Source organism: Salarias fasciatus, chromosome 6, assembly GCF_902148845.1.
Source record: "Salarias fasciatus chromosome 6, fSalaFa1.1, whole genome shotgun sequence".
Classification (NCBI taxonomy): domain Eukaryota; kingdom Metazoa; phylum Chordata; class Actinopteri; order Blenniiformes; family Blenniidae; genus Salarias; species Salarias fasciatus.
This window is the reverse complement of record NC_043750.1, coordinates 3,520,718-3,590,565: the sequence shown is the minus strand read 5'-3', so window position 1 is coordinate 3,590,565 and position 69,848 is coordinate 3,520,718. Positions and strand designations below refer to the sequence as shown.

General features: G+C 55.1%; 2 protein-coding genes across 7 annotated transcripts; both read left to right on the top strand.

Moving 5' to 3' along the window:
* The first annotated feature begins 17,523 nt into the window (after positions 1-17,523).
* LOC115390421 (hexokinase-1-like) lies at positions 17,524-41,714 on the top strand. 5 transcript variants are annotated; one of them, XM_030094284.1, is made up of 19 exons: positions 17,526-17,811; positions 19,984-20,146; positions 26,327-26,475; positions 28,199-28,318; positions 28,435-28,530; positions 28,630-28,729; positions 28,817-29,000; positions 29,079-29,234; positions 29,989-30,222; positions 30,290-30,594; positions 32,221-32,369; positions 32,470-32,589; positions 32,666-32,761; positions 35,535-35,546; positions 36,094-36,193; positions 36,271-36,454; positions 36,673-36,828; positions 38,062-38,295; positions 40,570-40,720. In XM_030094284.1, exons 1-19 carry the CDS (start codon positions 17,749-17,751, stop codon positions 40,718-40,720), a joined length of 2,772 nt encoding a protein of 923 aa, XP_029950144.1. In that variant the 5' UTR covers positions 17,526-17,748. The 5 variants fall into 5 exon arrangements, with proteins under 5 accessions (XP_029950147.1, XP_029950144.1, XP_029950148.1 ...); XM_030094288.1 differs by lacking the exon at positions 35,535-35,546 and having other exon boundaries at positions 17,527-17,811; positions 40,570-41,714; XM_030094283.1 differs by lacking the exon at positions 17,526-17,811 and having other exon boundaries at positions 40,570-41,714.
* Positions 41,715-50,101: 8,387 nt separating this feature from the next.
* On the top strand, positions 50,102-63,897 carry zbtb45 (zinc finger and BTB domain containing 45). Of its 2 annotated transcripts, none has more exons than XM_030094291.1 (6): positions 50,102-50,330; positions 55,339-56,661; positions 56,978-57,109; positions 58,749-58,889; positions 60,788-61,061; positions 62,079-63,897. In XM_030094291.1, the coding sequence occupies exons 2-6, from the start codon at positions 55,609-55,611 to the stop codon at positions 62,495-62,497; spliced, it is 2,019 nt and encodes a 672-aa protein (XP_029950151.1). In that variant the 5' UTR covers positions 50,102-50,330; positions 55,339-55,608; the 3' UTR covers positions 62,498-63,897. The 2 variants fall into 2 exon arrangements, with proteins under 2 accessions (XP_029950151.1, XP_029950152.1); XM_030094292.1 differs by lacking the exon at positions 50,102-50,330 and adding an exon at positions 51,626-51,705.
* Positions 63,898-69,848: the final 5,951 nt, after the last annotated feature.

Here is a 69,848-nt window from a genome sequence, read left to right as displayed (position 1 = left end):
GAGCGTTCTGGCTCCCTGGTGGTTGATCTTGTACCTGCAGCCTGGCCCGTTCCCCGCTGGGCCGGCCTCCCTCCGCCGCAGCCGAGTGCTCTAAAGACTGTTCCTGATGCGTCTCCTCCTGCAGCAGCTCCTGAGCGTCCTGATAGCTCTCAATGTGCTTGGCTGACTGTGTGACCATGTCCATAGACTTCAGGTCTCCTCTGGACAGACCAGTTCCTCCACAGCAGATTCTGGAAAGTCCATCTCTGATTGCTGTTGCCACAGTTCATCCAGGTTCACCACAGACACATGGTTTACAGTTCCTGGTTGCTCACGGCGACCGGCCTCTCCACTGCTTCCTGTCAGCGGTCCGTTCCACCGTCCAGCCCAGCACCGTCCTCACGGCATAAGGTCCATTGTTTTCACTGTGGATGACTTCCAGCGGTTCCATGGCTCGTGGAACATTTTGTCCCAATCAGCAGGTCATTTCCAGACTCGATCTGTGGTGAGGAGAGGTGTTTCAGATTTGGCCATTCGTCAGATCTTCATTGGTGAGTATGTTCACTCTGCGCTGGCAGGACAACTGTGCGAACGCTTCAGGCAGGTCGATGAAGGCGTCATGTTCAAGTCCTGCCACCTCCAGTTCTGGCACGATGAAGTGTTTCACCACCTTCTCCTGCCCCATGGTCCTGAGCAGTGTTAATTTCGTCGACGAAAAAAAAGACGAAATATATTCGTCAACGCCCCTTTTTCCCTTATTGAGACGAAACGAGACGATTATTCACAGCACTGACAATAACTGAAACAAAATATTCAAATTTGCAGACGAAAATGGAGGGGACAAAAATGTATTTAATAAATAAAGACTAAAACTAAAAATGTTTTTTGGGGGGTTCACAAAATTGAGACGACTAAATATTGGGTAAATTATTATTATTATTAGTCATCTGAGCAGTTTCCTGTGCATCCCGCGCATGCGTGTGCACCGTTTCCGTGATAAAGATAATCCCACATCGCTGCTGCCACAAGACCTGCTGGGCTCCACAAGGAGCAACCCTGCTTCGAAAAGCACTTGGGAGGAAGAAACGGGAAGACATCTGGGCTCATTTTCAATATTCTGAGACCGAAAAGAAGACAGAATGTTTGGTGAGGAAAAAGGACGGAGAGCCATGTGGGCACAAGATCGCCGGCAAGAACACCACAACCTGAAGAGGCGCATCAGGTTGATTCACCAGGAACTTCAGGTGGGTTCATTGAAAAAAAAAAATTGATATGTGTTTCAACTAAACATTAAACTAATGTGAGTTGCCTGTTTAATTTGCCGTTAATAGAGATGAACCGAGCGGATTTATATTGGAAAAAAAAACATCCTATACCAGAACTTATGCTCTAAAATCAATTCTCAAATCGACATATTGATGCTTTTGATACTTCAGTCATTTAAGTTAATGTATATAATAACAGGAACACAGTGGAACGTAACTAAACTGTTGAGATATTATCTAATCATATGCGGATGTTGGGAACTACTTTTTCCTTCCGCCGTGCTAAGTGCGTAATAAGTACAAATGCGTGTTCTTTATTCATAGAAGCCTGTTCTTACGTGTGTTTTTCAGGTTAATTCATGACTGTTATTTTATTCAACTTCATGGGTTCTTGTTTTTGAATTTTTTTTTTTTTAATTTGGAACACGTTAAACCACCGTTTCCAACCACTGGTCCATGTGGCTTTTTTACCAGGTCGCAATGGAAGAATAAACAGTTTATATAATTGTGGTCTTTTATTTTCATATCACAAATTGAATTTTGCCTACATCATGATGCAAAAAAAAAAAAAATATGTGAAATTAAACCGGCCTCCACTGGGCGCAGGTTGCTTCCGCGGCCATTGGAGGCCCAGTGCGCCGCGACCCAGTAGGCTTGTTTAAGCTCAGGGCCGCGCGATTTACACCTCCCGCCCCGACCTCCCCCCTTCCCCTCGGGGTACGGTAGTTGCGCTCCTCTGCCCTCCCTCCCCGTTCGAGGAGACGGATATGGGGACCGGCCCCCGTACAGCGGCGGAGGGTCCGCGGCCACGTCGGCTCTGCCCACCTGTCTGGAAACACGGACCAAGGAGGTCTACAAAGCGGCTCGTCAGAGGGCAAAGACAGAGAGCTGGTCAGCTGTAACTCCAGCCTAGACTACAGAAATGTGTGGAACTATTGATGCATGGCTGGGTGTCAAACATATGGCCTGGGGGCCAGATCCGGCCCTCCAGAAGATCTTTAGTGTGTGTTAACCTTTGATACAAAATGTGGATTTTCTCATCTGCATCTGTCCTGACATTGTATTTCTGTTCCAAGATCGATGAGAGAGCTGGTCCTTCCACCTCAACCCAATCCTTCACCCAACAAACATCAGGTCAGGAGGGCAGTGCATCAAGCAGCGTTGTACTGGCCAACGCAACAGAGCACGAACCTCATTGGAGAGAAATGCTTTCCTCAAACTCAACAAGGAGAAACGAAGGCAGAACCCTCTTCCCTCATGTAAAAAAGTGTGTACCAACATCGTAGCTCTGATTGGGAGCTTGTTGCGAAACGGAAAGGTTTTTCCCAATTTATTTGTAATTAAAGTTTTCGTGGTAATTGGTTAATGATTGTAATACTGTCAGTATGCATTTTCTTTTGTACATAACCTTTTTTTTGTATATAATTTATGTTCACATTTTGGATGAAAATAAATATGCTACTTAGACGGTACTTTTGATATTTTATTTTTTAAAGCAAAAGTGTGAGTCTTGATATGCAATCTTCTAGGAGGTTAAATATGTTGATGTGCACTGACTGCTTTTTAGTCTACACTAGACTAAAATGTCAACCAAGTTTTGTTGGTCAAAATTAGTCTAGTTTTGGTGTCCACAGATTAAGAAAAAGTAAAATGTTTGAACTTGAGTGACACGTTGTGTCAAAGCTTTTTCCTGTCATGAAAACAAGGGAAAAATTGTTGTGATTGTGTGACTCAAAGTGAAAAGACAAACTCGGTCTTTTATAGAAAAAATTAAGAGACAAAAATATACATTTGTTTTCATTTGATGTGTGTGTGCTGAGGTAGCGAACGACTGGAGCTAAAGTTTATAAAATACACACTTCACTGAATAAAACTAGACTAAAATAGTTGTAATATAAAACTGACTAAGACTAAAATGCTCACAACGTTTAGTCGACTAAAAGACTCAAAATAGTTATCATTTATAATGACTACAAAAGGACTAAAAGGTTTGCACTTTTATTTGACTAAAAGTGGACTTAACAAAAACCAGATGGATGTGACTAAAACGAGACTAAAAATTAAAAAAAGAAGCTTGAAAAAGACTAAGACTGAAAAACAAAAATTGAAAATTGCTGACAAAATTAACACTAGTCCTGAGCAGGATGTTTACTCTCATTCCAGTCAAACTGAGCTTCTGCCTCAGACTTTCGGTGCAAAACACCGCCGTGCTTCCCTGGTCCAAGAAGGCATAGGTGGTGATAATCTTGCTGCCTTTCTTTAACTTGAACTGGAACAATAGGAAGCTTGCGGTCAGCCTCACCAGCCCTGTGAGCCCGCTGGACACCAGCATGCCGTCAGCTGACACCTGAACGCCGCTCAGCCTGTTCTGAGGAGGCTGCGCTGTCCCTATGGAGCACAGCGGGGGGTGTTCGGCCACACTTAGCACACATGATCTTCCTTGGCAGTTCTGCTGATGTGCCCTGTGCTTAGACAGCTAAAGCAAGCCCCTTCTCCTTCAGGAAGTCAATCTTCTCCTTGTGTTCCAGCTTCTCCAACAGTGCACACACAGTGTGTGTCCTCCGGTGCAGCAGAGACAGGACTTCTCGATGACGGTTTTGTGTCTTCGTCCACAGACGGGCTGGCCTCCCCACCTCATTCACAGCTGTAGCGAAGCTGGCTCCCTTGAAGCTGGATCCTGGACGAGTGTTGGATCTGGTCTGTCTAGCTGGTGAGTCGTGTCCTGGATGTTCCCAAACACAGGCTCGTCATATTTTCACTTGTTCTTCCACAAAGTGGTGTAATATCAACAAACCGAGCTCTTCTGTTACTCTTCTGCTGCAGGTCACATGACTCCTCCCGTGCTCTCTGATCTTGTACGGAAGTTTTTTGATAATGTCCAAGCATGTTTGTGGGCGTGTCCATATCTGTTAAGTACTTGCACATCCTCCATGGCATTGCAGCATCCACGCAGGAAGAGGCTGTCCTCCAGGAGGCCCTTCACGTCCTCTGTGTTAGAGGTGGGCCGAGACAAGCGCTCGCTCCATGGAGGCTGCAGCCTTCTGCTCATTTCCACAGTGTTCTTTCAACAGAGCCTTTGCCTTTTCATTTCCTCTGTTGGACTCCATGTGCTGACAGCTCCTCACCAGCTCTTTACTGCCCTCTGGTGTACTGCTCCAGGAAGTACAGTCTGTCACAGTTCTGAGTGTTTCCCTCAACTCCATTTTCAAAAGCTTTAATGAAGGATTGATACTCCAGTGGATTTCCATCAAAAATGGGAATTTGTCTTTTCGGAGGTGCTGAGAGACATTGTTGTTGCATGAGGATGCTGTGATTTCATTTGTTCTCTCATTATATCCAGCACACCATCATTTGGGATTCAGCATTTTTCTCCAAAGCAGGTTCACGTTGTGTCAGACCGGTCACAGGTTCCTTCAGGAGCCGCCAGGTAACGCTGGTAATGTAAGGGGGACCTGGAGGCGGTTTCATGTCAGGAAGGTGGGTGGTTTTGGACTTTACAGCTGCTGTACGTTTCAGCAAGATTATAATGTTGTTCAAAAGGCTGTGGTGGAATAAACTCTGTGGCAATCGATGTTTAGTTTTTGTTCTGATTGAGCCTTGTCACAGTACGAGTTCATCCCTGAAACCTTGATCTAGATTTACTGCCAGCTCTGCTTTGTGATCTTATTACACTTAGTTTTGCCATTTCTTCAGCAATCTCATTCTCCAGCAACAGTTTTTCTCTCCTTTACGCAGCTCCAACGCTTCTTCTTCCCATGCAAATTGTTCTTTCCTTTTCTTAAGTTTAATTCATCTTCCTCTAACGCATGCTTTTCCTTTAATGCCGCTTGCTTTGCTGTCAAAATTGCAATATTTGTTCAATCTTAAGCAGCAGATGAGCGTGAGGCTGAAGAAGACTGATGGGAGCGTGATTCTTGCCTGCATTTGAGATGCTGTCACGAGGCTGAAGTTCTTCTCGGGGTCACGTACAGCTGGTACAGGTGCTGCAGTGTCACCAGCAGGCGCATCATTGTCCTTTTCGACAGGAGCTTGTTCTTTGTGGTTGTTTTCATCTGGTAATTGTTCGGAAATTGTTCTCAGTTGTGTTTCATTTGAGTTTTGTTGAAGACTTTCAGATACCCATTTTCCGTTCGTTCCTTGAATGCATCACTGTAATCCATAATGCTGGAAATCCACTCCTCTGGTTTCTCGTTTTCTTCAGGAAGCAGTGACACCAGCTCTTTGTGCGCTTCAGAAGCCCTTTAACGCGCGTGTAACCAGCTGATCCAGAAGTGAGGGGATATGAAGTGCGTTTTCGTTTGAGTTCATGAGCGTCTTCATCTGTGGAATAAGCGCCTTTATTTTATTCACGGCACTTTTGCGCTCATGTTGAAGCCTCTCGATCTTATTTTCCAAAGCTCTGGCAGCCAGTTTTATTTTTCTTTTTTCAGTTTCCATGTTTGAACATTCAACAGCAGTTTTTACTCATTTCGGTTAGATTCTATCTTGTGCAGAGCAACACGACCAGATTTCATCAAGTGCGCATTCACAGTCCATTCATCGACATTGGGTTTGGAATTCATCCAAAATATTCATTCAAATTCATCCACAGATATAGCGTTTTAACTGATTGATAGAGAAGATTCGATCCAAACAGTTCAACAACTAGTAGCTCTTGAGACAACACCAGCCGCCACGTGTTCATGCCAAAGCCCCGCAGTCACAATCAAAGAATGGCGCATCAACTGCGCCACAGTCCGTGCGCTCCGGCAGCCAGCATCCATCCGCTCAACACGTCGTCCTCTTGAGACACAGCGCATTGCCATCGACGCTGATTCCTGAGTCCACAACATGAGCAGCTTGAGGCCGACCTGCTCCAGGTGAACGGACGGCGTGGTGTGTGACTGCACTCAGCTGGAGCTCCTGGGTCACTCGGTGAGCGGCGTGGTGATTTTCCTCCAGTGTTTTTTTTGATGACGGAATGTTGCGGCTTCCTCTTTCCAAGCCTCGCAGCCGCCGAGAGTGTGAGGTCGGGTCCTGGGGTCGTAGATTTGAGACGCGCAGATTGTTTGACTGGTGTAAAAAATCGGCTGTGATCCAGAGATGAGTTTGGTGCGTTCAGACAGAGCTTCCAGGTCGCAGCGACCGGATGGTGATGACATGAAACCAGACGCTGAACTGTAACACAGGACGCGGAAAAACGGTGCGGTCAACAGAAAATACGGCTCCTCCCGACCCTGACCTCCCTGCGGCTCCACAGGTGAGCGCACACCTTTACGCACAACCATCCGCACGTGCACACACCCACTCCAAGTGAAACCCGCCTCCGCAACACACACACACACACACACACACACACACACACACACCCACCGCTTAAACAAACAGTGCACCTACACCTCAGTCAGGGGGTGCAGGTCGTATTTAATCAATCAATAATCTGTACACACACATGCACACAATGAAGTCAGTTAGTCTTTCAAGGTACAAGACAGATAATCTGTTTTTCATTTATTACTGATGTGCATCTGAACCTGAATTGTGGCACAAAGAAGCCGGAATGAGCTCAGTTCCCCTCAGACAGTCTGGGATGCGGCGGAGCGGCCAGGAAATAAAATGTATGAAGTCATGTTAATTTAAAAGTGAGCTTCGCTGCAGCGCCTTTAAACACGAGGAGAGGAGAGGAGAGGTGTCATTTGATTGGTCAAATTACGCTCAGCGGGGTTAAACCCACTTTCTCTCCTCCCTCTTGCGACTCCTGCGCCGGTGGGCGGGACGGAGGCGGACTTGCGCCGCTCTGCGCCCTTCATGAAAATGTTCTGGACAACGCCCCGTTGACTTGCTGCGCTGACAGGCCGTCCAGACCGCGCATCGACCGGGCGCAGTCCACGAAATTAGAGCCCAGAGGACGATGGAGGAGTCTTCCCTCCAGGTGGCGCTCCAAATAATCCCCGGCCACAAATCCAGAAGGATAGAGCCACTTCCTGTTCCCCTGCAGCGCTGAGCAGTGGGCTGAGCAGTGGACTGAGCAGTGGACTGTCCAGTGGACTGAGCAGTGGACTGAGCAGTGGACTGAGCAGTGGGACTGAGCAGTGGACTGTCCAGTGGACTGAGCAGTGGACTGAGCAGTGGACTGAGCAGTGGACTGAGCAGTGGACTGTCCAGTGGACTGTCCAGTGGACTGAGCAGTGGACTGAGCAGTGGACTGAGCAGTGGACTGAGCAGTGGACTGAGCAGTGGACTGTCCAGTGGACTGTCCAGTGGACTGAGCAGTGGACTGAGCAGTGGACTGAGCAGTGGACTGTCCAGTGGACTGTCCAGTGGACTGAGCAGTGGACTGAGCAGTGGACTGTCCAGTGGACTGTCCAGTGGACTGAGCAGTGGACTGAGCAGTGGACTGAGCAGTGGACTGTCCAGTGGACAGAGCAGTGGACTGAGCAGTGGACTGTCCAGTGGACTGAGCAGTGGACTGAGCAGTGGACTGTCCAGTGGACTGAGCAATCCGGGGCAACTTGTGCTAAAAGCCACTTTTTTTTTCCCACGCTGTATTTCTGAAGCGGTGTATTTCAGATCCACGGTGATCGCCACGGCAACTCGCAGCATCCTAAACTTTATCAACCTGTTTGATGTGGAGGCCTTCCTGAGTGAACGGCTCCTTCGGTGGAGCCCTCCCTCCCTCCCGCCCTCCCTCCCTCCCTCCCTCCCTCCTCCCTCCTCCCTCCTCCCTCCCTCCCTCCCTCCCTCCCTCCCTCCCTCTCTCCCTCCCTCCTCCCTCCCTTCTGGAAACAGTCACAACATCCGACCAACGAGTCCAGTGTCAGCAGGAAGACCGACGGTGAATCCAGAGATTCTGCTTCAGGCCTCCTTCACCAAGACAGACCCAACGCTGCTCCACCCCTCCTGTCAGCCTCCTCCACCCTCCTATCAGCCTCCTCCACCCGAGAACCAGACCCAGTCAGGGTCTCTCCACCGACCTGGAGAGGACAGACCGTCTTCTTCTGGTCCAGGACCAGGACCTGGGATCTGGAGGATCTGATCCTCCTCCTGTCGCTTCACACTCAGCTGCAAACCACCCCAGTGCATGATGGTCCAGGTTCCATGAAGCCAGCAGGACAAGATCATCACCTTCTTCCTCCTCCTCCTCCTCTTTCCTCCTCTTCCTCCTCCTCCCCTTCCTCCTCCTCCTCTTCCTCCTCCTCTTCCTCCCCCTTCTCTTCTTCCTCTTCCTCCTCCTCCTCCTCCTCCTCCTCCTCTTCCTCGTCTCTCCTCCTCTTCCTCCTCTTTCTCCTCCTCCTCTTCCTCCTCCTCCTCTTCCTCCCCTTCCTCTTCTTCCTCTTCCTCCTCTTCCTCCTCCTTCCCTTCCTCCCCCTCCTCTTCCTCCTCCTCCTCTTCCTCCCCCTCCTCTTCTTCCTCTTCCTCCTCCTCTTCCTCCTCCTCCTCCCCTTCCTCCTCCTCTTCCTCCCCCTTCTCTTCTTCCTCTTCCTCCTCCTCTTCCTCCTCCTCTTCCTCCCCCTCCTCTTCTTCCTCTTCCTCCTCCTCTTCCTCCTCCTCCTCCCCTTCCTCCCCCTCCTCCCCTTCCTCCTCCTCTTCCTCCCCCTCCTCTTCTTCCTCTTCCTCCTCCTCTTCCTCCTCCTCCTCCTCCCTCAGGCTGTTGTCAGAGGGAATAAAGAGGATTATTCTTCCAGGTTATTGGAGCGTGATGATGGTGATGATGGTGATGGTGATGATGGTGATGGTGATGATGATGAAGTTTTTCAAACTTTCCCAGAGAGAGAGCGGGGCCCGGCAGACTGCCGCTGCAGTTGGTCCGGTGGTGAAGGTTCAGTCGTCAGGAGAACAGTTTGGATCAGAAAGAGGAAAAGTCAGAGCGAGAGCGAGGACGGAACCGGTCTGAGCCGGTTCTGCCGGTTTAATCCCAGATTACTGATTAACTCTTCATCGATCGCCTGTTCAAACAGCAGCTCTGTGGAACTCTGGAGCCGCTGGCGGATGTTTCTAGATTCCTCTGAGAGCGGTCCAGCAGCGTGAAGCGGACAAAACGCTTCCAGCAGAACTAAAACCCGCCAGGAAGTTCGGAACAGCTGATCCTTCAGTCCTGCAGGCAGCAGGAAACCAGCCTGTTCAGGAGAAACTCAGCAGTTTGACCACACGTGGCGCCGCAGCGCCCCCCCGAGGCCGTTTGTTAGAACAACACAGCGGTCTCCCTCTGTTCCTCTCTTCACAGGACTCCGGTCTTCCGGATGAGTTCAGGTGAAACCCGGAGCGTGACGTTCAAAGGAGAAGAAAACACACTGAAACGCTGACGTGACTGAAATCAGCACAAGAGCAGGAAGAACCGACCGCTGTAAACGTTACAGTTCCTAAAGGAGCCGACACGGCCAGAAGCAAACAAACAGGAGAGACCAGGAGGGTGCAGGAGAAACCATGGAAAGGCTGGAAGGAACCGTGGAAACACCGAGCAGTAATCTGATTACCAGCAGGATTACTGGACCAGAGGGGACTCAAGGTCACCCTGCGTCGGCCATGACACCAGCACGCCGCTCGGGGGTCCGGGGGCCAGGAGGGGTCGGGGGGGTCAAGAGGGGTCAGAGGTCAACAAACTGCTACAGCAACAAGAACCAGCTGCATGAGACCAGAGACCACGGACCAGAGACCAGAGACCACGGACCACAGACCAGAGACCAGAGACCACGGACCAGAGACCACGGACCAGAGACCACGGACCAGAGACCACGGACCAGAGACCACGGACCACAGACCACGGACCACAGACCACGGACCACAGACCAGAGACCAGAGACCACGGACCAGAGACCAGAGACCAGAGACCACAGACCACAGACCAGAGACCAGGGACCAGAGACCAGAGACCACGGACCAGAGACCACGGACCAGAGACCACGGACCAGAGACCAGAGACCACGGACCAGAGACCACAGACCACGGACCAGAGACCACGGACCAGAGACCACAGGCCAGAGACCACGGACCAGAGACCACAGGCCAGAGACCACGGACCAGAGACCACAGACCAGAGACCAGAGACCACGAACCAGAGACCACAGGCCAGAGACCACGGACCAGAGACCACAGGCCAGAGACCAGAGACCACGGACCAGAGACTATGGACCAGAGGCCACAGACCAGAGACCACGGACCAGAGACCACAGGCCAGAGCTCTGGTTGGACGGACAACGACAGAATCATCACCTGCTGAGGGACTGATGGGGATCCGCATCAACAAACTGACACAGCATCACAGGGACCAGGAGGAGAGACCAGGACCAGGAGGACGGACCGGGAGGAAGGAGCATGATGAAGGACTAGAAGAAGGGACCAGGAGGAAGGACTATGAGGAGAGACTAGGACCAGGGACTGGAGGGGAGTTCAGGTCTCTGCTGGTGAGGTCAGGAATTGGTCCGTGTCTCATTAGAGGCTGCTGAGGGTTCATCCTTCAGTTCATCCTTCAGTTCATCCTTCAGTTTGTCCACAAAGCTCCGAGGTAAAGTTTCCCTGAACACCTGGTGGAGGTCTGGTCCAGTCTGGTCCAGTCTGGTCCAGTCTGCCGCCTGAGAGAAGTGGGGTTCTGCCATCAGTCTCTCCAGGTTCTAGAGCTCACCACAGACCAGAGACCAGGTTCTAGAGCTCATTATGAATCAGAGACCAGGTTCTAGAGCTCACCAGAGACCAGGTTCTAGAGCTCATTATGAATCAGAGACCAGGTTCTAGAGCTCATTATGAATCAGAGACCAGGTTCTAGAGCTCATTATGGACCAGAGACCAGGTTCTAGAGCTCATTATGGACCAGAGACCAGGTTCTAGAGCTCATTATGGACCAGAGACCAGGTTCTAGACCTCATTATGGACCAGAGACCAGGTTTTAGAACTCATTATGGACCAGAGACCAGGTTCTAGACCTCATTATGGACCAGAGACAGCTCCGGTAAAAGTTTATCAGCTTTTCACTGGCAACTAGACCAGAATCTAAAATCCCCCTCTGAACCCAGAATCTCTGAACCACCAGGAACCTTCAGATCCTCCAGAGCTGTGAGTCCCAGACTGGTTCTCAGAGTCCTGGTCTGCTGGAGGTTCTGGTTCTCTGCTTTCAGCTACCAGGCTGCCGTCATGTGGAACCAGATCCCGGTCCCAGTCCCTGCTTCAGACCTCGACTCCACCCCACGGCGCCCGACTCGACTCGGCTCGACTCGACTCGGCACGGCTGGGTTGTGTCTCCACCGGCCTGGTTGGTCTCCATGGATACCGTTTTCAGTGGGCGGGGAAACGAGAAGGCGGGCAAAATGGCGGTGCGTCGGGTATCAGGTTTCAATTGAGCCACAGCTGGTCGCTGATTGGTCAGTGATTTTGACCAATCAGCGACCAGCATGTGTTTGACGTCACATTTCCAGCCTGACTCGGCCCGACTCGGCCCTGCTGTAGAACAAGGCCGAAAACCTCCGCGGGCTGCGGTAAAGCGGGCTGATGGAAACGCCCACAAGCGGGATAGAGCCGAGCCGAGCCGAGTACGGCCGGTGGAAACACGCCATTAGAGTCAGCAGATCCTCAGTCTGAGCTGCTGCAGGACGAACCGGAACGTTCTCTGAGTGGCGCTGGAGAACCGACACTGAGCTGAGGTGAGCACACATCTCAGACAAACCAAGACCACCTGCCCAAGAGTCTGAAGAGTCCGCCTCAGGACCCGCCGTCCTGCAGGATCCAGCTGACGGACTGAATCCTCGACGGAACGTGAAAAGCAAAGAGTCACCGGTCGAGTCGCCGGTCGAGTCTCCGGTCATTCGAGTCGCCAGTCGAGTCGCCGGTCAGTCGAGTCGCCGGTCAGTCGAGTCGCCGGTCAGTCAAGTCGCCGGTCGAGTCGCCAGTCAAGTCGCCGGTCGAGTCGCAGGTCGAGTCGCCGGTCAGTCAAGTCGCCGGTCGAGTCGCCAGTCATGTCGCCGGTCGAGTCGCAGGTCGAGTCGCCGGTCAGTCAAGTCGCCGGTCATCGAGTCGCCAGTCATCAAGTCGCCGTACTGTCAAGTCGCCGGTCGAGTCGCAGGTCGAGTCGCCGGTCAGTCGAGTCGCAGGTCGAGTCGCCGGTCATTCGAGTCGCCGTCATCAAGTCGCTGGTCAGTCGAGTCGCAGGTCGAGTCGCCGTCAGAGTCCGAGTCGCAGTCGAGTCGCCGGTCAGATCGAGTCGCCGGTCAGGTCCAGTCTCCGGTCAGTCAAGTCGCCGTCAGGTCGAGTCGCCGGTCAGTCGAGTCGCAGTCGAGTCGCTGGTCCAGTCGAGTCGCAGGTCGAGTCGCTGGTCATCGAGTCGCAGGTCGAGTCGCTGGTCAGTTGAGTCGCAGGCGAGTCGCTGGTCAGTCGAGTCGCCGTCAGTCGAGTCACCGGTCAAGTCGAGTCGCCGGTCCAGTCAAGTCGCCGGTCAGTCGAGTCGCAGGTCGAGTCGCCGGTCGAGTCGCCGGTCGAATCGCCGGTCAGTCGAGTCGCAGGTCGAGTCGCCGGTCAAGTCGCCGGTCGATTCGCCGGTCGAGTCGCCGGTCGAGTCGCGGACTCTGTTCTCAGACTCGTCGTTGCAGCAGACAGAGATTCAGCCATAGAGCCTGATTAGCTTTTCATCCTTGGCTCGCTGTAACCCTGTGTTGCTGCTACAAAACAGGTTCCCCTTGAAAATGAGAGCCTGGGTCTTGACGGCGACCACCTGTATGAATACAGGTCCAGTAAATATAAAATAGAACACATAAATGGAAGCATGGGCATCTACTGACATACATCTATTGTGGGTCAATTTTTGGTGTACAAATGTAGAAAAGCTTTCTCCAGTACAGCAGTGTGGCTGCTGTCTTGTCTCTTATTATCACACAGCAACATTTGAATCATTTAGATTACTGTCCTGTTTCCTGTTTGTAATTTATTGTGTGAAGTTTCCGTTTATTTCATGAATCTTATTCAGTTTGATAATAAATACAAGAACATTAAGTCTTGGCTTAAAAGTAATCAAGAGTGTCCTCATCTGTAAATAGCACTGTGAGTGAATGAGAACATGAGTGTGAGTGCTTTAATGTTTTTCTATGTTGTATCTAGTAGGCTTGTGTGTGGAGGGGGTGTGTGTGTTTGTGTGTAATCGTGAGTTTTTAAGCATCTTTTAGATCTGCCTGTCTGACGGTGGATTGATTATATGATTAGTGTTATTTTGTGTAGAAAAGCCCAACGAGGGACGGGAGCTGTGAATTAGCTCTGGCTGTAAACTCTGATGCACCACATCAGCTGCAAACATTGTTTTGCAACTATGTCTGCAATTGTCCCTATCAAATAAATAAATAAATACATAAATACATAAATACATAAATAAACATGCATCTTAAAGCTGGTGTCTGGAGTTTCCGTTCGTTTCCAATGTATGAATCATTTTTTAGCAGAGCTTCAATGTGTCAGTCTGGTTGGATGCTATAATATAATATTAGCATAAAGCAATATAGAAATGTATTGATGAGCCCCGCCCTCGTCTCATAGCCCCCCGTGTTTTCCGAGAAAGCGCCGGTCAGCTTCAGCCAATAGATTTCCAGCTTCCGCCTTGTCGTGCTGTCAGTCAGTGTGGAGCAGCCAGAGAGCACGGCGCTCGCCCAGCAGAGGAGAGTTAGAACCTCCACCGGAAACAGCTGGACATGGAGGATGCTGCCGGACTGGAGGAACTCATTTTCACCCGACAGATAAAGCGCGTGCGCAATTAAAGGGGCGTGGCTTGGTCGCTCAGAAAGCAGAGGGAGGGCGGAACCTCGAGATGTTGGATTAAAAAAAAATGGTCGTTCTTTCAAAACTCCGGAGCTTTAATGTTCCACTGACGGCGTATTTCCACTGGACGGGACGCAAATTTTTCGTGCGATGAGATTACACACAAAGTCAATGTAACGACGGGATTGTCCGCTCAATCTTGAGCGGCAGGCAGCGAGTGTTTCCAGCGAAAATCTGCGCACCCGTCAACTTGCACTGCCAGTCGGCCCGCCCACCGCTCGCTGCCCGAAGCCCGCCGCCCGAAGCCCGCCGCTTCATCGCTCTTCGCTCGAGTTGAAGTAATTGAACTTTTCAAGTGAACTGGCGCCAGGACAGCCTATCAGCGTGGAGGTCTTCACGGACGTGCTGACGGAGGGCAGCAGGACTCCGACCACGCAGAACAGTGCGCGTGATGCCGCGGCGTGCGGCGAGCGGCGTGCTCATTTGTTCATCGCTTCTGGAGGAAACCGGGCGTCAGCCTGAAGCAGCGCTGGAACCGGCCGTCCGGGCAGCTCCTGCAGACGGTGGAACTCACCGAGCTCAGACCGCCTCCAGGGCAGCAGGCAGCCTGAAGCGGCCGCAGCCGGAGCTGACTTCCGCATGCCGAATACAGAGCAGCATGGCGGTGGGCGGAGCCTCTCAGTCTCAGTCTTTATTTGTAAAAGCTCTTCTCATAGTTATAAAAACAACGCAAAGTGCTGAACAGTAAAAACAGTCATGAAAACAAAAAAAACAAAAAAACAAAAACCGCACCATCGATCAGTATGCGCGCGCACGCACGCACACACACACACACACACACACACACACACACACACACACGCCCAGTCTTGTATTTCTATCCTTGTGGGGACCGTCCATTGACTCCCATTCATGTCTAGCCCCTAACCCTGACCCTTACCCTAACCCTAACCCACACCACAACAAAGCCTAACCCTAAAGAAATGTTTTTGACCTTTTACTTTTTTCAGTAACAACAACATGGTCAAGAAAACACTGTTTCTCCTACTTAGGACCGGAAAAAGGTCCCCACAAGGCACGTCGTTCCACGTTTTGCTATCCTTGTGGGGACATTTGGCCCCGACAAGGATAGAAATACGAGAACGCACACGCACACGCACACACACAGACGGTGCACACAGGACTGTGGGACAAACAGCAGAAGAATCCTGGCCTGAGACGGTGATGAGGAGCTGTGATGTTCTGCAGGATGTGCCGGATCTGCAGCGTGACGCGTCACGCGAATGAATTCACACAGCAGCGAGGAAACCCGGGTACCCGGGTAACCGGGTACCCGGGTACCCGGTTACCCGGGCGTCATTTGTTGCCCGAATGCAGTAGCGTTAAACGCGTCCGGTGGAAACACACCGAGACCAGATCTAAATTCACTGACATTTAAACCTGTTTATAAAGTATTGCAATAGTTAATTTTCCTGGGTACCCTAGTAATTAGTTACTTTTAAAATATTGTTAGTTACTTTTTTGAAGAAGTAACTATAACTAGTTACTTTTTTACAAGTAACTAATCCAACTCTGCACATAAGCAAGGCCTCAGTTTCTGAGGACCGGAGGGACCAGGCAGGACAGTGACGGCCCGGGTGCACCAGCGACACCAGGTCCAGGAGCCGGTCCAGGAGCCGGTCCAGGAGCCGGTCCAGGAGCCGGTCCTGGAGCCGGTCCAGGAGCCAGTCCTGGAGCCGGTCCAGGAGCCGGTCCTGGAGCTGGTCCTGGTGCAGGCGAGGACAGACTGAGGACAGGAGACACAGGGAGGACAGAGGACAGGTCCGGAGACGTGAGGCTCCTGGACCCTGCTTCAGGTCACATTCAGGCGGAGACGTAAACAGCGGTGATATTTTGGGTCAGCGGCTCGCCGCGTGTTGACAAAACCCGAGAAAAACACCGCAAGACCGGGACGTGACAGCTGGCAGGTTCAAACCCGAGGCCCAAAACTGGCCTGCGAGAGCCTCCGATCCGGCCGCCCAGACACCAAGGAAAGTGTAAAAATTTAAAAAAAAAACCATTGATTTTTAAAAACTATTTTTATAACGTGTTGGACACAACTCAGAGTGGAGCTGAGCGACTAGCATTAGCCTCAGGGCCGTGACAGCTAGCTAACTAGCATTAGCCACAGAGCCATGAAACTAGCATTAGCCTCAGAGCTATGAAGGACAGCTAACTAGCATTAGCCTCAGAGCCATGGACAGCTAACTAGCATTAGCCTCAGAGCCATGGAAGCTAACTAGCTAGCGTGTCTTTGGACGTTCAGCAGCAGGTCCTCTGAAGGGCTTCCTGTTGAAAATGGAGTCATTTCCTGTTGTAAACAGTTTGGTCTTTTCCACAACATTCTAACTCTAGACGTCAGTCCTGCAGGTCCCCGTCTCACCACTGTCTCTGCTCGTCCCGCCTGTCTGTCCCTCGTCCCCGGCTGGAATATGAACAGGAAGACCGTCCTGTCCTGGCTGAGTGGACCGAGGACGAGGGACCACCAGAGGACATTCACCTGTCTTCACCTGAGTGGGTCAGTGATTCCGGAACATCAAACTGCGACTCCAGAACCAGACCCAGACCCAGACCCAGACCCAGAACCAGAACCAGACCCAGACCCAGACCCAGAACCAGAACCAGAACCAGACCCAGACCCAGACCCAGAACCAGAACCAGACCCAGAACCAGACCCTGACCCAGACCCAGAACCAGACCCAGACCCAGAACCAGAACCAGACCCAGAACCAGCTGCAGAACCAGGACCGGCAGGGAAGAGACGAAGAGGACCATGTGATGAAGAGCTGCAGAGACCCCATGAGGACACCATGAGGACGGCATGGGGACGGCATGAGGACACCATGGGGACACCATGAGGACACCATGAGGACACCATGGGGACGGCATGAGGACGGCATGAGGACACCATGGGGACACCATGAGGACACCATGAGGACACCATGGGGACGGCATGAGGACACCATGAGGACACCATGGGGACACCATGAGGACACCATGAGGACACCATGGGGACGGCATGAGGACACCATGGGGACGGCATGAGGACACTATGAGGACACTATGAGGACACCATGAGGACACCATGGGGACGGGATGAGGACACCATGGGGACGGCATGAGGACATGTCTGCAGTCTGCAGCCTTCAGCTCGTGATGATGAAGGTGAGGATGATGAAGAGCCTGTTGCAGTCAGGAGACACTATGACGTCACTGTGGCCGTCCTGCCTCTCTGCACGTCCACCTCCGGGCGCCATGGCAACGCGCGTGTGAGTGTGAGATTGTGAGAGAGAGAGAGCGTGTGTGTGTGTGTGTGTGTGTGTGTGTGTGTGTGTGTGTGTGTGTGTGTGTGTGTGTGTGTGTGTGTGTGTGGGGCGTGTTATCATGCAGATGCAGCCCCCCCCCCGCCCCCCTCCGGCTGGCTCCGCCCCTCCTTCCTCTGCTCCGGACCAATCAGAGCGCGGTGTGGGGGCAGGGCCGGGCCGAGCTGTTCCATCTGAGGCCAGCGCGGGGGGGGGGACCGGCAGCCCAGACCCAGACCCGGACCCAGCGCCGCGGAGTGTGTGAGTGAGTGAGTGTGTGTGTGTGAGCCGTGACTGTCGCGCTCTCGCCTCCTGCCGCAGCTCGTCCGGACTCGAGCCCGTGTCTTCGTGTCCCGGTGGTCTCGTGGGGCTCCGGGAGAGCTCGTGCTGCCCCCCTGCCCCGCTGACCCCCCCGCTGTCGACGCCTCGCGGCCGCTCCGCTCCGGACCACCGGCAGGATGATCGCCGCTCAGCTGCTGGCCTACTACTTCACCGAGCTGAAGGATGACCAGCTCAAGAAGGTGAGCGGGGGGGGGGGGCGCCGGGATCGGGATCGGGGGGGGGACCGGGACCGCGGGGGGTGGGGGGGTAAAGGCTGCTGCAGTGTGATTGATTAGGGCCGGTCAGCTGTGATGGATGTCCTTGAGAAAGGCCTGGTCAGGGATGGGGGGGGGGGGGGGGGGACTGCTTCCGGAGCAGGGGTTTCCATGGCGACCGAAGCAGACAGGTGTCTGGAGGGGGGGGGGCTGCTTCATCCCTCATCCTGAAACCTGCAGCCCACCTGACCTTGGTCTGGAGAGTTTACCCTCTGGAGGGGGGGATGTGTGTGTGTGTGTGTGTGTGTGTGTGTGAGGGGGGGCTACTGAAGTTTAATGGAGCTCTGATCAGCAGTTAGCAGGAGCTAGCGTTAGCTGCTAGCTAGGGGTTAGTTCCCTGGATGGTCCATCAATCATTCATCAGTCCTGGATCGGGTTCTGGGTTCTTGGAGCTGCTGGATCAACACGATCAGTGTTCAGGAACCCGGCTCTGGGGTTCTGCCTCACTGGAGGGACTGTAGACCCGGACCAGACCCGGACCAGACCCGGACCAGACCCGGACCAGACCTGCACTGGAGCTCCGGTCCAGTTTTCTCTTGAACCGTTGTTCTTGTTTCCCCCTCATGTCCGTGCGGGTCTTTGACCTTTAACCCCTGCCCATCCTCTGGTCCTGTTCCCCGGTCCCCCCCGGCCCGCGGCACTGGGTGTCCTCAGGAGGACGGTCCGGTGTCCAGCCTGGAAAACCTGGAACCGGATCCTAAAGTCAACATGGCCTGAAACGCTCCTGCCCTGTGGCTGAGTGACCTTTGACCCGATCAGCTGGAGAGAGTTCAGATGAGGCTTTTCCCTGAAAGTCGGCGCCGCTGAGGTCGTATGGGGCGACAGGAGCCGCCCGGGGTCAACAGGAGCCGCAGAACCGGGTCAGACCAGCAGCTGGACTCCTCGGGACTCAAAGGACAAACAAACAGACGTGGACTCTGCCTTTTGGCAGCGGCGGGATTCGAACCTCTGCTGCCCCCCCCCCCCCCACACACACACACACACACACACACACACACGCACACATCAGCTCACTGGCTCCAGTCCCGGTCCTGGTCCCACTCCCGGTGCTGAGCTGGAGGTTCTGCAGCTCTGACGGAGCAGCAGGTGGGTCTCACCACCATCCAAAGGAAAGGCAGGTTCTGCCTGGTCCAGTCCGGTCCGGTCCAGTCCGGTCCAGTCTGGTCCGGTCCGGTGTGATCCGGTCCGGTCCGCTAGCTGCCGCCTGGTGTGGCCTCAGATGTTCCCGGTGTAGCTTCAAATAAAGAACTCTGTAAACGGACCAACACAACGTCAGTCCTGGGCTCTCTGGCCCCGCCCCCTGTCGCTCTCTGGCCCCGCCCCTGTCGCTCTCTGGCCCCGCCCCTGTCGCTCTCTGGCCCCGCCCCTGTCACTCTCTGGCCCCGCCCCTGTCACTCTCTGGCCCCGCCCCTTGCTGCTTTCTGGCCGCGCCCCTGTCACTCTCTGGCCTCGCCCCTCGCTGCTTTCTGGCCGCGCCCCTGTCGCTCTCTGGCCCCGCCCCTGTCGCTCTCTGGCCCCGCCCCTGTATCTCTCTGGCCCCGTCCCCGTCGCTCTCTGGCCCCGCCCCCTGTCGCTCTCTGTCCCCACCCCCTGTCACTCTCTGGCCCCGCCCCTTGCTGCTTTCTGGCCACGCCCCTGTCACTCTCTGGCCCCGCCCCCGTCGCTCTCTGGCCCCGCCCCTTGCTGCTCTCTGGCCCTGCCCCTTGCTGCTCTCTGGCCCCGCCCCTTGCTGCTCTCTGGCCCTGCCCCTTGCTGCTCTCTGGCCCCGCCCCTTGCTGCTCTCTGGCCCCGCCCCTTGCTGCTCTCTGGCCCCGCCCCTTGCTGCTCTCTGGCCCCGCCCCCGTCGCTCTCTGGCCCCGCCCCTGTCGCTCTCTGGCCCGCCCCTTGTCGCTGTGTTTTTTCATCTCTGGCTCCAGAATTCCATCATGATGGAGTCCTGGTGTGCATGTGCGGTGTGTGTGTATGTGTGCGGTGTGTGTGTGTATGTGTGCGGTGTGTGTGTGTATGTGTGCGGTGTGTGTGTGTGCAGTGCGTGTGCGGTGCGGTGTGCGTGCGTGCGTGTGTGTGTGTGTACTGACTGACTCTCCGCCGTTCCAGATCGACAAGTACCTGTTCTCCATGCGGTTCTCGGACGACACCCTGAAGGACCTGATGAGCCGCTTCAAGCGGGAGATGGAGGCGGGGCTAGGCCGCGACACCAACGCCACCGCCACCGTCAAGATGCTGCCCACCTTCGTCCGCTCCATCCCGCAGGGGTCGGGTAGGGCTGCACGCACACACACACACACACACACACACACACACACACACCACACACACACACACACGATGTGACGGAGTCACTCTGACGGGGGCCGCTGTTCTTCACCGCAGCAGTCGCGGGTTCACACTCGACCGCTGCCGGTCCTCCTGCCATCATCTTTTCACCCTGCAAACTTTTCACCAGTATTCACGTCCCATTCGCATCCTCCCACTGGCAAACCGAGCGCCGTGCTCACTTCCTGTTTATCGCCCGTCAGATGGGGAAACCCGGAAGTGATGTCATGATGACGTCACCGAAAGGTTCCCATTTTGGCAGGAAAATAATTTCTTTTCATGACTGACGTACTGGGAGATGCAGCGGTAGGACTGTTTGTTTCTGCATATTTTTGAACAAATGACCATGAATTCATTACGGGGATTTATTATGTTTTGTGGGAGAAAACTTTGATTTTCATTGTTAATGACCTGAGGGGAGGGGCCTGCGGGGTCAAACCTCCACAGGCCCACCTCCAGCTGTGGGAGAGTCAGACTTCCCTCTGACTGAGAGAGTGGCAGCCTGCGAGCGTTGACTTTTGACTTGTTACACTGGAGGTAACAAAAGCCCAATGTCTCTGTGAGAATGTTCTGTTTCCTTCCTGTTCTTTTTCTAAATACTGTAAATAGTTTTGAGCTCGTCATTTTGTTTCCTCACTTTGGGATTTGTTCTGGGAAAATAAAAGAACCCTCAACATCATCTACCTTCGGCTGTGCCATCATTTTAACAACAAACAAGGACCCACATCACACACACACACACACACACACACACACACACACACACACACTCTGAGGCGGTCTGCTGGGGGGCGTGGCCTGGCGCGGCGTTCCCGGCTCCGGCCTGCGGAGGGAAAATGTGCTGAGTCGTGGAAACGCCGGAGCGGCTGTTGGGCTGTTCTCCGTCCCGACAGCACAGCAGCTCCAAACAACAGGCGCAAAACTACAGTCAGACCTGAAGATCACCGCAGAGAGCAAGGGTGGAGGTGGAGGTGGAGGGTGTAGGTGGAGGGTGCAGGGTGGAGGTGGAGGGTGCAGGGTGGAGGTGGAGGTGTCCTGGCAGCGTCCTGAATAAGCGTCTCTCTGGACGTCAGACTTTGTCCTCCAGGCTCCACGAGGAAGACTCTGCTCCTCTTCCTCTCTTCTGTTGTTCGTCCTCACTGGAGGACTTCAGAGGACCGGCGGCTGTCCAGTGAGACGGGGCGGCGGCGGGGGGGGGGGGGGCGGGGGGGGGGGCGGGGGGGGGGGGGGGGGGGGCAGCGGGGGGGGGGGGGCTATTAATAGCTCCTCCAGGTCACGCTGACATGTTAAAGGGCAGAGCTGGAGGGACGGACGGAGCGAGGGGACAAGTGAGTCAGAGTAACGACAGACGGGGGGGTCTGTGTCTGGGTCTGGGTCTGGGTCTGGGTCTGGGGGGGGGGCTGAGCCCGGCCCTGGACCCGGCCCCCAGCCCCGGCTACATCCAGACGGCTAAAAACCCGTGGCGGAGATCAGACTCCGAGGTGAAAGCCCCCCCCCCCCCACCGACTAGAACCTCTGAGGTCCTGACGGTCTGAGCTTCTTCCTCTAGAATGATTCTACGGTTAAGGCCTCGGTATGCTTCCCCGTCGCAGCAACGCCGTTCCTACGCCATCACCCCTACGCCACCACCCCTACACCACCACCCCTACGCCATCACCCCTACGCCATCACCCCTACGCCATCACCCCTACGCCATCACCCCTACACCTTCACAGACATAGACATAGATCTATAGACATAGATATCTGGACTCGCTGCACTGACCGAACATATATCTGCATATATGACATATCGGACCCGGGCTGTGGAGGAGGAGAGGCTGAGCGGACCAGGAGGAAATGTTGGTGAAACTAATGAGCTTTTGGATGATTAAAGCCGTTTGAGGAGCGGCTCTACACACAGCCCCGTCTGCTAGCAGTGCTAACACTGCTAGCAGTATAGCCATGTGCGCCGCTCCATTCTGGATCTAAATTTCTCCTGAAGCTCTGTTGGGATCAGAAAAGCCTTCGGGGTGAGGATATTGTTCTACTTCATTCTATAAACAACACGAAAGCGGACCAATCACAGCCCTCGGCGTTCACGTCACCACGCATCGCCTCCAGGCGTGGTTAGGATTTTCGGGAGGTGTGCGTCAAGCCCCGCCGTAGGGGGCTGCGTAGGGCGCTGCGTAGGGAGCTGCGTAGGGCGCTGCGTAGGGAGCTGCGTAGGGAGCTGCGTAGGGCGCTGCGTAGGGAGCTGCGTAGGGCGCTGCGTAGGGAGCTGCGTAGGGCGCTGCGTAGGGAGCTGCGTAGGGAGCTGCGTAGGGCGCTGCGTAGGGAGCTGCGTAGGGAGCTGCGTAGGGAGCTGCGTAGGGAGCTGCGTAGGGAGCTGCGTAGGGAGCTGCGTAGGGAGCTGCGTACATGGCTTAGGGACGGCGTTGCTGTGACGGGGAAGCTTACTGAGGCCTTGAGAGAGCAGATCAAGAGCCGCAGGGCTGGACCACCAGGGATCCAGGGATCAGTGGATCCGGGGCTTCCTGGACCTGGTTCTGCAGTTCTGGTCCTCCTGGCCTCCGGCTGTCCCTCTAACCCTCTTCAGGCTCCTCAAGACTTTGGAAGCAGTTCCAAAGGGGGAACGTTTGGAACCCGTCCAGACTCCGTCTCCGTGGAAACAGGCTCAGGCTGCTCAGTGGGGGGTCTGGTTCTGGCTGCCGGACCAGGTTCTCCCCCAGAGTTTTACCCCGCCTCCCCTGGTAGCCCGGGCAGCCGGACTGGAGTCTCTGGAGGCCTGGTTTTGGCCCACGGGGCTCATGTTTGACACCCGTGATTTACCCCAGAGGGAGTCCTGGTTTGCCCCCTGGGGGGGCAGGAGGGGGGGCTTCATCTGCCCTGTCCTCCGGTCAGAGTCCGCCTTCAGTAGCCACATCAGAAAGACCCGGTTCTCCAGGAACCAGTTCCACTCTGGAGACCAGAACCCAGCCTGGAGACCAGAACCTGGCCCGTAGACCAGAACCCGGCCCGTAGACCAGAACCCGGTCTGGTCCGGTCCGTCTTCTTCACCCGTGGACAGCTAAACGCCGTCTCTCGTCTCTCGTCTCTCGGTGCCCAGGTTGATCCGTGACGTCAAAATAAATGTTGACGGTTCGACGCCGCTGGATGAAACCTTGATCTGCTGATAAGCTATTGATCAGCTCCGGTCGGGGGGGGTCAGGGGGGTCCAGAGGGTCAGGGGGGTCAGGGGGGTCCAAAAGGGTCAGGGGGGGTCAGGAGTGACACTGCCGGGGACAATAACTGCGTACTGAGACAGTCTGCCGGTCCAAAATGTTTTCCTTTCAGAAAGTCTTTCTCTCAGGGAGGAGTTAAAATAAAGGAACTGCTGTGATCTGCCGGGTCGGGCTGACGGGTTCTGGCCGGGTTCTGGCCGGGTTCTGGATGGGTTCTGGCCGGGTTCTGGACGGGTTCAGGTCCAGGATCTGTCTGAAGAGAGTCCACTGAGCAGCGATCTGATCAGTCAGGGCTTCATGTGCTGAACGTCCCGCTTCCTCCAGATATCCAGATATCCACCTAGCATGTAGCACGTAGCATGTAGCACGTAGCATGTAGCACGTAGCATGTAGTAGCGGTGTCTTCTGTTTTCTGCTGGTGTAACCAGGACTTCACACACGTGGCGTCACAGAATTATCTTTTTCTATTGCAGTTGCGCTCTCTGACCACTAGAGGGCTCTGTCTCATTGGACTACAGTCCCTCATGGTCCCATTAAGGCCCAATCCCATCTCTCTTTCTAGCCCCCCCTCAGCGTTAAGCAGATGTTCGGCTGGTTCTCAGGCTGAAGGGCCGGTCCAGCTGGTCACATGTTCACTCACTGTCACATTTCTTTGATTTGTTGTAAATAAAAACCCTCATGCTAGCTTGTGAACCGCTAGCAGTAGCTTTCTAGCAAGCTTGCTAGCGTTAGCATCGATGCTAGCAGCAGCGTCTCTCCCTTCAGTTTGTTAGAGTGTTTCCATGGCAACTGGTCTCTTACCGACTCCGCCTCCACCCAGCAGTAGCTCCGCCCTGCGCTCCGCTCGTTGTTAGCTACCATGGCGTCTCCGAGTCGACCTGAACGCTACAGCGGCCGTGGGTTTTTGCTAATCGTCATTGGCATCGCTCCGCCTGTGTCTGTATGAGGAGAACTGAACCAGGGGAGCATTTAGCATTTAGCATTTAGCTCGTGTTTCATCTGAAGCTTTCCGGAAACATGGCCGGACGAGGAGGACGAGGACGAGGACAGAGACGTGAAGACGACTGATTTTAGAAAACAGTTCTGATTTATTATTCGTGTTCACGTGTGACGTTGACACCCCTAGCATGTAGCATGTAGCATGTAGCATGTAGCGTCCACCAAGCAGGTCAACTAGTGGGCACCATGGTCTCCGTCTGCTGGTCCAGGTCCTGGGGTTGGACCGACCGTGTCCTCGTCCGTCTCAGGTTCGTCGTCCAAACCGCCGTCCTCTCCCGTCCACCGGCTGAGCGTCTCCTCAGGTCTGCGTCGGAGACCTGAGGATTCGGCCTCACCGCTGTCGGTCCAGCACTCAGGGCTCAAGGTCTTGCTCAAGGACACTTCAGCATGTGGACGGATGGGGAACGGAACCTGCGGTCCAGCTGGGAGACGGCGGTTGTCTCAGCTGAGACGGCGTCCGGCGGTTTGCTGCAGCAGCTGTGTGGTTGTTCTACACTGTGGATGGTTGTTGTCCTCATGTGGAAGACGCTCCAAGCTGGTACCTTTCACCAGGGAGTCCTGCTGCGGGTGGAGCCGTCCAGAGGGGACGGACGGTCCGCGGCGTGTCTGCGGTGTGTCTCCGGCTCATTCCGTCCCGGTCGCGGCGGATAAAATAGCTCGAGGCGTAAACAGCGGTCCCGTTGTTGAGGCCGGCGTCTCGCTCCATTGGCTGAACGGTTCCCGGGACGCCGTCCTCTGGAGGACTCTTAATCCCCGGCCCCCCCTCGTCCCCCGCCGGTCGGTGTCGGGTGAAATGTCCGCCGGCGTCCAGCCAGCTGTCCTCAGCGGCGAGTGTGAAACACAGAGCCTATTGTTGAATCTGGCGGCTCTCTTAAGAACCTTCAGAACTCGGTTCCGCTGGTATGTTGGCATCCGCTGCTGTCATAGGTCACAGGTCATAGGTCACAGGTCACAGGTCATAGGTCATGGTCGTACCAACGACCGATCAGTACTGGGCACACAAGAACCCTGACAGAACCTGGCAAGCGGTGCCGGTACCGACGAGTCGCTAATGGACACTGGCCTGCTAACAGACACTAGCCTGCTAACACACTAGCGTACTAGCAGACACTGGTGCGTTAGCAGACACTGGCGTACTAGCAGACACTAGCGTGCTAGCAGACACTAGCGCACTAGCAGACACTAGCGCGCTAGCAGACACTAGTGCGCTAGCAGACACTAGCGTGCTAACAGACACTAGAACGCTAGCAGACACCGGCATGCTAGCAGACACTAGCGCGCTAGCAGACACTAGCGCGCTAGCAGTCACTGGCGCGTTAGCAGACACTAGCGCGCTAGCAGACACTAGCGCGCTAGCAGACACTAGTGCGCTAGCAGACACTAGTGTGCTAACAGACACTAGCACGCTAGCAGACACCGGCATGCTAGCAGACACTAGCGTGCTAGCGGTGCCGTTGTAGCCGTGGATCTGAAGCAGAGCAGCACGACCAAGATGAGGCTTCTAGCCCCGCCCACTCCGCTGACGTGCGAGCTCCTGACGCTGTTACGCTCCCGTGTGTGAATGCTGCGTTCAGGGCCGGCATGGAAAATCCAGACTCTTCCACTGCCTCAGCCTCCGGGACGCGTTCAGGTTCCAGAACACGGAACCCTCGGTCGGTACCAATAAAATGACCGGATTCAGAACCATCTGGATCGGGATGCTAACGGCAGCTTCACTCGATGAGCTAGCGCCACCAAAGCTCCAGCAGGGCTCGGGTTGAATCAGGTTTCAGCTCCAGAACCCCCAGAACCCCCAGAACCCCCAGAACTTCGAGAACCTCCAGAACCTCCAGAACCCCCAGAACCTCCAGAACCTCCACTCCTGACATGTCGACACAACCGGAACGGTGAGTCTGAATATGGCTCCGCCCCCTCTGCCCACAGAGAAGGGAGACTTCATCGCCCTGGATCTGGGCGGGTCCAACTTCCGGATCCTGCGGGTCAAAGTGACGCAGGACAAGAAGCAGCCAGTCCAGATGGAGAGCCAGGTGTACGAGACGCCCGACGACATCATCCACGGCAGCGGCTCCCAGGTAGGACCCCCCCCCCCCCCCCGAGCAGCGCCGCGACCTCCGCTGACCTCTGGAGAACAGCCGGGAACAGCCGGCGGTCGGGCCGTAACCCGAGAACCCAAACACGGCCGAAGCGCGTGATTGGCCGGCGCAGACAGAGCGAGACAGATGGCGGAGCAGGGGTAACCCGATCCGGCTCTGCAGTAGGAGCTCCGCCACGTCCTGAGGTCAAAGGTCACCGACGAGCAGCGCTCTGACTTCAGCACCAGACGTCAGACCAGGAGGGACCGGTTCAGGAACCCAGTCTGGAGTCTCCGTCAGATCTCACTTCAAGCAAATTGAAACCTTTCACGTGAATCTGGTCCAGCGCTGCTCAGCCCGTCCCTGCAGAGCCCCTACCCAGCATGCTTCACTTCTGTCCCGGCTTCAGCAGTCCTGGAGCAGGGACAGGCTCATCCTGACACAATAACTGCATCCAGGTGTGTTGAAGCAGGAGCTGAAACGTGCTGGACAGGAGTTCTGCAGGACCAGGACTGATCTAGTCCGTCAGAAAAAGCTCCTGGTCCTGGTCCTGGTCCAGATTCTCCCGGGCCTGGTCCCGGTCCTGGTCATGTGTGTTAATATTCATCATGCTGCTGCTGTCCTGTCGCTCAGCAGTCAGTACAGCCAATCAGTGATCAGTACAGCCAATCAGCAGTCAGTACAGCCAATCAGTGATCAGTACAGCCAATCAGTGATCAGTACAGCCAATCAGTGATCAGTACAGCCAATCAGTGATCAGTACAGCCAGTCAGCAGTCAGTACAGCCAATCAGTGATCAGTACAGCCAATCAGCAGTCAGTACAGCCAATCAGCAGTCAGTACACCCAATCAGTGATCAGTACAGCCAATCAGCAGTCAGTACAGCCAATCAGTGATCAGTACAGCCAATCAGTGATCAGTACAGCCAATCAGCAGTCAGTACAGCCAATCAGTGATCAGTACAGCCAATCAGCAGTCAGTACAGCCAATCAACGATCAGTACAGCCAATCAACGATCAGTACAGCCAATCAGCGATCAGTACAGCCAATCAGCAGTCAATACAGCCAATCAGTGATCAGTACAGCCAATCAGCGATCAGTACAGCCAATCAGCAGTCAATACAGCCAATCAGTGATCAGTACAGCCAGTTCACACTGACACACACGCGTTGATGGCTTTTCCCATAACATATATGCTATAATATATATATAAATATATGCTGTAGTATTTTTACAGTGTAGAGAGTGCTGCTGTGGTATTTTTACAGTGTAGAGAGTACTGCTGTAGTATTTTTACAGTGTAGAGAGTACTGTTGTGGTATTTTTACAGTGTAGAGAGTACTGCTGTAGTATTTTTAGTGTTCAGGCTGATCTTCCAGTGAAGCCAGTGGACTGGCTGGTTTTTGAACCCTGCTGCAGAGTCAGAGGACCTGTGACGGAGCACACTGCCGCCCTCTGGTGGTCAGACGGGGAGGACTGGGTGTTGTTAAAGCTGAACTGAGAGATCATTGGTCCTCCAGGACTTCCTGTCCAGCTCAGTAGACGTGTCCTCGGTGTGAATGCAGCCTGCTGCTGCTGCGGCAGCCCTGGTCTCGGTCCGGACCGGCTGTGGCCCGGTCCCGGCCCTGGTCCCGGCCCTGGTCCCGGCCCTGGTCCCGGCCCTGGTCCCGGCCCTGGTCCCGGCCCTGGTCCCGGTCTTGGTGACGTGTCGGTCTGGTTGCAGCTGTTCGACCACGTGGCCGACTGCCTGGGAGACTTCATGGAGAAGCAGAACATCAAGGACAAGAAGCTTCCTGTGGGCTTCACCTTCTCCTTCCCCTGCGCCCAGACCAAGCTGGATGAGGTGAGCGCTGCCGCCGCCGCCGCCACCGCCGCCACCGCCGCCACCGCCCCCGCCGCCGCGCCGTGCCAGGCTGGACAGCAGGGCTCATGCAGTGTGTGTGTGCGTGCGCTCCACAGGCGGTGCTGGTGACCTGGACGAAGAAGTTCAAGGCGAGCGGCGTGGAGGGGGCGGACGTGGTCAAGCTGCTGAACAAGGCCATCCAGAAGCGCGGGGTGAGACGCTGCCGTCCTCCACCGTGTCCGTCTCCGTGTCCGTCCTCGGTTGTGTGTCTGGTGTAACTCTGTCCCCGTCCGTCCCTCGGGGACTCTCAGGACTACGAGGCGGACATCATGGCGGTGGTGAACGACACGGTCGGCACCATGATGACCTGCGGCTTCGACGACCAGCGCTGCGAAGTGGGGATCATCATCGGTGAAACTCGTCTCTCTAAACTCTGTCCTCCGAACGGCGGCGCCGCCGGGCCCACTGGGCCCGCCGTGACCGCCCGCCTGCTTCCAGGGACGGGGACCAACGCCTGCTACATGGAGGAGCTGCGGCACATCGACCTGGTGGAGGGCGACGAGGGCCGCATGTGCATCAACACGGAGTGGGGCGCCTTCGGGGACGACGGCTCGCTGGAGGACATCCGCACCGAGTTCGACCGCGAGATCGACCGCGGCTCGCTCAACCCGGGGAAGCAGCTGTGAGGCTCAGCCGGCGGCGGCGGCGGCGATGGCGCCGCGCCGGCGGGAAAGACGAGCCGCTGTGCTTGTGTCCGCAGGTTCGAGAAGATGGCGAGCGGCATGTACCTGGGCGAGCTGGTCCGCCTCATCCTGGTCAAGATGGCCAAAGAGGGGCTGCTGTTCGAGGGCCGCATCACCCCGGAGCTGCTGACCCGCGGAACCTTCCAGACCAAGCACGTCTCCGCCATCGAGAAGTGAGCGCCGCGCCCGTCCGTCCCCGCTTCCTGTCCCCTGTCCCCGCTTCCTGGCCTCTGTCCCCGCTTCCTGGCCCCACTTCCTGTCCTTCCTGTCCCCGCTTCCTGTCCCCACTTCCTGTCCTTCCTGTTCCCAGTTCACTAGGACTTCCGGTCCCCAGTTCAGGACAACTTTCTTCCTGTCCTCAGTCCAGGAGGACTTCCTGTCCCCGGTCCAGGACTTCCTGTCCCTGGTTTGGGAAGACTTCCTGTCCCCGGTCCAGGACTTCCTGTCCCTGGTTTGGGAGGACTTCCTGTCCCCGGTCCAGGACTTCCTGTCCCTGGTTTGGGAGGACTTCCTGTCCCCGGTCCAGGACTTCCTGTCCCTGGTTTGGGAGGACTTCCTGTCCCCGGTCCAGGAGGACTTCTGTCCCCGGTCCAGGAGGACTTCTGTCCCAGGTCCAGGAGGACTTCTGTCCCAGGTCCAGGAGGACTTCTGTCCCCGGTCCAGGAGGACTTCTGTCCCAGGTCCAGGAGGACTTCCTGTCCCCGTTCCAGGAGGACTTCCTTCCTGTCCCCGGTCCAGGAGGACTTCCTGTCCCCGGGTCAGGAGGACTTCCTGTCCCCGGGTCACGAGGACTTCCTGTCCCAGGTCCAGGAGGACTTCCTGTCCCCTGTCCAGGAGGACTTCCTGTCCCCTGTCCAGGAGGACTTCCTGTCCCCTGTCCAGGAGGACTTCCTGTCCCCGGACCTCAGAGTCGGTCTTGTCCCGCAGGACGAAGGAGGGTCTGAAGAAGTGCATGGAGATCCTGACGCGGCTCGGCGTGGAGCCGTCCTCGGAGGACTGCCTGGCCGTCCAGCACGTCTGCACCATCGTGTCCTTCCGCTCCGCCAACCTGATCTCCGCCACGCTGGGCGCCATCCTGCTGCGCCTGAAGGAGAACCGGGGCGCCGCCCGGCTGCGCACCACCGTGGGCATCGACGGCTCGCTCTACAAGATGCACCCGCAGTGAGTGTCCGGCCGCCGCGCCGCGCCGCCGCGAGCGCAGCAGTTAAACCCCGCCCCCTCTCCACAGGTACGCTCGCCGTCTGCACAAGACGGTGCGGCGCCTGATCCCGGACACGGACGTCCGCTTCCTGCTGTCGGAGAGCGGCAGCGCCAAGGGCGCCGCCATGGTGACGGCGGTGGCGTACCGGCTGACGGAGCAGGCGCGGCAGATCCAGCAGACGCTGGACGAGTTCCGGCTGAGCCAGGAGCAGCTGCTGCAGGTCAAGCAGCGCATGAGGCAGGAGATCCAGCGCGGCCTCGGCAAGGACTCGCACGCCGATGCCACCGTCAAGATGCTGCCCACCTTCGTCAGGAGCACGCCCGACGGATCAGGTGCCGCCGCACACCGCTAACAGACACACGCCGCTAACAGACACACGCCGCTAACACACGCCGTTAACAGACACCACTAACGCACGCCGCTCACATACACCGCTAACACACCGCTAACAACCGCTAACACACCACTAACACACACCGCTAACACACAATGCTCAGATACACAGCTCACACACACCGCTCACAGACACAGCTAACACACACCTCTCACACACACCGCTAACACACACCGCTAACATACACACAGCGCTAACACACACACACACACCACTAACGCACACCGCTAACACACCGCTAACACACACCGCTAACACACCACTAACACACACCGCTGACAACCGCTAACACACCACGAACACACACCGCTAACACACGACGCTAACACACACCGCTAACACACACCACTAACACACAATGCTCAGACACACAGCTCACACACACAGCTCACACACACCACTCACACACACCGCTCACATACACAGCTAACACACACCTCTCACACACACCGCTAACATACACACAGCGCTAACACACACACACACACCGCTAACGCACACCGCTAACGCACACCGCTAACACACACCGCTAACACACACCGCTAACATACCACTAAAATACACTGCTAACACACCGCTAACACACCACTAACGCACACCGCTAACACACCGCTAACACACACCGCTAACACACCACTAACACACACCGCTGACAACCGCTAACACACCACGAACACACACCGCTAACACACCACGAACACACACCGCTAACACACGACGCTAATACACACCGCTAACACACACCACTAACACACAATGCTCAGACACACAGCTCACACACACAGCTCACACACACAGCTCACACACACCACTCACACACACCGCTCACATACACAGCTAACACACACCTCTTACACACACCGCTAACATACACACAGCGCTAACACACACACACACACCGCTAACGCACACCGCTAACACACACCGCTAACATACCACTAAAATACACTGCTAACACACCGCTAACACACCACTCACACACACCGCTCACACACCGCTAACGCACACCGCTAACATACACCGCTAACACACCGCTAACACACAATGCTCACACACACCGCTCACACACACCGCTCACATACACAGCTCACACACACTGCTAACACACACCACTCACACACACCGCTCACACACACTGCTCACATACACCGCTAAACACACACCGCTAACATACACACACCGCTAACACACATACACCACTAACGCACACCGCTAACACACCGCTAACACACACACACCGCTAGCACACACTGCTAACACATCGCTAACACACAACGCTAACACACATCGCTAACACACCGCTCACATACACCGCTAACACACCGCTAACACACAATGCTCAGACACACAGCTCACACACACTGCTCACACACACCGCTAACAGACACAGCTAACACACACCGCTCACATACACCGCTAACACACCGCTAACATACACCGCTAACACACACACACTGCTCACACACACCGCTAATACACTTTCAGCCGCCGGTCTCTAACAAGGCCTGTCCTCCCGTCCTCCCGTGCTCCTGTCCTCCCGTCCTCCTGTCCTCCCGTCCCCCAGAGAACGGAGACTTCCTGGCTCTGGACCTCGGAGGGACGAACTTCCGGGTGCTGCTGGTGAAGATCCGCAGCGGGAAGCGGCGCTCGGTGGAGATGCACAACAAGATCTACGCCATTCCTATCGAGGTCATGCAGGGGACGGGAGAGGAGGTGAGGGTTCTGCCGGGTCCAGCAGGAGGTTCTGCCGGGACACGGCCGGTCCTGACCGCCTCTCTCCGGTCTGTGTCCCGGCGTCTCGGTGTCCCTGCAGCTGTTTGACCACATCGTCTTCTGCATCTCGGACTTCCTGGACTACATGGGGATGAAGAGCGCCCGGCTGCCTCTGGGCTTCACCTTCTCCTTCCCGTGCCACCAGACCAGCCTGGACGCCGTACGGCCGCCGCCGCCGCCGCACACTGGGCGGAGTCTGCCGGGAGGAGCTGACGGAGGTGCTGTGCTCTCTGCAGGGGATCCTCGTCACCTGGACCAAAGGATTCAAGGCCACGGACTGCGAGGGCGAAGACGTGGTGGAGCTGCTGCGAGAAGCCATCAAGAGGAAGGAGGTAACGGCAGACCGCCGGCACGCCGCAACGGCCAGCAGGGGGAGCCGCTCAACCCCCGAGTGAGCCAAAGCCACGCAGAGCCCGCTCTGAGCCGTTAGCCCCCCGTTAACTGCGGTTAGCCCGCTCTGAGCCGTTAGCCTGCCGTTAGCCCGCTCTGAGCTGTTAGCCCCCCCCGTTAGCCTGCGGTTAGCCTGCTCTGAGCCGTTAGCCCCCAGGTAGCCTGCAGTTAGCCCGCTCTGAGCCGTTAGCCCCCCGTTAGCCTGCGGTTAGCCCGCTCTGAGCCATTAGCCTGCCGTTAGCCCGCTCTGAGCCGTTAGCGCCCCGTTAGCCTGCGGTTAGCCCGCTCTGAGCCATTAGCCTGCCGTTAGCCCGCTCTGAGCCGTTAGCCCCCCGTTAGCCTGCCTTTAGCCCGCTCTGAGCCATTAGCCTGCCGTTAGCCCACTCTGAGCCGTTAGCACCCCGTTAGCCTGCGGTTAGCCCGCTCTGAGCCGTTAGCGCCCCGTTAGCCTGCGGTTAGCCCGCTCTGAGCCGTTAGCCCCCCGTTAGCCTGCGGTTAGCCCGCTCTGAGCTGTTAGCCCCCCGTTAGCCTGCAGTTAGCCTGCTCTGAGCCCTTAGCCTGCGGTTAGCCCGCTCTGAGCCGTTAGCCCCCCGTTAGCCTGCAGTTAGCCCGCTCTGAGCCGTTAGCCCCCCGTTAGCCTGCGGTTAGCCCGCTCTGAGCTGTTAGCCCCCCGTTAGCCTGCAGTTAGCCCGCTCTGAGCCGTTAGCCCCCCGTTAGCCCGCTCTGAGCCGTTAGCCTGCCGTTAGCCCGCTCTGAGCCGTTAGTGCCCCGTTAGCCTGCGGTTAGCCCGCTCTGAGCCGTTAGCGCCCCGTTAGCCTGCGGTTAGCCCGCTCTGAGCCGTTAGTCTGCCGTTAGCCTGCCGTTAGCCCGCTCTGAGCCGTTAGCCCATTCTGAGTCATTAGCTTGCTGTTAGCCCACTCTGAGCCGTTAGCATGCCGTTAGCCTGCCGTTAGCTTGCTGTTAGCCCACTCTGAGCCGTTAGCCTGCCGTTAGCTTGCTGTTAGCCCACTCTGAGCCGTTAGCCCATTCTGAGTCATTAGCTTGCTGTTAGCCCACTCTGAGCCGTTAGCTCGCCGTTAGTTCGCCGTTAGCTTGCTATTAGCCCACTCTGAGCCGTTAGCCCGCCGTTAGCTTGCTGTTAGCCCACTCTGAGCCGTTAGCCCGCCGTTAGCCCGCCTGTACAGACCGTGTTGTGGCGGCGGTGCGTTGAGGTGACCAGACTGTTTGCAGGCGGATCGTCGGGCTGGAGGAAGACGCCAGAAACATGTAGTGGCACAACTAAGACCCAGAATGGGTCCATGATCCCCATGGTGAACACCGACTACTGTTCTACAGTCTAGAACCGTCCTACAGTCTAGAACTGTCCTACAGTCCAGAACCGTCCTACAGTTCAGAACCGTCCTCCCGTCCAGAACCGTCCTACAGTCTAGAACCGTCCTACCGTCCAGAACTGTCCTACCGTCCAGAACCGTCCTACAGTCTAGAACCATCCTACCGTCCAGAACCGTTCTCCCCATCAGGAAGTGTTCGGTCGTCACTTCTTCAGAACAGAACAGTGATCCGGACTCAGGTGGTTTAAATGTTTATCAAAAGAAACTGAAGAGTGACTGAACATCAACAATACCCACAATGCCTTGTGTCTGCCTGTCAGCTCAAAATACCTCAACAGCTCAAATGTATTGAGGAAAAAAATAAAGATGGATGAAGGTGAAGACCGAGGCCAGCAGAGGGCGGGGGTGGAAAGTGACGGAGGAATGTTCCGCAGAACCAGAAGGTTCCGCAGAACCAGAAGGTTCTCAGGCTGTGACTCAGACCTGGTCTGTTCTCCGGTTAACTTCATCGTTCCTGGTTAAACCGATCCAAACACGACGACGTCCGACGCTCCTGTTCCTGGAATGACTCCAGACTCCAGCTCCAGTTCAATACCAGGCCGCACTCAGACGCAACCGTGGTGGTGTTTAACCGCCGCGCCGCCTCCGTGGACGCCTCCGTGGACGCCTCCGTGGACGCCGCGCCGCCTCCGTGGACGCCTCCGTGGACGCCTCCGTGGACGCCGCGCCGCCTCCACACTGCCTCTGTCAAATGTGTCCATCGCCAGGTCCTCCTTTACAGGATGTTTCCCTTTGAACTGTTTTGGTGACGGTAGCTGAAGTGGCGCCCCCTCATGGACGCTGGTCTTCGTTGTGGACGATCTGATGGTTTTTCATCAACGTTTAAATCTCAGTTTCCGCGTTTTGTCCCGACATCCTGCAGTGGATCCCAGAGGACTTCAGGGGAGCTGAAGGTCTGACCAGCTGAGCCCCATCCGGTCGGGCGGAGTCACCTGATCTCGCCCCATCGGGCGTGGTCACCTGACCTCGGCCGGGCGTGGTCACCTGACCTCGGCCGGGCGTGGTCACCTGACCTCGGCCGGGCGTGGTCACCTGACCTCGGCCGGGCGTGGTCACCTGACCTCGGCCTGGTGCTGCTGCGCTCGCCGAGGCTCCTCCGGTAGAAATCGACTCACGAAGCGGCGTTTCGTCCGTCCTCGTCCAACTCGCCGTGTGAGCGCCGGTCCCAGCGTGCGGACGCCTCGAGAGCGTCCTGTCCTGTCCTGTCCTGTTCTGTCCTGTCCTGTCCTGTCCTCGCCGTGGCGTCCAGCGGCTCGCCGTCCCCTGTTGTCTGTGCCGGTCTGGTCTCCAGCTGTTGAGTGACGAACTGATCTGATTCTTCCAGGTGGAGGATCCAGTAAGTATTAGGGCGTAGCGCCGTGCCGCACCGTGCAGGTAAAGCGCAGACAGCCGGCGCTGTGCGCGCGGCGTGCGGCATGCGGCGCCCGCCGGCGGCGTCTGGGCATGCGAGTGGCCTGCATGGTGCTCCGAGTGCTGCTGCAGGCTCCAGGGTGTGTTGAACATTAACCGCTGCTGCTGCTGTGGCCGGGCGGCGGCGAGCCGCTGACTGAACCGTAACACCGGCCGGAGCCGGCGTGTGGTGTGTGGGCGGCCTGCGGCCCAGTGGCGGACGGCCCGCGGCCCCGGGACGGCGCGCGGCATCCGGACGGCGCTCGGACGGCGCCCCTGGGCGGCCCGCGGCCTCCGGACGGCACGTGGCCCCGGGCGGCGCGTGGCCCCCGGGCGGCACGTGGCCCCGGGCGGCGCGTGGCCCCCGGGCGGCGCGTGGCCCCCGGGCGGCGCGTGGCCCCCGGGCGGCACGTGGCCCCCGGACGGTGCGCGGCCCCCGGACGGCGCGTGGCCCCGGGCGGCGCGGCGGCTGACGGCGGCGCCTCTGCTTGCAGGAGTTCGAGCTGGACGTGGTCGCCATCGTGAACGACACGGTGGGGACGATGATGACCTGCGCCTACGAGGAGCCCACCTGCGAGGTGGGGCTGATCGCAGGTGAGCGTCCCGACGCGCGGCGCCGCCGCCGGCCGTCTCGGCGCGACTCCTGACCCCGTGACCCCCCGACCCCGCAGGAACCGGCAGCAACGCCTGCTACATGGAGGAGATGAGGAACATCGAGACGGTGGACGGCAACGAGGGCCGCATGTGCGTCAACATGGAGTGGGGCGCCTTCGGGGACAACGGCTGCCTGGACGACATCCGGACGCCGTACGACCAGGCGGTGGACGAGAACTCACTCAACGAGGGCAAGCAGAGGTCAGCATGGAGCCGCGCCAGCCGGTCGGCGGTTCGATTCCGGCCCAGCGTCACTCTGTTACAGCCACACTCGTCCTCATTCCTGCTCGTGTGTGTGTGTGTGTGTGTGTGTGTGTGTGTGTGTGTGTGTGTGTGTGTGTGTGTGTGTGTGTGTGTGTGTGTGTGTGTGTGTGTGTGTGTGTGTGTGTGTGTGTGTGTGTGTGTGTGTGTGTGTGCAGCTTTGAGAAGATGATCAGTGGGATGTACCTGGGGGAGATCGTCCGGCAGATCCTCATCGACCTGACCAAGAGAGGCTTCCTGTTCCGGGGACAGATCTCCGAGACGCTGAAGACCCGGGGCATCTTCGAGACCAAGTTCCTGTCCCAGATAGAGAGGTGAGTCGGACCGGACCGGACCGGATCGGACCTTCTCTGGTTCTGCTTCACTGCTTCCGATCAAACCAATCAGATTAATGGACTCTGAAGCCTGCTGACTCCACACTGAAGCTCCTCCTCCTCCTCCTCTTCCTCCTCCTCCTCCTCCTCTTCCTCTCTCCCCCTCCCTCCTCCTCCTTCCTCTTCCTCCCTCCTCCTCCCTCCTCCTCTTCCTCCCTCCTCCCTCCCCCTCCCTCCCCCTCCTCCTCCCTCCTCCTCTTCCTCCTCCTCTTCCTCCTCCTCCCTCCTCCTCCTCCTGGTGTGAGGTGTGTGTCGGTGTGTGTTCAGCGTTACTGACGGTCAGTCAGCTGATTCCTCAGCAGCTGGAGATCAGACTCGTCTTATTTCCCCTGAATGAATTGAAGCTGAAGCCGTCCAGCGTCCTGAGAGCTGACAGGAGACACTTCTGGGGACATTTGGGGACATTTGGGGACATTTGGGGACGAAGCTCATCCAGCTTTATCTCCATGTGGTGGAGTCAGAGAACAGCTGTGTGTGTGTGTGTGTGTGTGTTCTTGTATTTCTATCCTTGTCGGGGCCAAATGTCCCCACAAGGATAGCAAAACGTGGAACGACGTGCCTTGTGGGACCTTTTTCCGGTCCTAAGTAGGAGAAACAGTGTTTTCTTGACCATGTTGTTGTTACTGAAAAAAGTAAAAGTGCAAAAACATTTCTTTAGGGTTAGGCTTTGTTGTGGTGTGGGTTAGGGTTAGGGTAAGGGTCAGGGTTAGGGGCTAGACATGAATGGGAGTCAATGGACGGTCCCCACAAGGATAGAAATACAAGACTGAGCGTGTGTGTGTGTGTGTGTGTGTGTGTGTGTGTGTGTGTGTGTGTGTGTTCTCGTATTTCTATCGTTGTTGGGGCCAAATATCCCCACAAGGATAGCAAAACGTGGAACGACGTGCCTTGTGGGGACCTTTTTCCGGTCCTAAGTAGGAGAAACAGTGTTTTCTTGACCATGTTGTTGTTACTGAAAAAAGTAAAAGTGCAAAACATTTCTTTAGGGTTAGGCTTTGTTGTGGTGTGGGTTAGGGTTAGGGTAAGGGTCAGGGTTAGGGGCTAGACATGAATGGGAGTCAATGGAAGGTCCCACAAGGATAGAAATACGAGACTGTGTGTGTGTTTTTGTGTGTGTGTGTGTGTGTGTGGTGACATGTGACCGGCTCTGACCGGCTGTGGCTCCGCCCCCAGCGACCGCCTGGCGCTGCTGCAGGTGCGGGCCATCCTGCAGCAGCTGGGCCTGGACAGCACCTGCGACGACAGCATCATCGTGAAGGAGGTGTGCGGCACCGTGTCGCGCCGCGCCGCGCAGATCTGCGGCGCCGGCATGGCCGCCGTGGTGGACAAGATCCGGGAGAACCGCGGGCTGGACCACCTGGAGGTGACGGTGGGCGTGGACGGCACGCTGTACAAGCTCCACCCACAGTAAGACCCACACACACGCACACACACACACGCACACACACACACACACACACACACACACACACACACACACACACACACACACACACACAGTAAGACCACACACGTTTTCATGGGAAAACGAGGGATGAACTCCTCTCTGACACCGGGGTCTGTGCAGCATTCTGATTGGATACTGCCGGGGTCTGTGCAGCATACCCCAAAAATCGACGCCCCCTGGTGGCCGCCATATTAAATTCAAATATGGCCACCTTGCTAAGTCTACTTTATGTACCGTATTGTTTCCAAATATAAGACGACTCTGATTATAAGACGATCCGTTTTTCAAATATCACTTTGTGAAAATAAAAATATGTTGAAGACAATAAGGTTACTCAGAAAACAACTTTTTATTGTACAATTATTCTAAACCCAAAAACTCACAACAGAGAAAACACTTCATGTGATTTAAGATCAAGAAATTTTACTGCAGTATTAAATAAAAACTATATTCTCTTTCTCAGAATCTGAGGCGGTGACTCAGTGAAGAAGCAACAATTCAGAACCTCAAAGGTTCAATAACTGCATTAATGATGTGAATAACTTTGTAACCATCAAACTCCAGTTCTGTTCAGCTTCATGAACATGAATAATTCAGCCTCCTGGATGTTGGGTTCAGTCTGGCCTGTAGAGAACAGTTCTTCAGAGAGAAAGCAGCAGGTTTCAGCTGCTCTGAGCTTTTATTACTTTCTCCTGAAGGCTGTAAAACTGAAACAAACCAGACAAATATAGAAGTGAACAAACACACAAGATGGATCACAGCATACATCACTGTCTGAAAACTAATCCAGTCAGTATTTAAAATCAGAGCTGCTAGCTCAATGCTAACTATTAATGGAAACGACATTGGCATGCTAACGAATTAGCATCTGCGTTGAAACTTCATAACAAACTGACAAACTCACAAATATCAGTTCCACCTCCATCCTGAACATCAGCTAAGTATACTCGAGTACTGACAGGCAGGTATTCTGGATGCTGTTTGAAATGAAGCTTAGAAAAACCAGCAGCAGCCACACTGCTCAGTCTTCTTCTCTCACTGCTGCAGGCTGACACTCTGTCCAGCTCACTAGCTCCCCCTAACGGGGGGCGGAGCCACTGCATGGAGCAGAGGCAGTCCAGCTCCCCGGGACTCTGGCTCCATCCAGTCCTCCATCAGAGCACCTCCCCGTTTTAGAGAAAACCCTTCCTGGAAAAACATACCGTCTTATATCCGGGCCCAGACGGTAATATCTCCCTGAATACAGCAGACACAGAGCTGCCTTCCAGATCTACCCCCATGTTTTCAGGGTCTGTGGATTCAAGGAAGCCATTTATAACGGTGTTTGCGTCCGCCATCTTGGATTTCAAGATGGCCACCAAGCAGTTACCCTAGCTTTATATCTCTGGAACAATAAACCGTGAGAAGAAACTTTCAAGGTCTACCTCTCGGTTTTAAGGGGCTGCGGATTCAATGAAGCCATTTTGAAATTGATTTGAAACTGCCATCGTAGATTTCAAGATGGCTTCCACCCAGTTGATAGGCTGCAGATTAAAAGAAGTGTTTTGGAATCTCCCTTCCTCTGCCAACCCCATGATGCAGGTGATGGCCGATTCTTATAAAACTGCCGTGAAATAAACTGTCTCCGTGCGAGTCGAACCGCGGGCCGCCATCTTGGAATTCTGCGTCAGAGCAGAACTGGCAGAATGAAGTGGCCTCATCAGCAGATAATTCTGATCCAGAGGAGAACAAGCCCGCCGGGCTCGTCGGATTCAAACCTAATCCTGAGTTTTCAGGCGTTTCCATGGAGATCTTAGAGCAGAATGAAGCTTTGTTCAGATTTACAGAGGAATAAAAAGTCCAGGTAAACAGGGATTGAGAATCGTCCGATCAGAATCAGCTGTTTGAGGTTGATGTAAAATGCAGCTGGACTGACGGGACAAACCTGGCTGTTGGATCGGCGTTGGGTGGTTCGGTGTCGGGTGGACCGTGTCGGGAGGGTCGTGTAGGGAGGATGTTGTCGGGTGGTTTCGTGTTTGGTGTCGGGTGGATCATGTTTGGTTGATCGTGTTGGGAGGATCACGTTGGGTGGCTCGGTGTTTGATGTTGGGCGGTTCGGTGTCTGGTGGACCGTGTCGGGTCTCTGCGCCGTTTAGCGTGACGTCAGGACGGCTCTGGTCTGGTTCAGCTGACGGTGTCCAACCCGTGGTGCTCGGAGCCGCTCGCTAACGCCGGCCCCTGCTTTCCCCCTGCAGCTTCTCGCGGATCTTCCAGCAGACGGTGAAGGATCTGGCCCCGAAGTGCGACGTGACCTTCCTGCTGTCGGAGGACGGCAGCGGCAAGGGCGCCGCGCTCATCACCGCCGTGGGCTGCCGACAGCGCGAGCTGGACGCCCAGCAGCACTGAGCCGCGACCTGCGACCTTCCACCTCCACCCGCCGCACAGCCCGACTCCATCCCCCCCCCCTCGGCAGCCGTGACTCCACCTCGCCCCCTACTGCTCCGCCGCAGCGCAGCGACCGGGACTGAGCCTCTGAATATTTATTTCTCCTGCATCTTAGGGTTCTGATTTCCACGTCTGTACATTTCCTCAACAGCTTGTCAATAATCTGATCAATCTCGACTCCCTGGGTGTGCAGTATCTGTGTATTGCTGATTTTATTTTTATATGGAGGCAAATATAGAGCTGTATTTATATATGCTGAGGCCACTTTGAATCCAGAGCTCATTCGAGTTTTGCACCATGGAGCCCAGTAAGTCTGCACTTTTTATAAGCCCGGTTCTCCCTGCAGCTGCCAGCCGGTCCCGGGACGGACGGACGCCGGTCCCGGGACGGACGGACGCCGGTCCCGGGACGGACGGACGCCGGTCCCGGGACGGACGCCAGTCCCGGGACGGACGCCGCTTCCTGCAGGCTTTCAAAAGGGCTTCGCTACAAGGGTAGAATGCCGGAGTCACGGCTGTCCCCCTCAGCCCACTAACCCCCCCTGGTGTCCATGTCCGCTGGCTCACTTCCCTGTGCAGCACCGGCTCGTCGATCGGGACACGGCGGGAACCGAACCCGGCGGACAGGTCCTGCTCTGTCCTCCCGCCGTCTGTGAACTTCTCTGCTTTTGGTGTCGTGATGAATCGCCACTTCTCTCGGTTTAATGTGCAAAGAAGAAATGTTTATCGGAGCGGAGTGGAAATAGTGAGCGCTTCTGTGTAGCTGTGTGTCTTCCTGTTCTGACCTGTAGCTTTCAATGGGGACTGCATGCCTTACGTCACGCCCCGCCCCTGCCAAGCCCCTAGCCCCGCCCCCTGCAGCTTCTTTGTTCCTTTTCTGTTTTTTACATCACGTAGAGTTGTGATCAACACAGTAAAAAGTGACTTCATTAAATTATATTTTGTTGTGGAGTAAATCCTGTGTCTTCACTGAGCTGTTTCCAGTTGGTCTAGTGTGGGGGGGGGGGGGGGGGGCAAACAAAAGGTCCTTAGGTCCGTGGGCCAAAGACGGTCCACCAGTGGCTTCAATCTGGCCGCCAAGCAAATGCTAAAAACTGAAAAAAAAGCACCGGGTTTTTTAAAACACATTTATTAATGGTAGCAGACAGAACAACACAGAGTGATGCTGCCATGGAAGCTAGCTAACTAGCATTAGCCTCAGAGCCATGGAAGCTAGCTAACTAGCATTAGCCTCAGAGCCATGGAAGCTAGCTAACTAGCATTAGCCTCAGAGCCATGGAAGCTAGCTAACTAGCATTAGCCTCAGAGCCATGGAAGCTAGCTAACTAGCATTAGCCTCAGAGCCATGGAAGCTAGCTAACTAGCATTAGCCTCAGAGCCATGGAAGCTAGCTACCTAGCATTAGCCTCAGAGCCATGGAAGCTAGCTAACTAGCATTAGCCTCAGAGCCATGGAAGCTAGCTAACTAGCATTCTCCTTCACTCCTGTTACTCCTGGACCTCTCAGCCGCCTTCGACACTGTTGACCACTCCATCCTCCTCCACAGACTCCAGCATTTCATTGGTCTTTCAGATACAGTGCTCCAGTGGTTCCGGTCCTACCTGACTGGTAGGGCTGAGTATGTGGCCCTTGGGGAAGCCAGGTCGAGGTCCCACGCTGTCACCTGTGGGGTTCCCCAGGGGTCAGTGCTGGGACCCAGCCTGTTTTCCATCTACATGCTCCCTTTGGGCCACATCATCAGCAGGCATGGAGTCTCCTACCATTGCTATGCTGATGATACTCAGCTCTATGTCAGGCTGGACCGGACCTCCTCCCTCTCTATTCAATCACTCACCGCCTGCCTGGAGGAGACTAAAGCATGGATGAATGACAATTTTCTCCAGCTCAACAGCTCCAAAACTGAATTTCTATTAATTGGAACTCCACATCAACTCAAGTCCTCCCCTTCCACAGTTCTATCATTTGCCGGTCACATAATCAACCCAACAACTGCCGTTACCAACCTGGGTGTCCGTTTTGACCCCACCCTCTCCTTTGACCTCCATATCCAACACATCTGTAAGACCTCATTTTTTCACCTCCGGAACATCTCCAAACTACGCCCCTTCCTCTCCCTCCCCGTTGCTGAGAAGCTGGTCCATGCTTTTGTCTCCTCCAGGCTGGACTACTGCAATGCACTCCTCATCGGGATCTCTGGAAGAAGCCTTCAACGGCTTCAGTCGATCCAGAACTGTGCTGCCAGGATCCTGATGAGGGTGCCAAAAAGACACCATATCACTCCCATTCTCCATAACCTTCACTGGCTCCCGGTTAGGTTCAGGCTGGAATACAAAATCTGCCTCCTGACCCATCAGTGTGTCTATGGTAGTGCACCAGTGTACCTTAAAGAACTTCTCTCTCCACATGACCCGACCAGACGCCTCCGCTCCGCCAACATCAATTTGCTGAAGGTCCCCAAAACCAAACTGTGTTCCATGGGGGACAGGGCTTTTCAGGCTGCAGCACCCCGACTGTGGAATGCCCTACCTGTCCACCTGAGGGCACCACAGTCGGTGGACTCATTTAAATCTTGCCTGAAAACGTTTTTGTTTTTGAAAGCTTTTGAATGATTTTACTGTTTTCTGTTGCATTTTATGAGTGTAAGTATGAGTGTTTTTAATGATTTAGCCTGTATTTGTTACTTTTAATCGTCACTGTTGTTTTAAATTCCATTGTAGCACTTTGAGATTTGTTTTACAAATGTAAAGTGCATGACAAATAAAATTCATTATTATTATTATTATTAGCATTCGCCTCAGAGCCATGGAAGCTAGCTAACTAGCATGAGCCTCAGAGCCATGGAAGCTAGCTACCTAGCATTAGCCTCAGAGCCATGGAAGCTAGCTACCTAGCATTAGCCTCAGAGCCATGGAAGCTAGCTACCTAGCATTAGCCTCAGAGCCATGGAAGCTAGCTACCTAGCATTAGCCTCAGAGCCATGGAAGCTAGCTACCTAGCATTAGCCTCAGAGCCATGGAAGCTAGCTACCTAGCATTAGCCTCAGAGCCATGGAAGCTTTCATCAATAGTCATGAAGCGGTTCTCTTTCACTTTTACACCACAACGTTTTCAAAACCACATCCGCTTCCACAAACAACCCTTACAACCAAGACCTGGACCAGGAGACCAAGAACTGGACCAGGAGAACCTGAACGTGGACCAGGAGAACCTGGATCAGGACCAGGAGAACCATGGTGCTGTGGAGGAAACTGTCTACTGAGCATGTGCAGTAGCAGCTTTTCAGAAAAGCCGTTTCCTTGGAGACCAGTGTTTTTGTAAAGTTCCACTTCGGGAGCCATTTACCTGAAGTTGTGTTTCTGGTGGTTCTGAACAAACCAAATAAACCAACAGGGAACCGGGTCCAGCGGGTCTGGACCTCCTTCCAGCCAGTCAGTTCTCTCAGAACCCACGTTCCTCCACGTTCTCCATCAAGCCCCTCCCACAGAGGACTGGGTTCTCCTTCAGGCCCCTCCCACAGAGGACTGGGTTCTCCGTCAGGCCCCTCCCACAGAGGACTGGGTTCTCCATCAGGCCCCTCCCACAGAGGACTGGGTTCTCCGTCAGGCCCCTCCCACAGAGGACTGGGTTCTCCGTCAGGCCCCTCCCACAGAGGATGGGTTCTCCGTCAGGCCCCTCCCACAGAGGATGGGTTCTCCGTCAGGCCCCTCCCACAGAGGACTGGGTTCTCCGTCAGGCCCCTCCCACAGAGGACTGGGTTCTCCGTCAGGCCCCTCCCACAGAGGACTGGGTTCTCCGTCAGGCCCCTCCCACAGAGGATGGGTTCTCCGTCAGGCCCCTCCCACAGAGGACTGGGTTCTCCGTCAGTTCTACTCCTCTGCCTTCATTTTGAGGCAGGAGTCTTTCTCTGGGCCTTGCTGATGAGATGAGGTTCCAGCAACACACACACACACACACACACACACACACACACACACACACACACACACTGTAGCCAGTAGTAATCACACTGATTGCTGTTGAACAGTTGGTCCTGCTGTTCATCTTTCTTCAGCGGCACACTTCCTCCAGGGTGTGTGTGTGTGTGTGTGTGTGTGTGTGTGTGTGTGTGTGTGTGTGTGTGTGTGTGTGTGTGTGTGTGAGCTGTAATTACATGTATTTATGTGGCCGACGCCTGCGGTATGCAGCTCTGCCAGCAGGTTGCCTTTCGAGGAGTGTGAGGCTTCAAGAATTCATGTGTGAGCAGCAGCTCCGCCTCGACACCGTCTACGTCTACACTCTGACTCTACACTCTGACTCTATACTGTCTAACTCTATGCTCTTACTCTACACTCTGACTCTACACTCTTACTCTACACTCTGACTCTACACTCTTACTCTACACTCTGACTCTACACTCTGACTCTACACTCTGACTCTATACTGTCTAACTCTATGCTCTTACTCTACACTCTGACTCTACACTCTTACTCTACACTCTGACTCTACACTCTAACTCTACACTCTAACTCTACACTCTGACTCTACACTCTAACTCTACACTCTGACTCTACACTCTAACTCTAGACTCTGACTCTACACTCTAACTCTACACTCTAACTCTACACTCTTACTCTACACTCTGACTCTACACTCTAACTCTACACTCTGACTCTACACTCTGACTCTATACTGTCTAACTCTATGCTCTTACTCTACACTCTGACTCTACACTCTAACTCTACACTCTGACTCTACACTCTAACTCTACACTCTGACTCTACACTCTGACTCTACACTCTAACTCTACACTCTGACTCTACACTCTGACTCTACACTCTAACTCTACACTCTTACTCTACACTCTGACTCTACACTCTAACTCTACACTCTGACTCTACACTCTAACTCTACACTCTGACTCTACACTCTGACTCTATACTGTCTAACTCTATGCTCTGACTCTACACTCTGACTCTACACTCTTACTCTACACTCTGACTCTACACTCTAACTCTACACTCTGACTCTACACTCTGACTCTACACTCTAACTCTACACTCTTACTCTACACTCTTACTCTACACTCTAACTCTACACTCTGACTCTACACTCTAACTCTACACTCTGACTCTACACTCTGACTCTACACTCTAACTCTACACTCTTACTCTACACTCTGACTCTACACTCTAACTCTACACTCTGACTCTACACTCTAACTCTACACTCTGACTCTACACTCTGACTCTATACTGTCTAACTCTATGCTCTGACTCTACACTCTGACTCTACACTCTTACTCTACACTCTGACTCTACACTCTGACTCTATACTGTCTAACTCTGTGCTCTTACTCTACACTCTGACTCTACACTCTGACTCTATACTGTCTAACTCTATGCTCTTACTCTACACTCTGACTCTACACTCTGACTCTATACTGTCTAACTCTATGCTCTGACTCTACACTCTGACTCTACACTCTGACTGTATACTGTCTAACTCTATGCTCTTACTCTACACTCTGACTCTACACTCTTACTCTACACTCTGACTTTACACTCTGACTCTATACTGTCTAACTCTATGCTCTTACTCTACACTCTGACTCTACACTCTGACTCTATACTGTCTAACTCTATGCTCTTACTCTACACTCTGACTCTACACTCTGACTCTACACTCTGACTCTATACTGTCTAACTCTATGCTCTTACTCTACACTCTGACTCTACACTCTAACTCTACACTCTGACTCTACACTCTGACTCTACACTGTCTAACTCTATGCTCTTACTCTACACTCTGACTCTACACTCTTACTCTACACTCTGACTCTACACTCTGACTCTATACTGTCTAACTCTATGCTCTGACTCTACACTCTGACTCTACACTCTTACTCTACACTCTGACTCTACACTCTGACTCTATACTGTCTAACTCTATGCTCTGACTCTACACTCTGACTCTACACTCTTACTCTACACTCTGACTCTACACTCTGACTCTATACTGTCTAACTCTATGCTCTTACTCTACACTCTGACTCTATACTGTCTAACTCTATGCTCTGACTCTACACTCTGACTCTACACTCTGACTCTATACTGTCTAACTCTATGCTCTTACTCTACACTCTGACTCTACACTCTTACTCTACACTCTGACTTTACACTCTGACTCTACACTCTGACTCTATACTGTCTAACTCTATGCTCTTACTCTACACTCTGACTCTACACTCTGACTCTATACTGTCTAACTCTATGCTCTTACTCTACACTCTGACTCTACACTCTGACTCTATACTGTCTAACTCTATGCTCTTACTCTACACTCTGACTCTACACTCTAACTCTACACTCTGACTCTACACTCTAACTCTACACTCTGACTCTACACTCTGACTCTATACTGTCTAACTCTATGCTCTTACTCTACACTCTGACTCTACACTCTGACTCTACACTCTGACTCTATACTGTCTAACTCTATGCTCTGACTCTACACTCTGACTCTATACTGTCTAACTCTATGCTCTGACTCTACACTCTGACTCTACACTCTGACTCTATACTGTCTAACTCTATGCTCTGACTCTACACTCTGACTCTACACTCTGACTCTACACTCTGACTCTATACTGTCTAACTCTATGCTCTGACTCTACACTCTGACTCTACACTCTAACTCTACACTCTGACTCTATACTGTCTAACTCTATGCTCTTACTCTACACTCTGACTCTACACTCTAACTCTACACTCTGACTCTACCCTCTGACTCTACACTCTGACTCTATATTGTCTAACTCTACACTCTGACTCTAGTGCCACTTTCCCACCGGCCAAAAACCCAATTTAACCCACTGGTACCCGGCTCCCCATGGCGGGGGAACAGGTTTAATCAGCATTTCGACCCGGGTTTTAATCGGCTCGCCTCCGCTCGGCTTCAGCGTGAATTGCAGACCCGGGTCGACACGATAATTTCCATGATGACGTTGCCGTAGCGTGGCTACGTTAGCACAGCTACATTAGCACAGCTACATTAGAACAGCTACATTAGCCTAGCTACATTAGCACAGCTACATTAGAACAGCTACATTAGCACAGCTACATTAGAACAGCTACATTAGCACGGCTACATTAGCACAGCTACATTAGCACGGCTACGTTAGCACAGCTACATTAGCACAGCTACATTAGAACAGCTTCATTAGCACGGCTACGTTAGCACAGCTACATTAGCACAGCTACATTAGAACAGCTTCATTAGCACGGCTACGTTAGCACAGCTACATTAGCACAGCTACATTAGAACAGCTTCATTAGCACGGCTACGTTAGCACAGCTACATTAGCACAGCTACATTAGAACAGCTACATTAGAACAGCTACATTAGCCTAGCTACATTAGCACAGCTACATTAGCCTAGCTACATTAGCACAGCTACATTAGAACAGCTACATTAGCACAGCTACATTAGAACAGCTACATTAGCCTAGCTACATTAGCACAGCTACATTAGAACAGCTACATTAGCACAGCTACATTAGAACAGCTACATTAGCACGGCTACATTAGCACAGCTACATTAGCACTCCTACGTTAGCACAGCTACATTAGCACAGCTACATTAGAACAGCTTCATTAGCACAGCTACGTTAGCACAGCTACATTAGCACAGCTACATTAGAACAGCTTCATTAGCATGGCTACGTTAGCACAGCTACATTAGAACAGCTTCATTAGCACGGCTACGTTAGCACAGCTACATTAGCACACTACTTGTTTTTAGACACAGCATGAGATTTCCAACATTGGCGAGATCAGAGAGCTTCTCCTGCGGGAAAACACAGCTCGCCAGCAGGCGGTTAGAACCCGATCTACAGGCGCTCGGAAAGGAGGGAACTGCTGATTGCCAACAGCTAACCAGCATTAGCCTCAGAGCCACGCTGCAGCTAACCAGCATTAGCCTCAGAGCCACGCTGCAGCTAACTAGCATTAGCCTCAGAGCCACGCTGCAGCTAGCTAGCATTAGCCTCAGAGCCACGCTGCAGCTAACTAGCATTAGCCTCAGAGCCACGCTGCAGCTAACTAGCATTAGCCTCAGAGCCACGCTGCAGCTCACTAGCATTAGCCTCAGAGCCACGCTGCAGCTCACTAGCATTAGCCTCAGAGCCATGCTATCAGGGACAGTTTGCTGCAGCTACAGGAGAACTTTCATGGTCGTTTTACTGTATTTCAGACCAGAAGGTTCAATAAAGTTGACTTCATTTTGAGACCATTGGCTGTACATAAAGATGGGCGGAGCTAACGTGGTGTCCCCCCCCACAGCGTTCTCATTGGCTGTATATAAAGCTGGGCGGGGCTAACGTGACCTCCAGCAGGTCGTCTCCATACTGAACTCTGTAAACCAGGTGTCACGTGATTGGTCCAGCCCGTCACATGACAGAGGAGCAGCTGTGATTGGCCGATTGATGCTGAACTTTAACCCCTGAAAGCAAATCAACAGATGATTGATGTGAATCAGAGTCTGGTCCAAAAGAACCTGAGACAGAGACCAGGTTCTTATCCTGGTCTGGATCCAGGATTAATGTGGTTCTTTAAACTGTGATTCAGCAGTTTGAATGGTTCTAATGGGTTCTCCTGGGTTCTCCTGGGTTCTACTGGGACTCGGGCAGTTTTTGCAACTAACACTGTCGCCGACTGCTGGAATCTCCTGGAATTAGAGCTTTTCTGCCCTTTCAGCATGTTTCAGCGGAGTCTGGATCCTGGTCCAGACTGGAGTCTGGATCCTGGTCCAGGCTGGAGTCTGGATCCTGGTCCAGGCTGGAGTCTGGATCCTGGTCCAGACTAGAGTCGCTCAGCGGACGGGGACGGACAGGAAGTCGCTGCTGAGCGGCGTCGGGGTCGGGCCGGAGGTCGCCTCACGTTGGGCGCACGCCGTTCGGTTTCCTGCTGACTTTTATTTTTCTTCACGGTCGAAATAAATTCTTAAACTTTATCAAAGCTTCGGTTCCGCAGCAGAACGAGACGCTGCAGAAGAAGAACGAGTTCAGAGTGGCGGAGTTCAAAGGTCATACGGCCTGTTCTACCAGTCTGGTTGTGACCCCTGACCCCTGACCCAGACCCAGACTAGACCAAGCAGGCTGGATGTCTCCATCTACAAACCAGGCTGCTTCTCACACGCACGCGCTAAGTCTTGAGTATTATTCAAGGGACGAAATGTTCACTTAACGTTTTATTATCCTGCACTTAACCGTGACAGATCCGTGCACGAGGCCCCGCGCGCGCATGTCTCCGGCGCCTGTAGGGGCTTCGTGCGCGTGCTCGGTAAACGCTGGAAGAGGAGTGTGTGTTGCCAGTTGCGGCCGTGCGCGTCGAGCCGAGGCGGCGCTGTGCGGGAGGAACTCCTCGTCGCGGCTCCGCATGCACGTGCGTGTGTGTGAGTGTGAGTCAGTGAGTGTGTGTTTGCGTGCATGTGTGTTTGTTTCCAGCGCTCGCCAGGCTCGCTGCGCTCCGAGGCTTCCTGCTGCATCCACCCGCCTCAAACCCGCGACCCCCGGCCTGTCACCGCTCCGTCCCGCCGGTAAGCAGCCGCCGTGGAGCCCCCCGCGCCGGCGCCTCGGCCGCGGACTCCCCGGTAAAGGCGCCGCGGCGAACCGGGAGGGGAAGAAAAGGGTGGCAGCCTGTTAGCATGCTAACTTTACGAGCTGTGGCGGCGCTAGCTAGCGCCTAGCTAGGCTAGCCCCGGCTGGACGGCGGCGCGGGGCAGAAAGACGCCTGTTGCTGCGCGGGGCGCGCTGCCAGCCGCCGTGCGGGATTCTGCGGGTTGGGTTCGTGCGTGAGTCGGTGGCGGAGCGAGGTTTGCACGGACGAATCCGTGCATTTGCTGCAGGTTTCCGTGCGCGCTAATGTCAACAGCTAACGGCTAAGCTAGCGTTAGCGCTAGCGTGTCATCGTCCAGCCGCCCGCGCGCCGCTGGAGCCGCCGCGCGCCCGTCTGTCTGGTCAGCGACCCGCTGGAACACAGTCACCCGCACGTTTCACCTGTCTGCGCTGCTTCCAGCACGACTGACGCTGTGTGTGTGTGTGTGTGTGTGTGTGTGTGTTTGTGTGTGCGTGTGCGCGCGCGCGCGTGAGACACGCTGCGTGTGCGACCACCCGCTGAGCAGCACACTGACCCGAGGAGCCGCCGGACGCGCGCACCGCACGTGCTGTGCTCTTTCCGAACAGGTGATGCACGCGACCCGCGGTGTCACAATGCACGACGCGCAGGTGAGCCGTGCGTCACCCTCAGTCCAGACAGGTGTGCGCGCGCCCCGCTCGTGGTGCACGCTGCGTGCGCGTGTCACAGCCCCGACAAAGGAATCCAGCAATCGTGGAGGAAAACGCGCCCTTTATTCAGTCGATGGACGGAAAGTGAGAAACGTTAAAGTCAGAAGAGACACGAGGGATCCTGAAGGAGCTCTGCAGCCCTCCTGGGATCTGCTGGGATCCAGTCCGATCAGTGGGATCCACACTGATCCATGTGATCCACACGGATCAACACACGGATGTGTTGGACTGAGTGTGTTTTACTGACGACCCCTGACGACTCCTTCGGGCCCTGCTCTCGTGCAGTTTGCATGTTCCTCCTGTGCGTGCAGGTGCTTTTCTCTGGGCACAGCCTGTTTCCGTTTCAGACATGTCGCTGTTGAAAATGTGTTTACATCTGAGTCCGGCCTCATGCGGCTCTAGAATGACCTTTGACCTTCCGGTCTCCTCTCCTGCGGTAGCGGGATTCTGTCAGTTCTCAGTGCGAACTCTCGGGGACGTGGACCTGAAGAGACCAGCGGTTGGACAGAAGCACAACGATGAGGACGTCTTCAGAGCTGCAGCTGATCCGGCTGACCTTTGACCTGCGTGTGGACTCAGTCCCTTTGTTGTCTTGTGGGCTGTTGGACTAATGACTCTCTGGATCAGGTCTCTCCTAATGCTGTGCTCTGTAATTTGACACCTGGATCCTCTCTACCTCCAGTCCAGGGGAGGTTCTCTGTTTTCTCTGTTTGGGTTCTGCAGTGTGGGTTCTGATTGAAGGATGGTGGAACCTCTGCTCTCTTCTTCTCTACACTCTGTTTGTTTGTTTGTTTGTTTACTTGTTTGTGTCCTCCTCGGTCTGTCCCTCTTCCCGTCTCTCTGTCCTCCTGTCAGCTCCAGCGGTGTCAGGGACCAGGATTTAAACTACAGTCAGAAACCATGTGATCCGGAGCAGCTTTATTCCGAGAACCTCCTGTTGACGAGCAGCAGAACCTGAAGCTTCCGGCAGCAGAACCTCTTTTTCCCCGCTGTTTCCCATAGTTTGCCGCTGTTTCCCATTTTTTTCTGTAGTTTCCAACTGTTTCCCATAGTTTCCCGTAGTTTCCTGCTGTTTCCCGTTTTTTCCATAGTTTCCTGCTGTTTCCCCGTAGTTTCCCGCTGTTTCCTGCTGTTTCCCGTAGTTTCCTGCTGTTTTCCGTTTTTTCCATAGTTTCCTGCTGTTTCCCGTAGTTTCCATAGTTTCCTGCTGTTTCCCGTAGTTTCCATAGTTTCCCGCTGTTTCCCGTTTTTTCCATAGTTTCCTGCTGTTTCCCGTAGTTTCCCGCTGTTTCCTGCTGTTTCCCATAGTTTCCTGCTGTTTCCCGTAGTTTCCTGCTGTTTCCCATTTTTTCCATAGTTTCCCGCTGTTTCCCCGTAGTTTCCCGCTGTTTCCCCGTAGTTTCCCGCTGTTTCCCCGTAGTTTCCTGCTGTTTCCCGTAGTTTCCTGCTGTTTCCCATTTTTTCCATAGTTTCCTGCTGTTTCCCCGTAGTTTCCTGCTGTTTCCCGTAGTTTCCTGCTGTTTCCCATAGTTTCCTGCTGTTTCCCGTAGTTTCCATAGTTTCCCGCTGTTTCCCGTTTTTTCCATAGTTTCCTGCTGTTTCCCATAGTTTCCATAGTTTCCTGCTGTTTCCCGTAGTTTCCTGCTGTTTCCCATAGTTTCCTGCTGTTTCCCATAGTTTCCCGCTGTTTCCCGTTTTTTCCATAGTTTCCTGCTGTTTCCCATAGTTTCCCGCTGTTTCCCGTTTTTTCCATAGTTTTCCGCTGTTTCCTGTTTTTTCCATAGTTTCCTACTGTTTCCCGTAGTTTCCTGCTGTTTTCCGTTTTTTCCATAGTTTCCTGCTGTTTCCCGTAGTTTCCCGCTGTTTCCCCGTAGTTTCCTGCTGTTTCCCGTAGTTTCCATAGTTTCCTGCTGTTTCCCGTAGTTTCCCGCTGTTTCCTGCTGTTTCCCATTTTTTCCATAGTTTCCTGCTGTTTCCCGTAGTTTCCCGCTGTTTCCTGCTGTTTCCCATAGTTTCCTGCTGTTTCCCATTTTTTCCATAGTTTCCTGCTGTTTCCCCGTAGTTTCCTGCTGTTTCCCGTAGTTTCCCGCTGTTTCCCCGTAGTTTCCTGCTGTTTCCTGCTGTTTCCCGTAGTTTCCTGCAGTTTCCCATAGTTTCCTGCTGTTTCCCGTAGTTTCCCGCTGTTTTCCGTAGTTTCCATAGTTTCCTGCTGTTTCCCGTAGTTTCCATAGTTTCCCGCTGTTTCCCGTTTTTTCCATAGTTTCCTGCTGTTTCCCGTAGTTTCCCGCTGTTTCCCCGTAGTTTCCTGCTGTTTCCCGTAGTTTCCATAGTTTCCCGCTGTTTCCCGTTTTTTCCATAGTTTCCTGCTGTTTCCCGTAGTTTCCATAGTTTCCTGCTGTTTCCCATAGTTTCCCGCTGTTTCCCGTTTTTTCCATAGTTTCCTGCTGTTTCCCGTAGTTTCCCGCTGTTTCCTGCTGTTTCCCATAGTTTCCTGCTGTTTCCCATTTTTTCCATAGTTTCCTGCTGTTTCCCCATAGTTTCCTGCTGTTTCCCTGTAGTTTCCTGCTGTTTCCCCGTAGTTTCCATAGTTTCCTGCTGTTTCCCGTAGTTTCCCGCTGTTTCCCTGTAGTTTCCTGCTGTTTCCCCGTAGTTTCCATAGTTTCCTGCTGTTTCCCGTAGTTTCCTGCTGTTTCCCATAGTTTCCATAGTTTCCTGCTGTTTCCCGTAGTTTCCTGCTGTTTCCCATAGTTTCGTGCTGTTTCCCGTAGTTTCCTGCTGTTTCCCATAGTTTCCTGCTGTTTCCCGTAGTTTCCTGCTGTTTCCCATAGTTTCCTGCTGTTTCCCATAGTTTCCTGCTGTTTCCCGTAGTTTCCTGCTGTTTCCCGTAGTTTCCTGCTGTTTCCCATAGTTTCGTGCTGTTTCCCATAGTTTCCTGCTGTTTCCCGTAGTTTCCTGCTGTTTCCCATAGTTTCCTGCTGTTTCCCGTAGTTTCCTGCTGTTTCCCATAGTTTCCTGCTGTTTCCCATAGTTTCCTGCTGTTTCCCGTAGTTTCCCGCTGTTTCCCGTTTTTTCCATAGTTTCCGGCTGTTTCCCGTTTTTCCATAGTTTCCTGCTGTTTCCCATTTTTTCCATAGTTTCCCGCTGTTTCCTGCTGTTTCCCATAGTTTCCTGCTGTTTCCCGTAGTTTCCCGCTGTTTCCTGCTGTTTCCCATAGTTTCCTGCTGTTTCCCGTTTTTTCCATAGTTTCTTGCTGTTTCCCGCTGTTTCCCGCTGTTTCCCGTAGTTTCCCGTTTTTTTCCTGCTGTTTCCCATTTTTTTCCCACTGTTTCCCGTAGTTTCCTGTTTTTCCCTGTAGTTTCCTGCAGTTTCGCGTTCTTTCCTGTTGCGGGCTGTTTCGTGCTGCTGGTCAGCAACAAAGTCAGTCTACTGTCTGTTTTTTGGTTTTTGTCCTTTTCCTTTATTCTTTGGACCTGTTGTCGTCATGTTGTGCAGTTCTGTTGTTGTCTTCTGAACACACTGCAGCACGGTTTGGTCACCAGGTTGTTCAGTTGCTCCAACACATCAGTGCAAAGCATCATGGGATGGCTGTGTTCTTGTCACGGGGTTCAGGTTCCGTGTGAAGGAGAAAGTCTCGTCTTCAGGTTCGACTTTCATGACTGCTTCACCTGAACGTCCGTTTCCACGGAAACGTCTCCTGAAAGCATGGTGGTTCTCCTGCTGGGCCACTGGAGGCTGCCGGGGGGGGGGGGAGGGGGTGTCCAGGAAGATCTGGACTGGGACCAGGACCAGCAGGATCTGGCCTGGGAGTCCTGAGTCTGTGGAGGAGAAGGTGGCGTTCTTCTACAGAACGTGAGCAAAGCCGTGGTTGTCATTCTAGACCCGGGACGCTGGACAGGTCTGTCTGCTGGACCCGGGACGCTGGACAGGTCCGTCTGCTGGACAGGTCCGTCTGCTGGACAGATGTTGGGAGACACCAGGTGGTTCCAGGTCAGCTGAGCTTCACTCTGCAGGACGGAACCAGAGGACCCGGCGCCGGTCCCTGTCCTGAATGACCTGTCAGTGTTCTCGTGGTGGACAGGGGGGAACATGGAGCTGGTCTTGAGGTTCCTGAGGATCAGCAGGTTCCTCAGCTGGCCCCTCAGAATGGTTCTGATCTCCGGTCGAACTCGTCCGTCTCGCCTCGTCCTGCGTCGTGGTCCTGGTCCTGGTCCCGGGGTCCGGCCCCTCGTTCTAACCTGGTTTTCTGTTTTTCCCAAACAGGTTTTGACCAGAGACGGAGCGCCCCCCCCCCATCAGGACCCACGGGCAGCTCCCGGCACGCCCCCCCCTCCCCCTCCCCTCCTCCCCTCCCCGAACCCATGACCGCCTGAGGGACCCGGCCCCGCCGCGGCCCATGCTCTGGACCCGTTCCACTCCCCGTCCTCGTCATCCCTCAAGCTGACGCAGAACCCCAGACACCTGCCCCCCCCCCCCCCCCCCGTCCCCCACCCCCACCCCCACCCCGTCCCCGGCGACTCGCCGCCGCCCGCCATGGTGTCCGGCACGGAGACGGTGCACTACATCCACCTGCACAACTCCAGCCAGTCGGTGCTGGAGGCGCTGCGCACGCAGCGGCGCGAGGGCCTGTTCTGCGACGTGACGGTTCGGATCCACGACGCCTCGCTGCGCGCCCACGCCTGCGTGCTGGCGGCCGGCAGCCCCTTCTTCCAGGACAAGCTGCTGCTGGGCCACTCGGAGATCTCGGTGCCGCCGCTGGTGCCGGCGGAGACGGTGAAGCAGCTGGTGGACTTCATGTACAGCGGCTCGCTGGTGGTGCTGCAGTCGCAGGCGCTCTGCATCCTGACGGCCGCCAGCATCCTGCAGATCAAGACCGTCATCGACGAGTGCACCCAGATCATCTCGCAGAGGAAGGCGGCCGCCAGTGCGGCGGCGGCGGCGGCGGCCGCCGGGGGCGGGATGCTGGGGGGAGTCCTGCCCAAACAGGAGGAGCGCGGCGGGGGCAAAGGGAGGGAGAGCGGCGGCGGCGCCAGCTGCTCCGTGGGCGCCGCCGCCGCCGCCGCTGGGGGCTACGCCAACTTCTCTAACTTCATGGCCGAGTGCGGCGCCAGCAACATGGCGGCGGGGCTGGGCGGCGGCGGCGTTGGCGAGGGCGGCCCGGGCCCCATGGACCAGGCCAACACCGTGAGCCTGATGGCCCTGGGTGACATGGGCCAAGGCGCCATGTGCGGCGGCGGCGGCGGCGACGGCATGGGGGGCGGGCCCGGCGCCATCCTCATGAAGCAGAGCTCCAGCTGCACTCAGGACGTCCGCTACAAGCTGAGGGACCTGCTGGCGCAGACGGCCAATGGCGGCGGCGGCGGCGGCGCCGGGAACCTGTCGGCCGGCTGCGGCTGCGGCTCCGGCGTGGACGGCATCGCCAGGGACGCTCTCCGCGGCAACGGCGCCGACCTCTCCGACGACCTGGTGGCCATGGAGCGCTTCAGCGAGGAGGACGAGCTGGACGGCCGGGACCGGGGACGAGACGGAGACCGAGACCGGGGGGCGAGCCACAGCCGCAAGCAGAGGCAGCCGCTCCGGCTCCAGGTAGGGGGAGGGGAGGGTTGCCATGGTTACCGCTTTCAGGCATGCGGAGCTGCAGCGTTCTCCTCTTTCTGTTTCTGCCGTTCCCTCTTCCTCGCTGCATTGGCGCATATCGCCCAGATGTTTCTGCACTTTGCACAACTGACTCTCTCTCCTCAACTTCAGCCGCCGCCGAGCCGCTGAGCTGCCGAGCCATGGACTCCTGCCTCTCCGCTGTAGGTGGCCGGTTCGGCGCCGGGCCGGGTCGGGTCGGCGCCGGGCCGGGCCGGGCCACACCGCCTCTCACCAGCCTTCTCTCTCCACTGGTGTTGTGCTGCAGGTGCTGGGCGGAGACGGGGTGGTGGTGAAGGACGAGGGGGTGCAGGACGCCGACGGGACGGTGTACCTGCAGGACGGGAGGCGGGACCAGGACCAGGACGGCTCCCAGGAGTCCATGGCGGGCTTCGGCCAGGTAGGAAGTGAAGCGTGTGTGGAGCAGGTAAATGATCCATCAGGAGGAGGAATCCATCTGGATCCGTCTATCAGTAGGGATCCGCTGTGGGATCTGTTGGGGATCCCCTGGGGGGGATCTGCTGAGCGCCCAGGGCGTCCTGCAGGCTGTCAGCCTGGATGTTTGAGGAGGAGGACGATGTCTCCACCAGTCGGATCTCGTTGTGGGGGATTTCCTCCGCGGCTGCCGGGTTTCTGTCCAACAGATCAGATCCCGTCCCCCAGGTGGACAACGTGCCGCTGACCAGATCCCGTCCCCCGGGTGGACAACGTGCCGCTGACCAGATCCCGTCCCCCGGGTGGACAACGTGCCGCTGACCAGATCCCGTCCCCCGGGTGGACAACGTGCCGCTGACCAGATCCCGTCCCCCGGGTGGACAACGTGCCGCTGACCAGATCCCGTCCCCCGGGTGGACAACGTGCCGCTGACCAGATCCCGTCCCCCGGGTGGACAACGTGCCGCTGACCAGATCCCGTCCCCCGGGTGGACAACGTGCCGCTGACCAGATCCCGTCCCCCTGGTGGGGATGGCTGGACGTTCAGGAACAAGCTCCACATTGGCATCACCTTGAGGCGCTGCAGCAGAAAGGCCCAGCAGGGCTGAGCGTCCAGACGGGGGACTTTTGGACAGGTGGGACACTAAATGTCCTCAGAGTGTTGACCTGTGAGAAGCTCCTCTGATCCACCATGTCCCAGCAGACACCGTCCTCTGCACCGGGATCAGCATTCACATCCTGTTCTCACCAAATGAAACGCCGACTGCTGAGTCCCCCCATCAGGACACCCGGTTCGAGTCCCAGCAGAACAGCTGTTCGTGAGGATAAGCAGACTGTTCTCACTGGAGGCTCCCCAAGAGGCGGCTTTTAGAAAGGTGGAAACAGAAGACTGAGACGGGGATCATTCACCTCCGTCAGAGGAACAGCCAGCTCCGTCAGAGGAACAGCCTCCGAGAGAGGAACAGCCAGCTCCGTCAGAGGAGCAGCCGCTCCGTCGGAGGAGCAGCCGCTCCGTCGGGGGAACAGCCTGTTCAGTGCCAGGTTCTTGCCGTCAGCCTGGACCTGGGCTCCCCGTTTGGCCCACCGCGGCGCCACAGCTGCCAACCTGCAGCAACAGCCGGAGCCACCGCACGGTCACCGACGGCACCACCCTGACGACGGACGGACGAGCCCCGTGGAAGTCTGCTCTCCACTGAACCCATGAAAAGCCGTCCTGTACCGTGCGGTGGTGTCCATGCGGTGGTGTACCGGCACATCCGGGACAGTGGAACCGGGTGTTTTCTCGAGAACCGAGACACTTTTCCGTTCTTTGGGTTCCATGACTGCTCCTCTTTACACCTCATGTCTCCACGTCAGCCTCTGTAGGTTGTAGTTTATTGATGTGAGGATACAGGTGGAGGTGAGGGGAAACAGGCGGCTCCAGCACCACCCAGTATTTCTCCGTCTGTCTTGTCTGTGGTGTTTATCGTCTCGGCTGTCCGGATTGGACGGCGGTCTGTGTGAGTCCGCCTGCGCCCTCGGGGGTCGGAGGTCAGACCGGCAGCGTGGCGGTGAAGCTCCGCCCCCGGCGCCGCGGTGACGGTGACGTGTCTGTGTGTCTTTCAGGACTTCTACGACGAGCAGGCGGTGTTCTCAGAGAGCTTCTGGCCCCAGAGCGAGCCCCAGCAGGCCATGACCTTCAACCCCAGAGGCAGGGTCAGCAAGCCCCTGACCCCGCCCCCAACCTCGCAGGCCATCAGCAACCAGGTGGGTGTTTCACTGCAGCGTCCACAAGCTCCGCCCACTGATGGGAGTCCGTCCGTCCATCCGTCCGTCCAACACCATCTGTTAAAAGCAAAGACGAAATCCTCTGGTCCCCAAACCGGACCCCTTCCAGCTCCTGGTCCCTGAACCAGACCCCCTCCAGCTCCTGGTCCCTGAACCAGACCCCCTCCAGCTCCAGGTCCTTGAACCAGACCCCCTCCGGCCCCTGGTCCCTGAACCAGACCCCCTCCTGGCTGCGCCCAGAAATTGTCCATAAAGATTCTGAACAGTACCGGTCCAAAGTTCAGCCCTGCCGGAGTCCAACATGGTCCAGGAACAGGTCTGACTTACTGCCAGCAATGCGGACCAGACTCCTACTCCAGTCCTACAGAGACCGGACGGCCCTGAACAAGGGGCCCCGGACTCCGGATTCCCGGAGCCCCCCCACAAGGCACCATGAGGGACACAGTGCAACACCTTCTCCAGGTCCACAAAACACATGTGGACTGGTTGGGCGAACTCCCAGGAGCCCTCGAGCCCCTATTAAGGGTCTAGAGCTGGTCCAGGGTTCCACGACCAGGACGAAAACCACATTGTTCCTCCTGGATCCGAGGTTCGGCTATCGATCGGATCCTCCTCTCCAGGACCTGGAACAGAGTTTCCCAGGGAGGCTGAGGAGTGTGATCCCCCTATAGTTGGAGCACATCCTCCGTCCCCCTTTTAAAAATAGAAGAGAACCACCACCCTGGTCTGCCCTGGTCCTCCAGTCCAGAGGTTCCGTCCCCGACCGCCAAGCGACGTTGCAGAGACGAGTCAACAAAGACAGTCCTGCACATCCAGAGACTGAAGGGACTCTGGGAGAACCTCGTGCATCCCCGGTGCCTTGAGACCACCTCGGTGACTTCAGCTTGGGTGATGGACCAGTCCACCTCTGAGACCTCAGTCCACCTCTGAGCCTCTACTTCCTCCAGGAAGACGTGGGATGGGACTGAGGAGGTCCTGGAAGTCTTCCTTCCACCGTCCTATAATGTCCCCAGTGCAGGACAGCAGCTCCTCCTCCACTGTAAAGAGTGTTCTAAACCTGCTGTCCCTCCTGAGGTGCCGGACGGTTTGACAGAATGTCTTCGAGGCCGACCGGTAGTCCTCCTCCATGACCTCTTGAAGTCCACCAGACCCGGTTTTTGCCTCCATAACCACTCAGGCTGCAGTTCTCTTGGCCCCAGGTCCCGAGAGCTGTGTCCGAGGATTTCCGCCTTCGGGACTTCTTCAGGGTTCCTTTGGGGGTCCTTTGGGACTCCTTCAGTGCTCCTTCGGGGTTCCTTCAGGGGTCATTCGGGACTCCTTCAGGGCTCCTTCGGGACTCCTTCGGGGTTCCTTCAGGGGTCCTTCGGGACTCCTTCAGGGCTCCTTCGGGACTCCTTCAGGGTTCCTTCAAGGCTCCTTTGGGGCTCCTTCGGGACTCCTTCAGGCTCCTTTGGGGCTCCTTCGGGACTCCTTCAGGCTCCTTCGGGGCTCCTTCGGGACTCCTCCTGGGTTCCTTCGGGACACTTTCTGGACTCCTTCGGAGCTCCTTCGGGGTTCCTTTGGGGTTCCTTCGGGGTTCCTTCGGGGCTCCTTCGGGGGTCCTTCGGGACTCTTTCGGGGGTCCTTCGGGACTCTTTCGGGGGTCCTTCAGGACTCTTTCGGGGGTCCTTCGGGGGTCCTTCGGGACTCTTTCGGGGATCCTTCGGGACTCTTTCGGGGATCCTTCGGGTTTCCTTCGGGGTTCCTTCAGGGGTCCTTCGGGGCTCCTTCGGGGGTCCTTCGGGACTCCTTCGGGGTTCCTTCGGGACTCCTTCTGGACTCCTTCGGGGCTCCTTTGGGACTTCCTCCTGGGCTAACTGCATCCTGTTCCTCCTCAGCTCTTGTTCCAGTACCCAGTGAGCCAGTCGCAGCCAGCGCCGTTCTACGTGGGCGGGCCCATGGGCGGCATGGACAGCATGGCAGGCGCGGAGCCCGGTCAGCAGGCCCCGCCCCCGGCGCCCATGACCCCGGCCCCGCCCCCATCCAGCTCCTCCTGCTCTGCTGGGCCGTCGCCCTCGTCCCAGGGATCCGAGACCTCGTTCGACTGCACCCACTGTGGCAAATCTCTACGTTCCAGGAAGAACTACAGCAAGCACATGTTCATCCACTCCGGTGAGTCGCTGGAGCCGCTCCGCCTCGGAGCCCTTGAGCAACACGCTGCAGCTTTCGGTGCTGATGTGAATGGCTGAAGCAGGAAGTAGAGCGTTCAGACGGCCGTCTGCCTCTGGAGCGCTCGACAAACTGCGGTCCACCGCCGCCGACCCTCAGGAGGCGACCCTAGGAAGCTGACCGGCGTCTCGTCCGGTGTCTCGTCCGGCGTCTCCTCTGGCGTCTCCTCTGGCGTTTCCTCTGGCGTTTCCTCTGGCGTTTCCTCTGGCGTTTCCTCTGGCGTCTCGTCCGGCGTCTCGTCTGGCGTTTCCTCTGGTGTTTCCTTTGGCATCTCGTCCGGCGTTTCCTTTTGCGTTTTCTCTGGTGTCTCGTCCGTCGTTTCCTTTGGTGTTTCCTGTGGCATCTCGTCTGGCGTTTCCTCTGGCGTCTCGTCTAGCATCTCGTCTGGCGTTTCCTCTGGTGTCTCGTCTAGCATCTCGTCTGGCGTTTCCTCTGGCGTCTCGTCTAGCATCTCGTCTGGCGTTTCCTCTGGCGTCTCGTCTAGCATCTCGTCCGGCGTTTCCTTTGGTGTTTTCTCTGGTGTCTCGTCCGGCGTTTCCTTTGGTGTTTCCTGTGGCATCTCGTCTGGCGTTTCCTCTGGCGTCTCGTCCGGCGTCTTGTCGGGTATCTCGTCAGGCGTCTCGTCCAGCGTCTCGTCTGGCGTTTCTTCTAGCGTCTCGTCTGGCGTCCCTTCTGGCGTTTCCTCTGGCGTCTCGTCCGGCGTCTTGTCGGGCGTCTCGTCCAGCGTTTCCTCTGGCGTCTCGTCTGGCGTCCCTTCTGGCGTTTCCTCTAGTGTCTCGTCCGGCGTCTCGATGGCGTCTCGTCCGGCGTTTCCATTGACACCCTTCTGAGCTCCTCTGTCTCGTCCTATCACGCCGTACATGAATCAGCTTCATGAGATGATTGGAAGCTGTTAGCTGCAGTCAACGTTTTGGTGTCATGTGCCGACCTGTGACCTTTGACCCCCGTCTGCCCCCCCAGGTCAGAAACCTCACCAGTGCTCCATCTGCTGGCGCTCCTTCTCGCTGCGCGACTACCTCCTGAAGCACATGGTGGTGCACACCGGCGTGCGCGCCTTCCAGTGCACCATGTGCGGCAAGCGCTTCACCCAGAAGAGCTCGCTCAACGTGCACATGCGCACCCACCGCGCCGAGCGCACCTTCCAGTGCAACGTGTGCCACCGGGCCTTCACCCACCGCACCCTGCTGGAGCGCCACGCCCTGCAGCACGCCCACCACGCCCCCCAGACCCCCGGCCCCGGCCCGGGCCGCGGGGCCGACATGACCTCCCCCGCCAAGCACAGCCCTCCAGCCATGGGGGGGCCCTCAGGTATGGCCGGCGCGGCCGGCATGGTGGGCGGCATGGCCAACATGCCCGGCCACGGCGCTTCCTCCACCTAGATAGAGGCGGGGCGGGGGTGGGGGGGGGGCAGCCCATTCCTCCTGCCAACACTTATTTGGTCCCATCAGCCTTTTCGGTCCGTTTTCGGGGCGGGGCGGCGCTCACGGGTTCCCACTGTTCCAGCGCCGCCTCCAGTCAGGGTTCCTACACGGCTCAAGGCCTTTTCAGTCTGAAGCTAAAAAACTCTCAGTGAGTCGATGTGCTTTTCTCATGTTTGGAAATTGCACAAAAAATCTTGGGAAACTTTAAAAAGAAAGAGGGAGGCTCCTTTTTGTAGAAACCCATCCTCAGTAGCTGTAGCTCTTCTGCCATTCGCCGTGTTGTGATATTTGTTACTGTGACGACTGATCAGTCATAAGCTACCGAGCAGCATCGCTAACAGCCACACCTCGTCCAGCAGCATCCAGAAACATCCAGACAGTCTCACACATTGTGTAGGAACCCTGTTTCAAAGAGACCAGAGTCACCAAAGAGGTTTGGAGAGGGAGGGGGGGCACCTTTCTGGGTGGAGGCAGTATGGGGGGGGGGCTACAAGGGAGAAAGTAGTCATGCAGTGATGGGGGGAGGGAGGTGGGGTGATTCACCGTCAGTTCACTTGATCAAGTTCAGATCCTTTAATTCCTCAAATACAAGGACATATCAGGACCTGCTGCAGGACAGACATGTCCTCCGGACTGTCCTGCAGTCGTCAGCCACGAGGCGGAGCTACAGAGCCGTCAGTCCAAACGGGACTCAGACACTGACTGATGCGAAGCACTCTACATTACTGTACGTTCAATACCTCAGCGACCAGCGGAGCGGCCGCTTCCGGTCTGCAGGAGCGGCTGCTGTACCGCTGCCAGCAGCCAGGGGGCGCCATCCCCGCTCGCCGTTCACTCCCCGAGGCAGACCGAGGGCTGCCGTCACCCCGCCTCCATGCTACCTCTCTTCCACGGTCAAAGGAAAGACGTTTACACCGCGTTTCCACTGGAAACTCGTCGCTGATGCACTTTGGTTTCAAACCGCTTTGGTTCGCTCGGAAACGGACTGGATGTAGTGAGCCGGCCGGGCCAGGAGGGGGCGCCGAAGTCCGGCGCCGCCCCGTGCACCGCCGTCCACAACCCAGGACTGTTACCACGGTGACCGGCAACTCTAAAGGTTCCTGGACCAGGACGACCTGAGTTCTGTTCTGGGTTTGGATTGGATCCGTGGTGGAAAATTGCGTCAAACATGGCTGCTAGCATCATATAGCATTAGCCCCACTGTGTTTTCACTGGATCCCAGTGGATCCGGAGCTCCACACCGGAGGTGTACCCCCACCAGGTAAATACGGGTTGTGGAGTGGAAGGCGGAGGTTCTGTTTTGCGGACCGCCGTCCGGTCGTCCGATGGGTCCATTCCCTGGCGCGGTGGCTGCTGTACGCGGTCGGTAGAATGCATCCTGCTGTGCGACGCAATTTACCGCTACGGATCCGATCCGGATCCGGAATGCAGCCGGTGTGGATTGGCCCCGACTGTCTCTTTACTGAGCTGGAGCACAAGTCTTGTTCACGACAGCCGTAGTGCTCTTGAGCAGCCGCGGTGTTCAGGGAAAGTTGCGTTTGCCCCGTTGCCATGGAGACAGAGCGTGGCGTGATGGGATCCTGAGACTCACGCTCCAGGAGTTCCTGGCCGGTTCCCCGCTTCAGCCAGAGGCCGACCGCCGGCAGAACCACGGCTGAGAGCAAGGCTGGAAGGAACCCCGACACCGGAACCGCTAACCGCTAACCGCTAAAGGGCTACGAGAGCTGAAACGACAAACACACCTCAGAGGGCTGAAGCTGAAGCTGCTTCCAGCCGGATCGATGCACAACCTCATGTTTTACCTCATTTCCAGGTTCAGGATGTGGAGCTGCTGCTCTCGGTTCTCCGCAGTCCGTCTCATTAAACGGGTTCTCCGCAGTCCGTCTCATTAAACGGGTTCTCCGCAGTCCGTCTCATTAAACGGGTTCTCCGCAGTCCGTCTCATTAAACGGGTTCTCCGCAGTCCGTCTCATTAAACGGGTTCTCTGCAGTCCGTCTCATTAAACGGGTTCTCTGCAGTCCGTCTCATTAAACGGGTTCTGTCCAGACGCTGCTGGCTGGAGACGGTGGACGGAACCGTCCTGCTCGTCCCCGTCAGCAGTTTGACGTCCAGCAGGAGAGAGACGGTCGCCAAGGCTAACCTCCAGCACTGACTTAGCATTTTAGCATCTTCACACCTCACTGTGGTGTTCAGAACGTGAACTCATCCCGGGGTTCTCTGGTCGTCCTGTTCGGTCCGGTCCGGTCCGGTTCAGTCCGGGTTTCCACCGGTCAGACCTGCTGATCCGTCCTCCAGGAGGGGAAGGAACCTGCTGCTTCAGTTGGACCGACGGGTTTCAACCCTGATCAGGAACGGCAGACACGTCTGAGTTCAGGTTCCACATTCAGTCCAGTCTCACCGTGACTGGACCGGATCAGACCGGACTAAACCGGATCAGACCGGACCGGACTAAACCGGATCAGACTGGACTAAACTGGATCAGACCGGACCGGAAAGGACTGAACCGGATCAGACTGGACTAAACCAGATCAGACCGGACCGGACTGGACTAAACCGGATCAGACTGGAACGGACTGCTCTTGGAACGGATCAGAAAGGACTGGACTGGACCAAACCAGACTGGACCAGACTGGGCTGGACTGGACTGGACTGGACCGGACCGGTTTTGACTGGACCGGACTGGATGTGACCGGATAGGACTGGAGTGGATGGGAAAGGACTGGACCGGACTAGACTGGATGGGATCGGACTGGACTGGATGGTACCGGACTGGATGGGACTGGAATGGACGGGACCGGACTTGATGAGACCAGACTGGACTGGACTGGACTTGATGGGACTGGACTGGACTGGATGGGACTGGACTGGATGGGACCGGACTGGACGGGACTGGATGGGACCGGACTGGACTGGACGGGACCGGACCGGACTGGACTGGATGGGACCGGACTGGACGGGACTGGATGGGACCGGACTGGACTGGACGGGACCGGACCGGACTGGACTGGATGGGACCGGACTGGACTGGATGGGACCGGACTGGACCGGACCGGTGCCGTAGCGCCGGAACAACCTTTGAACTTGGAGGTATAATGGACGATGTTTTAGCCAATGAATGGCGTGATGCGAGTGTCAGCTATTGGTTCTCCGACATGCCCATCACGCTGGAGGAATGCTTGCGTCACGCCGTCAGGCGGCTCGTAGGAGCAGCAGAGCAGGGAGGACGGTCTGGCGCGTTTTTCAAAAAGCGAGTAACGGACGTTTGGCTTCGACTTTCTCGAGAAAATCGTCCGTTATACCTTAAAGTTGGAGCTTCGGCCTCTTGGTGGCTGGAAACGCGAAGAAGCAGCTGAGCTGAAAACGAGTGAAGCTGCTTTAAAGGCGAAAGATTCCGCAGGTTTCCGTTTCCGCAGCTGTCGGCTCTGTGGCTAACGCTCGCCTGCTAGCTCGCCTGCTAGCTGGTTTCCATGGTAGCGGATCTCGGCGTTGCAGCTTCCCGTAAGAAGTCATGGCTTCCTTTCCACTTTCTAAGAGTTTCTTGCTGGTTTTGGCGGACCCACTTCGGCCCGCGGGCCGGGTGTTTGAGAGGTGCAGCTTCTCGGCTAGGTTGGGACCTGTCTGGTCATGGTGAAGCACAGCAGTGCATGCTGGGAGCGCCGCCGTGTGTCCGGCCTCATTAAATGAGGTCCGACGGCGTTCCGCCCGGAACCGGCGCCATGAAGCACTTTGCTGGAACGACTTGCCTTCTGAAGGCGCCGCGTCTTCAGCCTCTGGCTCCAGCAGAACCTTCACACCAGACTGGACTGGACCAGAGTGGACCGGACCGGACCGGACCAGAATGACAAACTCCTTCAAAGACGCGATGAAAGCACCTTAAACTTCAGCAGCAAATTCTGAAAAGAAACTTCCTGAACTTCCTGAACTGATGGTGAATCAAACCCGGGGGGGGCGGGGGGAGAGGGGGCAGGGGGGGGGTCGGGGGGGGCAGGGGGGGGAGAGGGGGGGCAGGGGGGGTCGATGCACAGCAGCTTGAATGAAACTCGCCACCATCCATCAGACCGCTCTGGAACTTTTCCCACCGGCCCCAGGATCATATACCTCGAACCCGGACGAGTCCCGGCGGCTCGGAGGGACACGAGTCTCCTCACGACCTGTTCTGGGAGACACTTCAGCATGTTTTACACACACACACACACACACACACACACACCTACGATTACCTCGGTGGTCCAAAGACAGGCATTATGCTTCACATCTTTTAAGCTACGTCAAACGAAGAAGCAGTGAAACTAAAGCGAAGAGACAGATCCGTTTACTTTCTGGGTTTTTCCTTTTTGTTTTGTTCTTTTTTTTTTTTCTTTTTCTCGCTGAAGTACTTGTGTGTAAAAAGAGAAACAGTAATTCCTGTACATCACTATAGCGCTCGGTTTGTTCTTTGTTGCTCACGTGGTTCTTTGACGCAGAAAACAGCAGAACATCATTAAAAAAAGTTAAAAAAAAAAAAAAAAAAAAAGGTGAAGGCGTGGAAGAGCCATTCAGAACGTCCAAACGGACGAATCACCGCGACAAATCAGACTTTATCAGGATTTTTATTGAGTGTTTGCTTGTATTTGTCCTTTGGGGCTCTGGTTAATGGTTAATAATAAATGGGAAGTGTTTGTTGCTTAAAAAAAAAGAAGCTTTTTTTCCTCATAGCACTATAAAAAAAAAGACCTTTTTAATGTTTTGGTAAAACTAAATTAATCATAAAAATGTACAATCACCCCTGCAAGTTCTGACCAAGTCGAACTGGTGGTAACGCCGATTATCACTTTAATATTTATTACAATTTGATCTCTATGCACAATTGATTTTGCACATCCTGTTACCTAGAGCTAGACCTCGTCCCTGAAAGTATTTGGCCGGAGATTGTTTTCCTCTGTTTCTCTTGAGAAGAAAACCGGCCGGCTCGAAGCGCCGCCGTCTTCACGGTTTGATGGTGTGAAAACTTTGAGTGATTAGAGAATTTGACGATGAAAAAAATCACTTTAATTGAGACAGAAGAGTGAATCCGGCTGGATCTCTCTATAATGACACTGACATGAAATGTCCCGCCGGGCGCTGGGCCCGGTCCGAGCGCCGGGCCGCGGCGGCGTGCCGGTCGGCGTGCCGAGGTCCGAGTGCCAGGCGGCGGCGGAGGCGCGGCGCTGGCCTCACTTCCTGGTTTCTCCAGCTGCAGTGAAACTCCTGGACTCGCTGTCGGTTATAAGCTACCCTCACATGACGGCCAAAACGTTGGTGCTCTTCAGTTGTGTTCTTTTGTTTTGTGGAAATCTTTACCTCATTTTGCCAGCTGCCGCCGCCGGCACCACGGCCGGGCTGGGGCGGATCGGCGCCGGGCGTCCGGACCGTCCGGAGTATCCAGCCCAGGCGGATCGGCATCTGGACCGTCCGGCTCCAGGCGGACCGGCGCCGGGCCTCCGGACCGCCCGGTCCAGGCGGACCCTGTACAGTACTGTAATAAGTGTGCTTGAAGCCATGTCAGCGCATCGTAACGTACTGTGTTTTTGGCCTTTTCTGTTCCGGCGGGGCGGGGCGGGGCGGGGCGGGGCGGGTTCTGTTTTCCTTGAGAGGGACGATTCTTGTGTTTTCTACATTGTTTCTTTAACAGAGGTTGAAATATGTCAGAAGAGGAAACGGTCATTTTATATTAAAAAAAAAATGAAAAAACTCACTTTGTCATCATACAAGTACATCTTTTATGTATAAAAAGACTAAAAGGCATGATTTTAACTTTTTCTGAGAACTTAGATGTCGTACTCGATGAATTAATTGAATTTTAAAGATGAGTGATTTCAAAGATTTCTTTCTCCAAATAAAAAGTCTTCTATGGCTCCAGGCCAGCCGCTCGTCTCCGCCTCGCTTCTTTGCTCCGTCTGCCCAACCCGTCCCGGGGGGGGGGGGCGGCTCCAACCAGGAACTCCATGGTTCTACTCACAGCACGGCACCCCAGGTCAGAGGTCAGTGATCAAGTTGTATCGTCTGACCTCTGACCTCGTGTTCTGTCTTTATTCTGCAGTACGAAACAGTTTTTACATCTTTACAATCGATAAACTCTGGTTTGACTGATCCCAGTGAGGATCTGTTCAAAACTCAGCAGATCTGGTAGAGACGGATCAGCTGGAGCCGCACGTTTCCTGATTCTCAATCAATTTATTTTTGTATAGCCCAGTATCACAACAGTTGCCTCAGAGGGCTTCAAGATGTTACATTGGTTTTTGTTTGAGAACACGGGTTTCAGAATTAAAGCATGGAGCAACGCGCCTGGGTCGATTGGTTTTCAGCTGCAACGGAGCCACTACGTCAAGGGCAGATTTTAGTGAGTGCATAGCACTGTCAACAAACTGATCACTATTATCACCACTGGTCAATAAGCTCATTTCTGTGAGTTCACAAGATAATGCAGCAAATGCAGGCTGGATCAATTCTTTGTAACGAGCCACAGATTTTTCAGATAATGTCCGTATCAGCTGAATTTTATCTTTTTGAGCAGAGTAGTCTTCAATCAAAACCTGAAAAGTAATTAAGAAATGGTCTGAGAGTATGGGGTTCTGAGAGAGAACATTTAGGTCACTGACCTCTATCCCATATGTTAAGACCAGATCCAGGGTGTGCTTGTGACTATGAGTGGATTCATCAACATTTTGAGTGAAACCGATACTATCTAATACTGCAATAAACGCATTACTCAAACTGTCACCAGAATCATCCACATGGATGTTAAAGTCACCTATTATAAGGATCTTGTTATGAGTCAATACTATATTGCTTAAAAACTCTGAGAACTCAGTTAAAAAGTCAGAGTAAGGACCAGGAGGTCGATACACAATAATTAATAGTACAGCTTTTTGATTCTTCCAACTTGGACAAGTAAGCGTTAGTATTAAGCTTTCAAAAGAGTTGAATTTAACATTAGTTTTGGGTTTAAGAAGAAGACTGGAGTGGGATATCACTGCCACACCTCCACCTCGGCCTGTTGATCTAGCTGTTTGGAAATTAACATAGGTTGGAGGGGTACATTCATTGAGCCTCACAGTCATCTTGCTGGAGCCAAGTTTCTGTTAGAGCAAGGAGATCAATGTTATCGTCACCGATAAGGTCATTAACTAACAGAGATTTAGTGGAGATTGCTCTAATGTTTAGTAGACCACATTTTATGTATTTCCTACTGGAAGAGTTATTCTGTCTCGTACAGGTGTTAAGCTTTTTACCCATTGACTTTTTTCTAATGCTTTGAGCACTATGGACAGACTCAGTCTCTGTTAGCCT

Excerpts from the sequence above, each read along its gene's own strand:
- LOC115390421 (XM_030094284.1), top strand. The coding sequence starts at position 17,749 with ATGATCGCCGCTCAGCTGCTGGCCTACTACTTCACCGAGCTGAAGGAT. Across the intron at positions 30,223-30,289 it reads CTCTACAAGATGCACCCGCA|GTACGCTCGCCGTCTGCACA; the intron begins GTGAGTGTCCGG and ends CCCTCTCCACAG. Across the intron at positions 36,194-36,270 it reads CGAGGTGGGGCTGATCGCAG|GAACCGGCAGCAACGCCTGC; the intron begins GTGAGCGTCCCG and ends CCGACCCCGCAG.
- zbtb45 (XM_030094291.1), top strand. The coding sequence starts at position 55,609 with ATGGTGTCCGGCACGGAGACGGTGCACTACATCCACCTGCACAACTCC. Across the intron at positions 56,662-56,977 it reads GGCAGCCGCTCCGGCTCCAG|GTGCTGGGCGGAGACGGGGT; the intron begins GTAGGGGGAGGG and ends GTTGTGCTGCAG. Across the intron at positions 58,890-60,787 it reads CGCAGGCCATCAGCAACCAG|CTCTTGTTCCAGTACCCAGT; the intron begins GTGGGTGTTTCA and ends GTTCCTCCTCAG.